The sequence below is a fragment of the Heterodontus francisci genome, chromosome 2, assembly GCF_036365525.1.
Source record: "Heterodontus francisci isolate sHetFra1 chromosome 2, sHetFra1.hap1, whole genome shotgun sequence".
Taxonomy (NCBI): Eukaryota; Metazoa; Chordata; class Chondrichthyes; order Heterodontiformes; family Heterodontidae; genus Heterodontus; species Heterodontus francisci.
The window spans coordinates 116,299,306-116,371,394 of record NC_090372.1 but is presented as its reverse complement, the minus strand read 5'-3'; the positions used below and the strand labels follow the sequence as shown (position 1 = coordinate 116,371,394).

The 72,089-nt window shown below is 50.9% G+C and overlaps 1 protein-coding gene across 1 annotated transcript; it reads left to right on the top strand.

Moving 5' to 3' along the window:
* The first annotated feature begins 21,511 nt into the window (after positions 1–21,511).
* On the top strand, positions 21,512–68,594 carry LOC137380737 (trichohyalin-like). The gene is made up of 5 exons (XM_068053028.1): positions 21,512–21,942; positions 29,633–29,867; positions 31,523–31,996; positions 58,927–59,463; positions 68,142–68,594. Exons 1-5 carry the CDS (start codon positions 21,512–21,514, stop codon positions 68,592–68,594), a joined length of 2,130 nt encoding a protein of 709 aa, XP_067909129.1.
* The last annotated feature ends 3,495 nt before the right edge of the window (positions 68,595–72,089 follow it).

The following is a 72,089-nucleotide window of genomic DNA, read 5'->3' as shown; positions in this document are numbered from 1 at the left end:
TGTGCAGTTTTGGCACTTATTGGAAGTGTTTTGGAACTAGAGTTCAGTGTGCAGTTTTGGCACTTATTGGAAGTGTTTTGGAGCCAGAGTTCAGTGTGCAGTTTTGGCACTTATTGGAAGTGTTTTGGAACCAGAGTCCAGTGTGCAGTTTTGGCACTTATTGGAAGTGTTTTGGAACCAGAGTACAGTGTGCAGTTTTGGCACTTATTGGAAGTGTTTTGGAGCCAGAGTACAGTGTGCAGTTCTGGCACTTATTGGAAGTGTTTTGGAGCCAGAGTACAGTGTGCAGTTTTGGCACTTATTGGAAGTGTTTTGGAACCAGAGCCCAGTGTGCAGTTTTGGCACTTATTGGAAGTGTTTTGGAACCAGAGTACAGTGTGCAGTTTTGGCACTTATTGGAAGTGTTTTGGAACCAGAGTACAGTGTGCAGTTCTGGCACTTATTGGAAGTGTTTTGGAACCAGAGCCCAGTGTGCAGTTTTGGCACTTATTGGAAGTGTTTTGGAACCAGAGTACAGTGTGCAGTTTTGGCACTTATTTGAAGTGTTTTGGAACCAGAGTCCAGTGTGCAGTTTTGGCACTTATTGGAAGTGTTTTGGAACCAGAGCCCAGTGTGCAGTTTTGGCAGTTATTGGAAGTGTTTTGGAACCAGAGTACAGTATGCAGTTTTGGCACTTGTTGGAAGTGTTTTGGAACCAGAGTACAGTGTGCAGTTTTGGCACTTATTGGAAGTGTTTTGGAACCAGAGTACAGTGTGCAGTTTTGGCACTTGTTGGAAGTGTTTTGGAACCAGAGTACAGTGTGCAGTTTTGGCACTTATTGGAAGTGTTTTGGAACCAGAGTACAGTGTGCAGTTTTGGCACTTATTGGAAGTGTTTTGGAACCAGAGTACAGTGTGCAGTTTTGGCACTTATTGGAAGTGTTTTGGAACTAGAGTACAGTGTGCAGTTTTGGCACTTATTGGAAGTGTTTTGGAGCCAGAGTACAGTGTGCAGTTTTGGCACTTATTGGAAGTGTTTTGGAACCAGAGTACAGTGTGCAGTTTTGGCACTTATTGGAAGTGTTTTGGAATCTAGGAACAGATGTAACATACATTTATCAAGATACTGTCAAATATGACACATATCGTTGTGATGGGAAACTTGAAAATTTAAGGCACTGTATTCACCAGGGAAATGTAAGGGGGTATCAAATGGAACTGTTTATAATTTTGAAAGCGTTTCAGGCAGTAAATAGATTATTTCTACTGATTGATGAATTGGTAATAAAGAGGCACAAATCCAGAATAAGTACTAATGGTTAAAATAAACCTATTCATACAATGAGTTATTAGTGTATGGAATAGATCACTACGAGTAATTATTGGAGCCAAGTAAATCACGACATTTAAGAGGGCTAGATAAATACTTGAAGAAGAAAAATATTAAAGTTTTAGGAAAATAACAAGGAATTGGGTTAGACTAATTAGCTCCAATGTGGATCTAGAACTAGCAAAGACTCAAAGGATTAACAGATCTCCTTCTGTGCTGAAATTTTGATAATTCGATGTAAATATTAAATTCAGGACACAGCTGAAGCCCAGCTAATAAGAAGAACAGATGAGTGCCCTTGCTGGTTCTGGAAACCATTTGGGATGGACGGGGTGGTGGTGGGAGGGGGAGGGATCCATGACTGGAAAATTTAGTATGAACTGCAAAATTCCTGTGTATTGACTCGGTAGTGAATTTTCCACTCTTGAATGTCATAGTGGAGGCTCAGGACTGAATATATAGCCACTCTGTGGTGGGGGAAGGAGCTGTAATGATTCCTTTTCTCCGAAATTAAGAGAATAATGTTTAAAAAAATTTTTTTTCCCAAAAAGCAGGAGAATTTAAATAAAATGTGCACATAACTAGACCAGGGTTGTACTTTCCATTGAACTATTTCTTTAAACTATTTCATTGTTCCTATACCTTTTTTGACATAAAATGCCTACCCCCTCTAGAGTTTTCCTCCCAAGAGTTGGCAGGTATACCTTTACCCTCTGGGTTTCCTTATTTCATGCATATAGCTTACCCTGTGCCAAAAATAGCTGGATGGCATATAAATCTCATTCGTGTCATTTTTCATACTGTCCCTTTAAGCTGCCTTAAAATATAATAAAATCATTGTTGGCAGTTTTTAAATGTCATGCATTGTTTTCAAACCTAAAAATGCTCCATATTTACGAATGCTTGAAGTTCTCCAACTCACAGCAGTTTAATATGCATGAGATAAGATATAAATAATCTTATAAAGATTTACAAATAATATCGGGGTTGTGACTAAGTAATAGTCTTACAAAGTAGGGATCATTAAACCCTATCACATATGTGAGGTGAGAGGGAGGAGGTTTAAAGGGGATCAAAGGGGTAAATTTTTCACACAAAGAATAGTGGGTATCTGGAATGAGCTGCCAGAGGAGGTGGTGGAGGCAGGAACAGTAGCAACATTTAAGAGGCATGTGGACAGGTACTTGAATGAGAAAGGCATAGCGGGATATGGAATTAATGCAGGCAGGTGGGATTAGTATAGACAGGCATTATGGTCGTCATGGACACAGTGGGCCAAAGAGACTGTTTCTATACTGTACGAATCTATGTTTAATACACAGCAAATGTGGAAAATAGCAGCTTCTCTTATTCAAGTCAGGTTTACCCCCGATCTGGTGACTACATTGCCATTTTGCTTGTTCTGCTGTGAAATTGTAGCAATATGCTAAAGGTACGACTATACTTTTAACAGCAAGCAGGGAGTAGCACTGATATGGACAAGACAATTCATCTCAGATTATTCTTATTCTAAAGTGCTGCTGGGAGCCCATTTTCTGTTTCTTTTTTTGGGACATAAACCTTGCTGGAATGTTTTTAAAGCCATTCTAATTGTTTCATCGTGTCTGCTCAGCAGAAAAGAAAGTTCATGTGCTTTACTTGGTTTGAATTCAACTAAGCTGCATGTGAGAAGGTAAGTAAACACTTACACCGATTCAAGTTGCAGTGACAAATCAACAACAGCTTGCATTTATATAGCGCCTTTAACATAATAAAATGTCCCAAGGCACTTCACAGGAGCATTACCAGACCAAACTTGACACTAATCTACATACATTGTTCAAAGAGGTAGTTCTTAAGGAGCGTCTTAAAGAAGACAAGAGAGGCGGAGATGCAGAGAGGTTTAGGGAAGAAATCTCAGAGGGTCTTGGCAGCTGAAAGCATGGTCACCAATGGTGGAGCAAAGGTAGGGAAGATGCACAAAAGGCCAGAATTGGAGGAATGCAGATATCTCGGAATGTTATGGGGCTGAAGGAGGTCACAGAGATAGAGAGGGTCAAGGCCATGGAAAGATTTGAGAAAGAGGATGAAAATTTTAAATTCGAGAGATTGCAAGACCAGGAGCCAACATAGGTCAGCTTGGGTGTGAAGGGTGAATGGGACTCTGTGTGAGCTCATTGGGAAAGAGGGAGATAGTTTAAAAACAGTGCAGGGGCTCCGGGACCAGCAGAACACATTGGGACAGAGAAAGAGAGACGGTTTAAAAACAGCACAGGACCTCTGGGACAAGCAGAGCACATCGGGAGAGAGAGAGTTCAAAAACAGCACAGGAACTCCGGGACCAGCAAAGCACATTGGGAGAGAGAAAAAGGTTAAAAACAGCACAGGAACTCTGGGACCAGCAGCACACATCGGGACAGAGAGTTCAAAAAAAGCACAGGAACCTCGGGACCAGCAGAGCACATCAGGAGAGAGAGTTCAAAAACAGCGTAGGAACTCTGGGACCAGCAGAACACATCGGAAGAGAGAGTTCAAAAACAGCACAGGAACTCCAGGACCAGCAGAACACATCGGGAGAGAGAGTTCAAAAACAGCACAGGAACTCCAGGACCAGCAGAACACATCGGGAGAGGGAGTTCAAAAACAGCACAGGAACTCCGGGACCAGCAGAACACATCGGAAGAGAGAGTTAAAAAACAGCACAGGAACTCCAGGACCAGCAGAGCACATGGGGAGAGGGAGTTCAAAAACAGCACAGGAACCCCGGAACCAGCAGAACACATCGGGAGAGAGAGTTCAAAAACAGCACAGGAACTCCGGGACCAGCAGAACACATCGGAAGAGAGAGTTCAAAAACAGCACAGGAACTCCAGGACCAGCAGAGCACATGGGGAGAGGGAGTTCAAAAACAGCACAGGAACCCCGGAACCAGCAGAACACATCCGGAGAGGGAGTTCAAAAACAGCACAGGAACCCCGGAACCAGCAGAACACATCGGGAGAGAGAGTTCAAAAACAGCACAGGAACTCCAGGACCAGCAGAACACATCGGGAGAGAGAGTTCAAAAACAGCACAGGAACTCCGGGACCAGCAGAACACATCCGGAGAGAGAGTTCAAAAACAGCACAGGATCTCCGGGACCAGCAGAACACATTGGAAGAGAGAGTTCAAAAACAGCACAGGAACCCCAGGACCAGCAGAACACATCGGGAGCGAGTTCAAAAACAGCACAAGGACTTCGGGACCAGCAGAGCACATGGGGAGGGAGAGTTCAAAAACAGCACAGGAACTCCGGGACCAGCAGAACACATCCGGAGAGAGAGTTCAAAAACAGCACAGGATCTCTGGGACCAGCAGAACACATCGGAAGAGAGAGTTCAAAAACAGCACAGGAACTCCGGGACCAGCAGAACACATCGGGAGAGAGAGTTCAAAAACAGCACAGGAACCCTGGGACCAGCAGAGCACATCAGGAGAGAGAGTTCAAAAACAGCACAGGAACTCTGGGACCAGCAGAGCACATGGGGAGAGGGAGTGCAAAAACAATACAGGAACTCCGGGACCAGCAGAACACATCGGGAGAGAGAGTTAAAAAACAGCACAGGAACTCCGGGACCAGCAGAGCACATGGGGAGAGGGAGTTCAAAAACAGCACAGGAATTCCAGGTCCAGCAGAACACATCAAGAGCGAGTTAAAAAACAGCACAAGGACTTCGGGACCTGCAGAGCACATCGGGAGAGGGAGTTCAAAAAAAGCACAGCAGCCCCGGGACCAGCAGAGCACATCAGGAGAGAGAGTTCAAAAACAGCACAGGAAGCCCGGGACAAGCAGAACACATCGGGAGAGAGAGTTCAAAAACAGCACAACGAAATCAGGACCAGCAGAACACATTGGGAGAGTTCAAAAACAGCACAGGAAGCCCAGGACCAGCAGAACACATTGGGAGAGAGAGTTCAAAAAACAGCACAGGAACTCCGGGACCAGCAGAACACATCAGAAGAGAGCGTTCAAAAACAGCACAGGAACTCCAGGACCAGCAGAACACATTGGGAGAGTTCAAAAACAGCACAGGAAGCCCGGGACCAGCAGAACACATCGGAAGAGAGAGTTCAAAAACAGCACAGGAACCCCAGGACCAGCAGAACACATCGGGAGAGAGAGTTCAAAAACAGCACAGGAACCCCAGGATCAGCAGAACACATCAGGAGAGAGAGATCAAAAACAGCACAGAAACTACAGGACCAGCATATCACATCGGGAAAGAGAGTTCAAAAACAGCACAGGAACTCCAGGTCCAGCAGAGCACATCGGGAGAGAGAGTTCAAAAACAGCGTGGGAACTCTGGAACCAGCAGAACACATAGGGAGCGAGTTCAAAAACAGCACAGGAACCCCGGGACCAGCAGAACACTTCGGGTGCGATTTCAAAAACAGCACAGCAACCCCGGGACCAGCAGAGCACATCAGGAGAGAGAGTTCAAAAAACGCACAGGAACTCCAGGACCAGCAGAACACATCGGAGAGAGAGTTCAAAAACAGCACAGGAACTCCAGGACCAGCAGAACACATTGGAGAGGGAGTTCAAAAACAGCATAGGAACTCAGACCAGCAGAGTACATTGGGAGAGAGAGTCCAAAAACGGCACAGGAACTCCGGGACCAGCAGAACACATTGGGAGAGTTCAAAAACAGCACAGCAACCCCGGGACCAGCAGAGCACATCAGGAGAGAGAGTTCAAAAACAGGACAGGAACTCCAGGACCAGCAGAACACATCGGGAGAGAGAGTTCAAAAACAGCACAGGAACTCCAGGACCAGCAGAACACATCGGAGAGAGAGTTCAAAAACAGCACAGGAACTCCAGGACCAGCAGAACACATTGGGAGAGTTCAAAAACAGAACAGGAAGCCCGGGACCAGCAGAACACATTGGGAGAGAGAGTTCAAAAAACAGCACAGGAACTCCGGGACCAGCAGAACACATCAGAAGAGAGCGTTCTAAAACAGCACAGGAACTCCAGGACCAGCAGAACACATTGGGAGAGTTCAAAAACAGCACAGGAAGCCCGGGACCAGCAGAACACATCGGGAGAGAGAGTTCAAATACAGCACAAGGACTTCGGGACCAGCAGAGCAAATCGGGAGAGAGAGTTCAAAAACAGCACAGGAACTCAGGACCAGCAGAGCACATCAGGAGAGAGAGTTCAAAAACAGCACAGGAACCCTGGGACCAGCAGAACACATTGGGAGCGAGTTCAAAAACAGCATAGGAACTCCGGGACCAGCAGAACATATCGGAGAGGGAGTTCAAAAACAGCACAGGAACTCCAGGACCAGCAGAACACATCAGGAGAGAGAGTTCAAAAACAGCACAGGAACTCAGGACCAGCAGAGCACATCAGGAGAGAGAGTTCAAAAACAGCAAAGGAACTCCAGGTCCAGCAGAGCACATCGGGAGAGAGAGTTCAAAAACAGCGTGGGAACTCCGGAACCAGCAGAACACATCGGGAGAGATCAAAAACAGCACAGGAAGCCCGGGACCAGCAGAACACATAGGGAGCGAGTTCAAAAACAGCACAGGAACCCCGGGACCAGCAGAACACATCGGGTGCGATTTCAAAAAAAGCACAGCAACCCCGGGACCAGCAGAGCACATCAGGAGAGAGAGTTCAAAAACAGCACAGGAACTCCGGGACCAGCAGAACACATCGGAGAGGGAGTTCAGAAACAACACAGGAACTCAGGACCAGCAGATTACATCGGGACAGTGATTTCAAAAACAGCACAGGAACCCTGGGACCAGCAGAACACATTGGGAGCGAGTTCAAAAACAGCACAGGAACTCCGGGACCAGCAGAACACATCGGAGAGGGAGTTCAGAAACAACACAGGAACTCAGGACCAGCAGATTACATCGGGAGAGAGAGTTCAAAAACAGCACAGGAACCCTGGGACCAGCAGAACACATTGGGAGCGAGTTCAAAAACAGCACAGGAACTCCAGGACCAGCAGAACACATCAGGAGAGAGAGTTCAAAAACAGCAAAGGAACTCCAGGTCCAGCAGAGCACATCGGGAGAGAGAGTTCAAATATAGCACAGGAACTCAGGACCAGCAGAACACATTGGGAGAGTTCAAAAACAGCACAGGAATCCCGGGACCAGCAGAGCACATCGGGAGAGAGAGTTCAAAAACAGCACAAGGATTTCGGGACCAACAGAACACATTGGGAGAGTTCAAAAAGAGCACCGGAACCCCGGGAGCAGCAGAACACATCGGGTGCGATTTCAAAAACAGCACAGCAACCCCGGGACCAGCAGAGCACATCAGGAGAGAGAGTTCAAAAACAGCACAGGAACTCCGGGACCAGCAGAACACATTGGAGAGAGAGTTCAAAAACAGCACAGGAACTCTGGGACCAGCAGAACACATCGGAGAGAGAGTTCAAAAACAGCACAGGAACTCCAGGACCAGCAGAACACATTGGGAGAGTTCAAAAACAGCATAGGAAGCCCGGGTCCAGCAGAGCACATCGGGAGAGAGAGTTCAAAAACAGCGTGGGAACTCTGGAACCAACAGAACACATCGGGAGAGAGAGTTCAAAAACAGCACAGGAACCCCAGGACCAGCAGAACACATCAGGAGAGAGAGATCAAAAACAGCACAGGAACTCCGGGAGCAGCAGAACACATAGGGAGCGAGATCAAAAACAGCACAGGAACCCCGGGACAAGCAGAACACATCGGGAAAGAGAGTTCAAAAACAGCACAGGAACTCCGGGAGCAGCAGAACACATAGGGAGCGAGTTCAAAAACAGCACAGGAACCCCGGGACAAGCAGAACACATCGGGTGCGATTTCAAAAACAGCACAGCAACCCCGGGACCAGCAGAGCACACCAGGAGAGAGAGTTCAAAAAACGCACAGGAACTCCAGGACCAGCAGAACACATCGGAGAGAGAGTTCAAAAACAGCACAGGAACTCCAGGACCAGCAGAACACATTGGAGAGGGAGTTCAAAAACGGCACAGGAACTCAGACCAGCAGATTACATTGGGAGAGAGAGTTCAAAAACGGCACAGGAACTCCGGGACCAGCAGAACACATTGGGAGAGTTCAAAAACAGCACAGCAACCCCGGGACCAGCAGAGCACATCAGGAGAGAGAGTTCAAAACCAGCACAGGAACTCCGGGACCAGCAGAACACATCGGAGAGAGAGTTCAAAAACAGCACAGGAACTCTGGGACCAGCAGAACACATCGGAGAGAGAGTTCAAAAACAGCACAGGAACTCCAGGACCAGCAGAACACATTGGGAGAGTTCAAAAACAGCATAGGAAGCCCGGGACCAGCAGAACACATCGGGAGAGAGAGTCCAAAAACAGCACAAGGACTTCGGGACCAGCAGAACACATTGGGAGAGTTCAAAAACAGCACAGGAAGCCCGGGACCAGCAGACCACATCGGGAGAGAGAGTTCAATAAGAGCACAAGGACTTCGGGACCAGCAGAACACATCGGGAGAGAGAGTTCAAAAACAGCACAGGAACCCCGGGACCAGCAGAACACATCGGAGAGAGAGATCAAAAACAGCACAGGAACTCCAGGACCAGCAGAACACATTGGGAGAGTTCAAAAACAGCACAGGAAGCCCGGGACCAGCAGAACACATCGGGAGAGAGAGAGTTCAAAAACAGCACAAGGACTTCGGGACCAGCAGAGCACATCGGGAGAGAGAGCTCAAAAACAGCGTGGGAACCCCGGGACCAGCAGAACACATCGGAGAGGGAGTTCAGAAACAACACAGGAACTCAGGACCAGCAGAGCATATGGGGAGAGAGAGTTTAAAAACAGCAGAGGATCCCTGGGACCAGCAGAACACATTGGGAGCGAGTTCAAAAACAGCACAGGAACTCCGGGACCAACAGAACACATCGGAGAGGGTGTTCAAAAACAGCACAGGAACTCCAGGACCAGCAGAACACATCAGGAGAGAGAGTTCAAAAACAGCACAGGAACTCAGGACCAGCAGAGCACATCAGGACAGAGAGTTCATAAACAGCAAAGGAACTCCAGGTCCAGCAGAGCACATCGGGAGAGAGAGTTCAAAAACAGCACAGGAACTCCGGGAGCAGCAGAACACATCGGGTGCAATTTCAAAAACAGCACAGCAACCCTGGGACCAGCAGAGCACATCAGGAGAGAGAGTTCAAAAACAGCACAGGAACTCCAGGACCAGCAGAACACATCGGGAGAGAGAGTTCAAAAACAGCACAGGAACTCCAGGACCAGCAGAACACATCGGAGAGAGAGGTCAAAAACAGCACAGGAACTCTGGGACCAGCAGAGCACATCGGGAGAGAGAGTTCAAATATAGCACAGGAACTCAGGACCAGCAGATTACATTGGGAGAGAGAGTTCAAAAATGGCACAGGAACTCCAGGACCAGCAGAACACATTGGGAGAGTTCAAAAACAGCACAGGAATCCCGGGACCAGCAGAGCACATCGGGAGAGAGAGTTCAAAAACAGCACAGGAACCCTGGGACCAGCAGAACACATTGGGAGCGAGTTCAAAAACAGCAAAGGAACTCCAGGTCCAGCAGAGCACATCGGGAGAGAGAGTTCAAAAACAGCGTGGGAACTCCGGAACCAGCAGAACACATCAGGAGAGATCAAAAACAGCACAGGAAGCCCGGGACCAGCAGAACACATAGGGAGCGAGTTCAAAAACAGCACAGGAACCCCGGGACCAGCAGAACACATCGGGTGCGATTTCAAAAACAGCACAGCAACCCCGGGACCAGCAGAGCACATCAGGAGAGAGAGTTCAAAAACAGCACAGGAACTCCGGGACCAGCAGAACACATCGGAGAGGGAGTTCAGAAACAACACAGGAACTCAGGACCAGCAGATTACATCGGGAGAGAGAGTTCAAAAACAGCACAGGAACCCTGGGACCAGCAGAACACATTGGGAGCGAGTTCAAAAACAGCACAGGAACTCCAGGACCAGCAGAACACATCAGGAGAGAGAGTTCAAAAACAGCACAGGAACTCAGGACCAGCAGAGCACGTCAGGAGAGAGAGTTCAAAAACAGCAAAGGAACTCCAGGTCCAGCAGAGCACATCGGGAGAGAGAGTTCAAATATAGCACAGGAACTCAGGACCAGCAGAACACATTGGGAGAGTTCAAAAACAGCACAGGAATCCCGGGACCAGCAGAGCACATCGGGAGAGAGAGTTCAAAAACAGCACAAGGACTTCGGGAGCAGCAGAACACATCGGGTGCGATTTCAAAAACAGCACAGCAACCCCGGGACCAGCAGAGCACATCAGGAGAGAGAGTTCAAAAACAGCACAGGAACTCCGGGACCAGCAGAACACATCGGAGAGAGAGTTCAAAAACAGCACAGGAACTCTGGGACCAGCAGAACACATCGGAGAGAGAGTTCAAAAACAGCACAGGAACTCCAGGACCAGCAGAACACATTGGGAGAGTTCAAAAACAGCACAGGAAGCCCGGGACTAGCAGAACACATCGGGAGAGAGAGTCCAAAAACAGCACAAGGACTTCGGGACCAGCAGAACACATTGGGAGAGTTCAAAAACAGCACAGGAAGCCCGGGACGAGCAGAACACATCGGGAGAGAGAGTTCAAAAATAGCACAAGGACTTCGGGACCAGCAGAACACATCGGAGAGAGAGATCAAAAACAGCACAGGAACTCCAGGACCAGCAGAACACATTGGGAGAGTTCAAAAACAGCACAGGAAGCCCGGGACCAGCAGAACACATCGGGAGAGAGAGTTCAAAAACAGCACAAGGACTTCGGGACCAGCAGAGCACATCGGGCGAGAGAGCTCAAAAACAGCGTGGGAACCCCGGGACCAGCAGAACACATCGGGAGCGAGTTCAAAAACAGCACAGGAACTCCGGGACCAGCAGAGCACATCAGGAGAGAGAGTTCAAAAACAGCACAGGAACTCCGGGACCAGCAGAACACATTGGAGAGAGAGTTCAAAAACAGCACAGGAACTCTGGGACCAGCAGAACACATCGGAGAGAGAGTTCAAAAACAGCACAGGAACTCCAGGACCAGCAGAACACATTGGGAGAGTTCAAAAACAGCATAGGAAGCCCGGGTCCAGCAGAGCACATCGGGAGAGAGAGTTCAAAAACAGCGTGGGAACTCTGGAACCAACAGAACACATCGGGAGAGAGAGTTCAAAAACAGCACAGGAACCCCAGGACCAGCAGAACACATCAGGAGAGAGAGATCAAAAACAGCACAGGAACTACAGGACCAGCAGATCACATCGGGAAAGAGAGTTCAAAAACAGCACAGGAACTCCGGGAGCAGCAGAACACATAGGGAGCGAGTTCAAAAACAGCACAGGAACCCCGGGACAAGCAGAACACATCGGGTGCGATTTCAAAAACAGCACAGCAACCCCGGGACCAGCAGAGCACACCAGGAGAGAGAGTTCAAAAAACGCACAGGAACTCCAGGACCAGCAGAACACATCGGAGAGAGAGTTCAAAAACAGCACAGGAACTCCAGGACCAGCAGAACACATTGGAGAGGGAGTTCAAAAACGGCACAGGAACTCAGACCAGCAGATTACATTGGGAGAGAGAGTTCAAAAACGGCACAGGAACTCCGGGACCAGCAGAACACATTGGGAGAGTTCAAAAACAGCACAGCAACCCCGGGACCAGCAGAGCACATCAGGAGAGAGAGTTCAAAACCAGCACAGGAACTCCGGGACCAGCAGAACACATCGGAGAGAGAGTTCAAAAACAGCACAGGAACTCTGGGACCAGCAGAACACATCGGAGAGAGAGTTCAAAAACAGCACAGGAACTCCAGGACCAGCAGAACACATTGGGAGAGTTCAAAAACAGCATAGGAAGCCCGGGACCAGCAGAACACATCGGGAGAGAGAGTCCAAAAACAGCACAAGGACTTCGGGACCAGCAGAACACATTGGGAGAGTTCAAAAACAGCACAGGAAGCCCGGGACCAGCAGAACACATCGGGAGAGAGAGTTCAATAAGAGCACAAGGACTTCGGGACCAGCAGAACACATCGGGAGAGAGAGTTCAAAAACAGCACAGGAACCCCGGGACCAGCAGAACACATCGGAGAGAGAGATCAAAAACAGCACAGGAACTCCAGGACCAGCAGAACACATTGGGAGAGTTCAAAAACAGCACAGGAAGCCCGGGACCAGCAGAACACATCGGGAGAGAGAGAGTTCAAAAACAGCACAAGGACTTCGGGACCAGCAGAGCACATCGGGAGAGAGAGCTCAAAAACAGCGTGGGAACCCCGGGACCAGCAGAACACATCGGAGAGGGAGTTCAGAAACAACACAGGAACTCAGGACCAGCAGAGCACATCGGGAGAGAGAGTTTAAAAACAGCAGAGGATCCCTGGGACCAGCAGAACACATTGGGAGCGAGTTCAAAAACAGCACAGGAACTCCGGGACCAACAGAACACATCGGAGAGAGTGTTCAAAAACAGCACAGGAACTCCAGGACCAGCAGAACACATCAGGAGAGAGAGTTCAAAAACAGCACAGGAACTCAGGACCAGCAGAGCACATCAGGACAGAGAGTTCATAAACAGCAAAGGAACTCCAGGTCCAGCAGAGCACATCGGGAGAGAGAGTTCAAAAACAGCACAGGAACTCCGGGAGCAGCAGAACACATCGGGTGCAATTTAGAAACAGCACAGCAACCCCGGGACCAGCAGAGCACATCAGGAGAGAGAGTTCAAAAACAGCACAGGAACTCCAGGACCAGCAGAACACATCGGGAGAGAGAGTTCAAAAACAGCACAGGAACTCCAGGACCAGCAGAACACATCGGAGAGAGAGGTCAAAAACAGCACAGGAACTCTGGGACCAGCAGAGCACATCGGGAGAGAGAGTTCAAATATAGCACAGGAACTCAGGTCCAGCAGATTACATTGGGAGAGAGAGTTCAAAAATGGCACAGGAACTCCAGGACCAGCAGAACACATTGGGAGAGTTCAAAAACAGCATAGGAAGCCCGGGACCAGCAGAACACATCGGGAGAGAGAGTCCAAAAACAGCACAAGGACTTCGGGACCAGCAGAACACATTGGGAGAGTTCAAAAACAGCACAGGAAGCCCGGGACCAGCAGAACACATCGGGAGAGAGAGTTCAATAGGAGCACAAGGACTTCGGGACCAGCAGAACACATCGGGAGAGAGAGTTCAAAAACAGCACAGGAACCCCGGGACCAGCAGAACACATCGGAGAGAGAGATCAAAAACAGCACAGGAACTCCAGGACCAGCAGAACACATTGGGAGAGTTCAAAAACAGCACAGGAAGCCCGGGACCAGCAGAACACATCGGGAGAGAGAGAGTTCAAAAACAGCACAAGGACTTCGGGACCAGCAGAGCACATCGGGAGAGAGAGCTCAAAAACAGCGTGGGAACCCCGGGACCAGCAGAACACATCGGAGAGGGAGTTCAGAAACAACACATGAACTCAGGACCAGCAGAGCACATCGGGAGAGAGAGTTTAAAAACAGCAGAGGATCCCTGGGACCAGCAGAACACATTGGGAGCGAGTTCAAAAACAGCACAGGAACTCCGGGACCAACAGAACACATCGGAGAGGGTGTTCAAAAACAGCACAGGAACTCCAGGACCAGCAGAACACATCAGGAGAGAGAGTTCAAAAACAGCACAGGAACTCAGGACCAGCAGAGCACATCAGGACAGAGAGTTCATAAACAGCAAAGGAACTCCAGGTCCAGCAGAGCACATCGGGAGAGAGAGTTCAAAAACAGCACAGGAACTCCGGGAGCAGCAGAACACATCGGGTGCAATTTCAAAAACAGCACAGCAACCCCGGGACCAGCAGAGCACATCAGGAGAGAGAGTTCAAAAACAGCACAGGAACTCCAGGACCAGCAGAACACATCGGGAGAGAGAGTTCAAAAACAGCACAGGAACTCCAGGACCAGCAGAACACATCGGAGAGAGAGGTCAAAAACAGCACAGGAACTCTGGGACCAGCAGAGCACATCGGGAGAGAGAGTTCAAATATAGCACAGGAACTCAGGACCAGCAGATTACATTGGGAGAGAGAGTTCAAAAATGGCACAGGAACTCCAGGACCAGCAGAACACATTGGGAGAGTTCAAAAACAGCACAGGAATCCCGGGACCAGCAGAGCACATCGGGAAAGAGAGTTCAAAAACAGCACAGGAACCCTGGGACCAGCAGAACACATTGGGAGCGAGTTCAAAAACAGCAAAGGAACTCCAGGTCCAGCAGAGCACATCGGGAGAGAGAGTTCAAAAACAGCGTTGGAACTCCGGAACCAGCAGAACACATCGGGAGAGATCAAAAACAGCACAGGAAGCCCGGGACCAGCAGAACACATAGGGAGCGAGTTCAAAAACAGCACAGCAACCCCGGGACCAGCAGAACACATCGGGTGCGATTTCAAAAACAGCACAGCAACCCCGGGACCAGCAGAGCACATCAGGAGAGAGAGTTCAAAAACAGCACAGGAACTCCGGGACCAGCAGAACACATCGGAGAGGGAGTTCAGAAACAACACAGGAACTCAGGACCAGCAGATTACATCGGGAGAGAGAGTTCAAAAACAGTACAGGAACCCTGGGACCAGCAGAACACATTGGGAGCGAGTTCAAAAACAGCACAGGAACTCCAGGACCAGCAGAACACATCAGGAGAGAGAGTTCAAAAATAGCACAGGAACTCAGGACCAGCAGAGCACGTCAGGAGAGAGAGTTCAAAAACAGCAAAGGAACTCCAGGTCCAGCAGAGCACATCGGGAGAGAGAGTTCAAATATAGCACAGGAACTCAGGACCAGCAGAACACATTGGGAGAGTTCAAAAACAGCACAGGAATCCCGGGACCAGCAGAGCACATCGGGAGAGAGAGTTCAAAAACAGCACAAGGACTTCGGGACCAACAGAACACATTGGGAGAGTTCAAAAAGAGCACCGGAACCCCGGGAGCAGCAGAACACATCGGGTGCGATTTCAAAAACAGCACAGCAACCCCGGGACCAGCAGAGCACATCAGGAGAGAGAGTTCAAAAACAGCACAGGAACTCCGGGACCAGCAGAACACATCGGAGAGAGAGTTCAAAAACAGCACAGGAACTCTGGGACCAGCAGAACACATCGGAGAGAGAGTTCAAAAACAGCACAGGAAGCCCAGGACCAGCAGAACACATTGGGAGAGTTCAAAAACAGCACAGGAAGCTCGGGACCAGCAGAACACATTGGGAGAGAGAGTCCAAAAACAGCACAAGGACTTCGGGACCAGCAGAACACATTGGGAGAGTTCAAAAACAGCACAGGAAGCTCGGGACCAGCAGAACACATCGGGAGAGAGAGTTCAAAAATAGCACAAGGACTTCGGGACCAGCAGAACACATCGGAGAGAGAGATCAAAAACAGCACAGGAACTCCAGGACCAGCAGAACACATTGGGAGAGTTCAAAAACAGCACAGGAAGCCCGGGACCAGCAGAACACATCGGGAGAGAGAGTTCAAAAACAGCACAAGGACTTCGGGACCAGCAGAGCACATCGGGCGAGAGAGCTCAAAAACAGCGTGGGAACCCCGGGACCAGCAGAACACATCGGGAGCGAGTTCAAAAACAGCACAGGAACTCCGGGACCAGCAGAGCACATCAGGAGAGAGAGTTCAAAAACAGCACAGGAACTCCGGGACCAGCAGAACACATTGGAGAGAGAGTTCAAAAACAGCACAGGAACTCTGGGACCAGCAGAACACATCGGAGAGAGAGTTCAAAAACAGCACAGGAACTCCAGGACCAGCAGAACACATTGGGAGAGTTCAAAAACAGCATAGGAAGCCCGGGTCCAGCAGAGCACATCGGGAGAGAGAGTTCAAAAACAGCGTGGGAACTCTGGAACCAACAGAACACATCGGGAGAGAGAGTTCAAAAACAGCACAGGAACCCCAGGACCAGCAGAACACATCAGGAGAGAGAGATCAAAAACAGCACAGGAACTACAGGACCAGCAGATCACATCGGGAAAGAGAGTTCAAAAACAGCACAGGAACCCCGGGACAAGCAGAACACATCGGGTGCGATTTCAAAAACAGCACAGGAACTCCAGGACCAGCAGAGCACACCAGGAGAGAGAGTTCAAAAAACGCACAGGAACTCCAGGACCAGCAGAACACATCGGAGAGAGAGTTCAAAAACAGCACAGGAACTCCAGGACCAGCAGAACACATTGGAGAGGGAGTTCAAAAACGGCACAGGAACTCAGACCAGCAGATTACATTGGGAGAGAGAGTTCAAAAACGGCACAGGAACTCCGGGACCAGCAGAACACATTGGGAGAGTTCAAAAACAGCACAGCAACCCCGGGACCAGCAGAGCACATCAGGAGAGAGAGTTCAAAACCAGCACAGGAACTCCGGGACCAGCAGAACACATCGGAGAGAGAGTTCAAAAACAGCACAGGAACTCTGGGACCAGCAGAACACATCGGAGAGAGAGTTCAAAAACAGCACAGGAACTCCAGGACCAGCAGAACACATTGGGAGAGTTCAAAAACAGCATAGGAAGCCCGGGACCAGCAGAACACATCGGGAGAGAGAGTCCAAAAACAGCACAAGGACTTCGGGACCAGCAGAACACATTGGGAGAGTTCAAAAACAGCACAGGAAGCCCGGGACCAGCAGAACACATCGGGAGAGAGAGTTCAATAAGAGCACAAGGACTTCGGGACCAGCAGAACACATCGGGAGAGAGAGTTCAAAAACAGCACAGGAACCCCGGGACCAGCAGAACACATCGGAGAGAGAGATCAAAAACAGCACAGGAACTCCAGGACCAGCAGAACACATTGGGAGAGTTCAAAAACAGCACAGGAAGCCCGGGACCAGCAGAACACATCGGGAGAGAGAGAGTTCAAAAACAGCACAAGGACTTCGGGACCAGCAGAGCACATCGGGAGAGAGAGCTCAAAAACAGCGTGGGAACCCCGGGACCAGCAGAACACATCGGAGAGGGAGTTCAGAAACAACACAGGAACTCAGGACCAGCAGAGCACATCGGGAGAGAGAGTTTAAAAACAGCAGAGGATCCCTGGGACCAGCAGAACACATTGGGAGCGAGTTCAAAAACAGCACAGGAACTCCGGGACCAACAGAACACATCGGAGAGGGTGTTCAAAAACAGCACAGGAACTCCAGGACCAGCAGAACACATCAGGAGAGAGAGTTCAAAAACAGCACAGGAACTCAGGACCAGCAGAGCACATCAGGACAGAGAGTTCATAAACAGCAAAGGAACTCCAGGTCCAGCAGAGCACATCGGGAGAGAGAGTTCAAAAACAGCACAGGAACTCCGGGAGCAGCAGAACACATCGGGTGCAATTTCAAAAACAGCACAGCAACCCCGGGACCAGCAGAGCACATCAGGAGAGAGAGTTCAAAAACAGCACAGGAACTCCAGGACCAGCAGAACACATCGGGAGAGAGAGTTCAAAAACAGCACAGGAACTCCAGGACCAGCAGAACACATCGGAGAGAGAGGTCAAAAACAGCACAGGAACTCTGGGACCAGCAGAGCACATCGGGAGAGAGAGTTCAAATATAGCACAGGAACTCAGGACCAGCAGATTACATTGGGAGAGAGAGTTCAAAAATGGCACAGGAACTCCAGGACCAGCAGAACACATTGGGAGAGTTCAAAAACAGCACAGGAATCCCGGGACCAGCAGAGCACATCGGGAGAGAGAGTTCAAAAACAGCACAGGAACCCTGGGACCAGCAGAACACATTGGGAGCGAGTTCAAAAACAGCAAAGGAACTCCAGGTCCAGCAGAGCACAACGGGAGAGAGAGTTCAAAAACAGCGTGGGAACTCCGGAACCAGCAGAACACATCGGGAGAGATCAAAAACAGCACAGGAAGCCCGGGACCAGCAGAACACATAGGGAGCGAGTTCAAAAACAGCACAGGAACCCCGGGACCAGCAGAACACATCGGGTGCGATTTCAAAAACAGCACAGCAACCCCGGGACCAGCAGAGCACATCAGGAGAGAGAGTTCAAAAACAGCACAGGAACTCCGGGACCAGCAGAACACATCGGAGAGGGAGTTCAGAAACAACACAGGAACTCAGGACCAGCAGATTACATCGGGAGAGAGAGTTCAAAAACAGCACAGGAACCCTGGGACCAGCAGAACACATTGGGAGCGAGTTCAAAAACAGCACAGGAACTCCAGGACCAGCAGAACACATCAGGAGAGAGAGTTCAAAAACAGCACAGGAACTCAGGACCAGCAGAGCACGTCAGGAGAGAGAGTTCAAAAACAGCAAAGGAACTCCAGGTCCAGCAGAGCACATCGGGAGAGAGAGTTCAAATATAGCACAGGAACTCAGGACCAGCAGAACACATTGGGAGAGTTCAAAAACAGCACAGGAATCCCGGGACCAGCAGAGCACATCGGGAGAGAGAGTTCAAAAACAGCACAAGGACTTCGGGACCAACAGAACACATTGGGAGAGTTCAAAAAGAGCACCGGAACCCCGGGAGCAGCAGAACACATCGGGTGCGATTTCAAAAACAGCACAGCAACCCCGGGACCAGCAGAGCACATCAGGAGAGAGAGTTCAAAAACAGCACAGGAACTCCGGGACCAGCAGAACACATCGGAGAGAGAGTTCAAAAACAGCACAGGAACTCTGGGACCAGCAGAACACATCGGAGAGAGAGTTCAAAAACAGCACAGGAACTCCAGGACCAGCAGAACACATTGGGAGAGTTCAAAAACAGCACAGGAATCCCGGGACCAGCAGAGCACATCGGGAGAGAGAGTTCAAAAATAGCACAAGGACTTCGGGACCAGCAGAACACATCGGAGAGAGAGATCAAAAACAGCACAGGAACTCCAGGACCAGCAGAACACATTGGGAGAGTTCAAAAACAGCACAGGAAGCCCGGGACCAGCAGAACACATCGGGAGAGAGAGTTCAAAAACAGCACAAGGACTTCGGGACCAGCAGAGCACATCGGGCGAGAGAGCTCAAAAACAGCGTGGGAACCCCGGGACCAGCAGAACACATCGGGAGCGAGTTCAAAAACAGCACAGGAACTCCGGGACCAGCAGAGCACATCAGGAGAGAGAGTTCAAAAACAGCACAGGAACTCCGGGACCAGCAGAACACATTGGAGAGAGAGTTCAAAAACAGCACAGGAACTCTGGGACCAGCAGAACACATCGGAGAGAGAGTTCAAAAACAGCACAGGAACTCCAGGACCAGCAGAACACATTGGGAGAGTTCAAAAACAGCATAGGAAGCCCGGGTCCAGCAGAGCACATCGGGAGAGAGAGTTCAAAAACAGCGTGGGAACTCTGGAACCAACAGAACACATCGGGAGAGAGAGTTCAAAAACAGCACAGGAACCCCAGGACCAGCAGAACACATCAGGAGAGAGAGATCAAAAACAGCACAGGAACTACAGGACCAGCAGATCACATCGGGAAAGAGAGTTCAAAAACAGCACAGGAACTCCGGGAGCAGCAGAACACATAGGGAGCGAGTTCAAAAACAGCACAGGAACCCCGGGACAAGCAGAACACATCGGGTGCGATTTCAAAAACAGCACAGGAACTCCAGGACCAGCAGAGCACACCAGGAGAGAGAGTTCAAAAAACGCACAGGAACTCCAGGACCAGCAGAACACATCGGAGAGAGAGTTCAAAAACAGCACAGGAACTCCAGGACCAGCAGAACACATTGGAGAGGGAGTTCAAAAACGGCACAGGAACTCAGACCAGCAGATTACATTGGGAGAGAGAGTTCAAAAACGGCACAGGAACTCCGGGACCAGCAGAACACATTGGGAGAGTTCAAAAACAGCACAGCAACCCCGGGACCAGCAGAGCACATCAGGAGAGAGAGTTCAAAAACAGCACAGGAACTCCGGGACCAGCAGAACACATCGGAGAGAGAGTTCAAAAACAGCACAGGAACTCTGGGACCAGCAGAACATATCGGAGAGAGAGTTCAAAAACAGCACAGGAACTCCAGGACCAGCAGAACACATTGGGAGAGTTCAAAAACAGCATAGGAAGCCCGGGACCAGCAGAACACATCGGGAGAGAGAGTCCAAAAACAGCACAAGGACTTCGGGACCAGCAGAACACATTGGGAGAGTTCAAAAACAGCACAGGAAGCCCGGGACCAGCAGAACACATCGGGAGAGAGAGTTCAAAAACAGCACAAGGACTTCGGGACCAGCAGAACACATCGGAGAGAGAGATCAAAAACAGCACAGGAACTCCAGGACCAGCAGAACACATTGGGAGAATTCAAAAACAGCACAGGAAGCCCGGGACCAGCAGAACACATCGGGAGAGAGAGTTCAAAAACAGCACAGGACTTCAGGACCAGCAGAGCACATCGGGCGAGAGAGCTCAAAAACAGAGTGGGAACCCCGGGACCAGCAGAACACATCGGGAGCGAGTTCAAAAACAGCACAGGAACTCCGGGACCAGCAGAACACATCGGAGAGGGAGTTCAGAAACAACACAGGAACTCAGGACCAGCAGAGCACATCGGGAGAGAGAGTTTAAAAACAGCAGAGGATCCCTGGGACCAGCAGAACACATTGGGAGCGAGTTCAAAAACAGCACAGGAACTCCGGGACCAGCAGAACACATCGGAGAGGGTGTTCAAAAACAGCACAGGAACTCCAGGACCAGCAGAACACATCAGGAGAGAGAGTTCAAAAACAGCACAGGAACTCAGGACCAGCAGAGCACATCAGGACAGAGAGTTCATAAACAGCAAAGGAACTCCAGGTCCAGCAGAGCACATCGGGAGAGAGAGTTCAAAAACAGCACAGGAACTCCGGGAGCAGCAGAACACATCGGGTGCAATTTCAAAAACAGCACAGCAACCCCGGGACCAGCAGAGCACATCAGGAGAGAGAGTTCAAAAACAGCACAGGAACTCCAGGACCAGCAGAACACATCGGGAGAGAGAGTTCAAAAACAGCACAGGAACTCCAGGACCAGCAGAACACATCGGAGAGAGAGTTCAAAAACAGCACAGGAACTCTGGGACCAGCAGAGCACATCGGGAGAGAGAGTTCAAATATAGCACAGGAACTCAGGACCAGCAGATTACATTGGGAGAGAGAGTTCAAAAATGGCACAGGAACTCCAGGACCAGCAGAACACATTGGGAGAGAGAGTTCAAAAACAGGACAAGGACTTCGGGACCAACAGAACACATTGGGAGAGTTCAAAAACAGCACAGGAATCCCGGGACCAGCAGAGCACATCGGGAAAGAGAGTTCAAAAACAGGACAAGGACTTCGGGACCAACAGAACACATTGGGAGAGTTCAAAAACAGCACAGGAATCCCGGGACCAGCAGAGTACATCGGGAGAGAAAGTTCGAAAACAGCGTGGGAACTCCGGAACCAGCAGAACACATCGGGAGAGAGAATTCAAAAAACAGCACAGGACCCTGGGACCAGCAGAACACATCGGGAGCGAGTTCAAAAGCAGCACAGGAACTCCGGGACGAGCAGAACACATCGGAGAGGGAGTTCAAAAACAGCACAGGAACTCCAGGTCCAGCAGAGCACATCGGGAGAGAGAGTTCAAAAACAGCGTGGGAACTCTGGAACCAGCAGAACACATCGGGAGAGTTCAAAAACAGCACAGGAAGCCCGGGACCAGCAGATCACATCGGGAAAGAGAGTTCAAAAACAGCACAGGAACTCCGGGAGCAGCAGAACACATCGGAGAGAGAGTTCAAAAAACGCACAGGAACTCCAGGACCAGCAGAACACATCGGGTGCGATTTCAAAAACAGCACAGCAACCCCGGGACCAGCAGAGCACATCAGGAGAGAGAGTTCAAAAAACGCACAGGAACTCCAGGACCAGCAGAACACATCGGAGAGAGAGTTCAAAAAACGCACAGGAACTCCAGGACCAGCAGAACACATCGGGTGCGATTTCAAAAACAGCACAGCAACCCCGGGACCAGCAGAGCACATCAGGAGAGAGAGTTCAAAAAACGCACAGGAACTCCAGGACCAGCAGAACACATCGGAGAGAGAGTTCAAAAACAGCACAGGAACTCCAGGACCAGCAGAACACATCGGAGAGAGAGTTCAAAAACAGCACAGGAACTCTCGGACCAGCAGAGAACATCGGGAGAGAGTGTTCAAAAATAGCACAGGTACTCAGGACCAGCAGATTACATTCGGAGAGAGAGTTCAAAAACGGCACAGGAACTCCGGGACCAGCAGAACACATTGGGAGAGTTCAAAAACAGCACAGCAACCCCGGGACCAGCAGAGCACATCAGGAGAGAGAGTTCAAAAACAGCACAGGAACTCCAGGACCAGCAGAACACATCGGGAGAGAGAGTTCAAAAACAGCACAGGAACTCCAGGTCCAGCAGAACACATCGGAGAGAGAGTTCAAAAACAGCACAGGAACTCCAGGACCAGCAGAACACATTGGGAGAGTTCAAAAACAGCACAGGAAGCCCGGGACCAGCAGAACACATTGGGAGAGAGAGTTCAAAAAACAGCACAGCAACCCCGGCACCAGCAGAGCACATCAGAAGAGAGAGTTCAAAAACAGCACAGGAACTCCAGGACCAGCAGAACACATCGGGAGAGAGAGTTCAAAAACAGCACAGGAACTCCAGGTCCAGTAGAACACATCGGAGAGAGAGTTCAAAAACAGCACAGGAACTCCAGGACAAGCAGAACACATTGGAGAGGGAGTTCAAAAACAGCACAGGAACTCCAGGACCAGCAGAACACATCGGAGAGAGAGTTCAAAAACAGCACAGGAATCCTGGGACCAGCAGAGCACATCGGGAGAGAGAGTTCAAATATTGCACAGGAAGCCCGGGACCAGCAGAACACATCGGGAGAGAGAGTTCAAAAACAGCACAAGGACTTCGGGACCAGCAGAACACATTGGGAGAGTTCAAAAACAGCACAGGAAGCCCGGGACCAGCAGAACACATTGGGAGAGAGAGTTCAAAAAACAGCACAGGAACTCCAGGACCAGCAGAACACATCGGAAGAGAGCGTTCAAAAACAGCACAGGAACTCCAGGACCAGCAGAACACATTGGCAGAGTTGAAAAACAGCACAGGAAGCCCGGGACCAGCAGAACACATTGGGAGAGAGAGTTCACAAAACAGCACAGGAACTCCGGAACCAGCAGAACACATCGGGAGAGAGATTTCAAAAAAGAGCACAGGAACTCCGGGACCAGCAGAACACATCGGAGAGGGAGTTCAGAAACAACACAGGAACTCAGGACCAGCAGAACACATCGGAGAGAGAGTTCAAAAACAGCACAGGAACTCCAGGACCAGCAGAACACATTGGGAGAGTTCAAAAACAGCACAGGAAGCCCGGGACCAGCAGAACACATTGGGAGAGAGAGTTCAAAAAACAGCACAGCAACCCCGGGACCAGCAGAGCACATCAGGAGAGAGAGTTCAAAAACAGCACAGGAACTCCAGGACCAGCAGAACACATCGGGAGAGAGAGTTCAAAAACAGCACAGGAACTCCAGGTCCAGCAGAACACATCGGAGAGAGAGTTCAAAAACAGCACAGGAACTCCAGGACCAGCAGAACACATTGGAGAGGGAGTTCAAAAACAGCACAGGAACTCCAGGACCAGCAGAACACATCGGAGAGAGAGTTCAAAAACAGCACAGGAATCCTGGGACCAGCAGAGCACATCGGGAGAGAGAGTTCAAATATTGCACAGGAAGCCCGGGACCAGCAGAACACATCGGGAGAGAGAGTTCAAAAACAGCACAAGGACTTCGGGACCAGCAGAACACATTGGGAGAGTTCAAAAACAGCACAGGAAGCCCGGGACCAGCAGAACACATTGGGAGAGAGAGTTCAAAAAACAGCACAGGAACTCCGGGACCAGCAGAACACATCGGAAGAGAGCGTTCAAAAACAGCACAGGAACTCCAGGACCAGCAGAACACATTGGCAGAGTTCAAAAACAGCACAGGAAGCCCGGGACCAGCAGAACACATTGGGAGAGAGAGTTCACAAAACAGCACAGGAACTCCGGAACCAGCAGAACACATCGGGAGAGAGATTTCAAAAAACAGCACAGGAACCCTGGGATCAGCAGAACACATCGGGAGCGAGTTCAAAAACAGCACAGGAACTCCGGGACCAGCAGAACACATCGGAGAGGGAGTTCAGAAACAACACAGGAACTCAGGACCAGCAGATTACATCGGGAGAGAGAGTTCAAAAACAGCACAGGAACCCTGGGACCAGCAGAACACATTGGGAGCGAGTTCGAAACAGCACAGGAACTCCGGGACCAGCAGAACACATCGGAGAGGGAGTTCAAAAACAACACAGGAACTCCGGGACCAGCAGAACACATCGGAAGAGAGAGTTCAAAAACAGCACAGGAACTCCAGGACCAGCAGAACACATCAGGAGAGAGAGTTCAAAAACAGCACAGGAACTCCGGGACCAGCAGAGCACATCAGGAGAGAGAGTTCAAAAATGGCACAGGAACTCCAGGTCCAGCAGAGCACATCGGGAGAGAGAGTTCAAAAACAGCGGCAGAACTCCGGAACCAGCAGAACACATCGGGAGAGTACAAAAACAGCACAGGAAGCCCGGGACCAGCAGAACACATCGGTAAAAAGAGTTCAAAAACAGCACAGGAACTCCGGGACCAGCAGAACACATAGGGAGCGAGTTCAAAAACAGCACAGCAACCCCGGGACCAGCAGAGCACATCAGGAGAGAGAGTTCAAAAACAGCACAGGAACTCCAGGACCAGCAGAACACATCGGGAGAGAGAGTTCAAAAACAGCACAGGAACTCCAGGTCCAGCAGAACACATCGGAGAGAGAGTTCAAAAACAGCACAGGAACTCCAGGACCAGCAGAACACATTGGAGAGGGAGTTCAAAAACAGCACAGGAACTCCAGGACCAGCAGAACACATCGGAGAGAGAGTTCAAAAACAGCACAGGAACTCCAGGACCAGCAGAGCACATCGGGAGAGAGAGTTCAAATATTGCACAGGAAGCCCGGGACCAGCAGAACACATCGGGAGAGAGAGTTCAAAAACAGCACAAGGACTTCGGGACCAGCAGAACACATTGGGAGAGTTCAAAAACAGCACAGGAAGCCCGGGACCAGCAGAACACATAGGGAGAGAGAGTTCAAAAAACAGCACAGGAACTCCGGGACCAGCAGAACACATCGGAAGAGAGCGTTCAAAAGCAGCACAGGAACTCCAGGACCAGCAGAACACATTGGCAGAGTTCAAAAACAGCACAGGAAGCCCGGGACCAGCAGAACACATTGGGAGAGAGAGTTCACAAAACAGCACAGGAACTCCGGAACCAGCAGAACACATCGGGAGAGAGATTTCAAAAAACAGCACAGGAACTCCGGGACCAGCAGAACACATCGGAGAGGGAGTTCAGAAACAACACAGGAACTCAGGACCAGCAGAACACATCGGAGAGAGAGTTCAAAAACAGCACAGGAACTCCAGGACCAGCAGAACACATTGGGAGAGTTCAAAAACAGCACAGGAAGCCCGGGACCAGCAGAACACATTGGGAGAGAGAGTTCAAAAAACAGCACAGCAACCCCGGGACCAGCAGAGCACATCAGGAGAGAGAGTTCAAAAACAGCACAGGAACTCCAGGACCAGCAGAACACATCGGGAGAGAGAGTTCAAAAACAGCACAGGAACTCCAGGTCCAGCAGAACACATCGGAGAGAGAGTTCAAAAACAGCACAGTAACTCCAGGACCAGCAGAACACATTGGAGAGGGAGTTCAAAAACAGCACAGGAACTCCAGGACCAGCAGAACACATCGGAGAGAGAGTTCAAAAACAGCACAGGAATCCTGGGACCAGCAGAGCACATCGGGAGAGAGAGTTCAAATATTGCACAGGAAGCCCGGGACCAGCAGAACACATCGGGAGAGAGAGTTCAAAAACAGCACAAGGACTTCGGGACCAGCAGAACACATTGGGAGAGTTCAAAAACAGCACAGGAAGCCCGGGACCAGCAGAACACATTGGGAGAGAGAGTTCAAAAAACAGCACAGGAACTCCGGGACCAGCAGAACACATCGGAAGAGAGCGTTCAAAAACAGCACAGGAACTCCAGGACCAGCAGAACACATTGGCAGAGTTCAAAAACAGCACAGGAAGCCCGGGACCAGCAGAACACATTGGGAGAGAGAGTTCACAAAACAGCACAGGAACTCCGGAACCAGCAGAACACATCGGGAGAGAGATTTCAAAAAACAGCACAGGAACCCTGGGATCAGCAGAACACATCGGGAGCGAGTTCAAAAACAGCACAGGAACTCCGGGACCAGCAGAACACATCGGAGAGGGAGTTCAGAAACAACACAGGAACTCAGGACCAGCAGATTACATCGGGAGAGAGAGTTCAAAAACAGCACAGGAACCCTGGGACCAGCAGAACACATTGGGAGCGAGTTCGAAACAGCACAGGAACTCCGGGACCAGCAGAACACATCGGAGAGGGAGTTCAAAAACAACACAGGAACTCCGGGACCAGCAGAACACATCGGAAGAGAGAGTTCAAAAACAGCACAGGAACTCCAGGACCAGCAGAACACATCAGGAGAGAGAGTTCAAAAACAGCACAGGAACTCAGGACCAGCAGAGCACATCAGGAGAGAGAGTTCAAAAATGGCACAGGAACTCCAGGTCCAGCAGAGCACATCGGGAGAGAGAGTTCAAAAACAGCGCCAGAACTCCGGAACCAGCAGAACACATCGGTAAAAAGAGTTCAAAAACAGCACAGGAACTCCGGGACCAGCAGAAAACATAGGGAGCGAGTTCAAAAACAGCACAGCAACCCCGGGACCAGCAGAGCACATCAGGAGAGAGAGTTCAAAAACAGCACAGGAACTCCAGGACCAGCAGAACACATCGGGAGAGAGAGTTCAAAAACAGCACAGGAACTCCAGGACCAGCAGAACACATTGGAGAGGGAGTTCAAAAACAGCACAGGAACTCCAGGACCAGCAGAACACATCGGAGAGAGAGTTCAAAAACAGCACAGGAACTCCAGGACCAGCAGAACACATCGGGAGAGAGAGTTCAAAAACAGCACAAGGACTTCGGGACCAGCAGAGCACATTGGGAGAGACAGTTCAAAAACAGTGTGGGAACTCCTGAACGAGCAGAACGCATTGGGAGAGAGAATTCAAAAACAGCACAGGAAGCCCGGGACCAGCAGAACACATTGGGAGAGAGAGTTCAAAAACAGCACAGGAACTCGAGGACCAGCAGAAGACATCGAAAGAGAGCGTTCAAAAACAACACAGGAACTCCAGGACCAGCAGAACACATTGGGAGAGTTCAAAAACAGCACAGGAACTCCAGGTCCAGCAGAACACATCGGAGAGAGAGTTCAAAAACAGCACAGGAACTCCAGGACCAGCAGAACACATTGGAGAGGGAGTTCAAAAACAGCACAGGAACTCCAGGTCCAGCAGAACACATCGGAGAGAGAGTTCAAAAACAGCACAGGAACTCTGGGACCAGCAGAGCACATCGGGACAGAGAGTTCAAAAATAGCACAGGAACTCCAGGTCCAGCAGAACACATCGGAGAGAGAGTTCAAAAACGGCACAGGAACTCCGGGACCAGCAGAACACATTGGGAGAGTTCAAAAACAGCACAGCAACCCCGGGAAAAGCAGAGCACATCGGGAGAGAGAGTTCAAAAACAGCACAGGAACTCCAGATCCAGCAGAACACATCGGAGAGAGAGTTCAAAAACAGCACAGGAACTCCAGGACCAGCAGAACACATTGGGAAAGTTCAAAAACAGCACAGGAAGCCCGGGACCAGCAGAACACATCGGGTGCGATTTCAAAAACAGCACAGGAACTCCAGGACCAGCAGAACACATTGGAGAGAGAGTTCAAAAACAGCACAGGAACTCCAGGACCAGCAGAACACATTGGGAGAGGGAGTTCAAAAACAGCACAGGAACTCCAGGTCCAGCAGAACACATCGGAGAGAGAGTTCAAAAACAGCACAGGAACTCCAGGACCAGCAGAACACATTGGAGAGGGAGTTCAAAAACAGCACAGGAACTCCAGGACCAGCAGAACACATTGGGAGAGTTCAAAAACAGCACAGGAAGCCCGGGACCAGCAGAACACATCGGGAGAGAGAGTTCAAAAAACAGCACAGGAACCCCGGGACCAGCAGAACACATCGGGTGCGATTTCAAAAACAGCACAGGAACTCCAGGACCAGCAGAACACATTGGAGAGAGAGTTCAAGAACAGCACAGGAACTCCAGGACCAGCAGAACACATTGGAGAGAGAGTTCAAAAACAGCACAGGAACTCCAGGACCAGCAGAACACATTGGGAGAGGGAGTTCAAAAACAGCACAGGAACTCCAGGTCCAGCAGAACACATCGGAGAGAGAGTTCAAAAACAGCACAGGAACTCCAGGACCAGCAGAGCACATGGGGAGAGGGTGTTCAAAAAGAATACAGGAACTCCGGGACCAGCAGAACACATCGGAAGAGAGAGTTCAAAATCAGCACAGCAACTCCAGGACCAGCAGAACACATCGAGAGAGTTCAAAAACAGCACAGTAAGCCCGGGACCAGCAGAACACATCGGGACAGAGAGTTCAAAAACAGCACAGGAACTCCAGGACCAGCAGAACACATTGGAGAGGGAGTTCAAAAACAGCAGAGGAACTGCAAGTACCAGCAGAACACATCGGAGAGAGAGTTCAAAAACAGCACAGGAACTCCGGGACCAGCAGAACACATCGGAACGAGTTCAAAAACAGCACAGGAACCCCGGGACCAGCAGAGCACATCAGGAGAGAGAGTTCAAAAACAGCACAGGAACCCCGGGACCAGCAGAGCACATCAGGAGAGAGAGTTCAAAAACAGCACAGGAACTCCAGGACCAGCAGAACACATCGGGAGAGAGATTTTAAAAACAGCACAGGAACTCCAGGTCCAGCAGAGCACATCGGGAGAGAGAGTTCAAAAACAGCACAGGAACTCCAGGACCAGCAGAACACATCGGGAGAGAGATTTTAAAAACAGCACAGGAACTCCAGGTCCAGCAGAGCACATCGGGAGAGAGAGTTTAAAAACAGCACAGGAACTCCAGGTCCAGCAGAGCACATCGGGAGAGAGAGTTCAAAAACAGCACATGAAGCCCGGGACCAGCAGAGAACATCGGAGAGTTCAAGAACAGCACAGGAAGCGAGGGACCAGCAGAACACATCGGGAGAGCGATTTCAAAAACAGTACAAGGACTCCGGGACCAGCAGAACACATCGGAAGAGAGCACTCAAAAACAGCACAGGAACTCCAGGACAGCAGAACACATTGGGAGAGTTCAAAAACAGCACAGGAACTCTGGGACCAGCAGAGCACATCGGAGAGGGAGTTGAAAAACAGCACAGGAACTCTGGGACCAGCAGAGCACATCGGGAGAGAGAGTTCAAAAACAGGACAGGAACTCCGGGACCAGCAGAACACATTGGGAGAGGGAGTTCAAAAACAGCACAGGAACTCCAGGTCCAGCAGAACACATCGGAGAGAGAGTTCAAAAACAGCACAGGAACTCCAGGTCCAGCAGAACACATCGGAGAGAGAGTTCAAAAACAGCACAGGAACTCCAGGACCAGCAGAACACATTGGAGAGGCAGTTCAAAAACAGCACAGGAACTCCAGGACCAGCAGAACACATTGGGAGAGTTCAAAAACAGCACAGGAAGCCCGGGACCAGCAGAACACATCGGGAGAGAGAGTTCAAAAAACAGCACAGGAACCCCGAGACCAGCAGAGCACATCGGGAGAGAGAGTTCAAAAACAGGACAGGAACTCCGGGACCAACAGAACACCTCGGGAGAGAGATTTCAAAAACAGCACAGGAACTCCAGGTCCAGCAGAGCACATCGGGAAAGAGAGAGTTCAAAAACAGCACAGGAAGCCCGGGACCAGCAGAACACATCGGGAGAGAGAGTTCAAAAAGCCCGGGACCAGCAGAACACATCGGGAGAGAGAGTTCAAAAACAGCACAGGAACTCCAGGACCAGCAGAACACATCGGGAGAGAGAGTTAAAAAACAGCACAGGAACCCCGGGACCAGCAGAACACATTGGAGAGGGAGTTCAAAAACAGCACAGGAACTCCAGGACCAACAGAACACATTGGAGAGGGAGTTCAAAAACAGCACAGGAACTCCAGGACCAGCAGAACACATTGGCAGAGTTCAAAAACAGCACAGGAAGCCCGGGACCAGCAGAACACATTGGGAGAGAGAGTTCACAAAACAGCACAGGAACTCCGGAACCAGCAGAACACATCGGGAGAGAGATTTCAAAAAACAGCACAGGAACCCTGGGATCAGCAGAACACATCGGGAGCGAGTTCAAAAACAGCACAGGAACTCCGGGACCAGCAGAACACATCGGAGAGGGAGTTCAGAAACAACACAGGAACTCAGGACCAGCAGATTACATCGGGAGAGAGAGTTCAAAAACAGCACAGGAACCCTGGGACCAGCAGAACACATTGGGAGCGAGTTCGAAACAGCACAGGAACTCCGGGACCAGCAGAACACATCGGAGAGGGAGTTCAAAAACAACACAGGAACTCCGGGACCAGCAGAACACATCGGAAGAGAGAGTTCAAAAACAGCACAGGAACTCCAGGACCAGCAGAACACATCAGGAGAGAGAGTTCAAAAACAGCACAGGAACTCAGGACCAGCAGAGCACATCAGGAGAGAGAGTTCAAAAATGGCACAGGAACTCCAGGTCCAGCAGAGCACATCGGGAGAGAGAGTTCAAAAACAGCGCCAGAACTCCGGAACCAGCAGAACACATCGGTAAAAAGAGTTCAAAAACAGCACAGGAACTCCGGGACCAGCATAACACATAGGGAGCGAGTTCAAAAACAGCACAGCAACCCCGGGACCAGCAGAGCACATCAGGAGAGAGAGTTCAAAAACAGCACAGGAACTCCAGGACCAGCAGAACACATCGGGAGAGAGAGTTCAAAAACAGCACAGGAACTCCAGGACCAGCAGAACACATTGGAGAGGGAGTTCAAAAACAGCACAGGAACTCCAGGACCAGCAGAACACATCGGGAGAGAGAGTTCAAAAACAGCACAAGGACTTCGGGACCAGCAGAGCACATTGGGAGAGACAGTTCAAAAACAATGTGGGAACTCCTGAACGAGCAGAACACATTGGGAGAGAGAATTCAAAAACAGCACAGGAAGCCCGGGACCAGCAGAACACATTGGGAGAGAGAGTTCAAAAACAGCACAGGAACTCGAGGACCAGCAGAAGACATCGGAAGAGAGCGTTCAAAAACAACACAGGGACTCCAGGACCAGCAGAACACATTGGGAGAGTTCAAAAACAGCACAGGAAGACCGGGACCAGCAGAACACATTGGGAGAGAGAGTTCAAAAACAGCACAGGAACTCGAGGACCAGCAGAAGACATCGAAAGAGAGCGTTCAAAAACAACACAGGAACTCCAGGACCAGCAGAACACATTGGGAGAGAGAGTTCAAAAAACAGCACAGGAACTCCAGGTCCAGCAGAACACATCGGAGAGAGAGTTCAAAAACAGCACAGGAACTCCAGGACCAGCAGAACACATTGGAGAGGGAGTTCAAAAACAGCACAGGAACTCCAGGACCAGCAGAACACATCGGAGAGAGAGTTCAAAAACAGCACAGGAACTCCAGGTCCAGCAGAACACATCGGAGAGAGAGTTCAAAAACAGCACAGGAACTCTGGGACCAGCAGAGCACATCGGGACAGAGAGTTCAAAAATAGCACAGGAACTCCAGGTCCAGCAGAACACATCGGAGAGAGAGTTCAAAAACGGCACAGGAACTCCGGGACCAGCAGAACACATTGGGAGAGTTCAAAAACAGCACAGCAACCCCGGGACCAGCAGAGCACATCGGGAGAGAGAGTTCAAAAACAGCACAGGAACTCCAGATCCAGCAGAACACATCGGAGAGAGAGTTCAAAAACAGCACAGGAACTCCAGGACCAGCAGAACACATTGGGAAAGTTCAAAAACAGCACAGGAAGCCCGGGACCAGCAGAACACATCGGGTGCGATTTCAAAAACAGCACAGGAACTCCAGGACCAGCAGAACACATTGGAGAGAGAGTTCAAAAACAGCACAGGAACTCCAGGACCAGCAGAACACATTGGGAGAGTTCAAAAACAGCACAGGAAGCCCGGGACCAGCAGAACACATCGGGAGAGGGAGTTCAAAAACAGCACAGGAACTCCAGGACCAGCAGAACACATTGGAGAGGGAGTTCAAAAACAGCACAGGAACTCCAGGACCAGCAGAACACATTGGGAGAGTTCAAAAACAGCACAGGAAGCCCGGGACCAGCAGAACACATCGGGAGAGAGAGTTCAAAAAACAGCACAGGAATTCCAGGACCAGCAGAGCACATTGGAGAGAGAGTTCAAAAACAGCACAGGAACTCCAGGACCAGCAGAACACATTGGAGAGAGAGTTCAAAAACAGCACAGGAACTCCAGGACCAGCAGAACACATTGGGAGAGGGAGTTCAAAAACAGCACAGGAACTCCAGGTCCAGCAGAACACATCGGAGAGAGAGTTCAAAAACAGCACAGGAACTCCAGGACCAGCAGAGCACATGGGGAGAGGGTGTTCAAAAAGAATACAGGAACTCCGGGACCAGCAGAACACATCGGAAGAGAGAGTTCAAAATCAGCACAGCAACTCCAGGACCAGCAGAACACATCGAGAGAGTTCAAAAACAGCACAGTAAGCCCGGGACCAGCAGAACACATCGGGACAGAGAGTTCAAAAACAGCACAGGAACTCCAGGACCAGCAGAACACATTGGAGAGGGAGTTCAAAAACAGCAGAGGAACTCCAGGACCAGCAGAACACATCGGAGAGAGAGTTCAAAAACAGCACAGGAACCCCGGGACCAGCAGAGCACATCAGGAGAGAGAGTTCAAAAACAGCACAGGAACTCCAGGACCAGCAGAACACATCGGGAGAGAGAGTTCAAAAACAGCACAGGAACTCCGGGACCAGCAGAACACATCGGAACGAGTTCAAAAACAGCACAGGAACCCCGGGACCAGCAGAGCACATCAGGAGAGAGAGTTCAAAAACAGCACAGGAACTCCAGGACCAGCAGAACACATCGGGAGAGAGATTTTAAAAACAGCACAGGAACTCCAGGTCCAGCAGAGCACATCGGGAGAGAGAGTTCAAAAACAGCACAGGAACTCCAGGACCAGCAGAACACATCGGGAGAGAGATTTTAAAAACAGCACAGGAACTCCAGGTCCAGCAGAGCACATCGGGAGAGAGAGTTCAAAAACAGCACATGAAGCCCGGGACCAGCAGAGAACATCGGAGAGTTCAAGAACAGCACAGGAAGCGAGGGACCAGCAGAACACATCGGGAGAGCGATTTCAAAAACAGTACAAGGACTCCGGGACCAGCAGAACACATCGGAAGAGAGCACTCAAAAACAGCACAGGAACTCCAGGACAGCAGAACACATTGGGAGAGTTCAAAAACAGCACAGGAACTCTGGGACCAGCAGAACACATCGGAGAGGGAGTTGAAAAACAGCACAGGAACTCTGGGACCAGCAGAGCACATCGGGAGAGAGAGTTCAAAAACAGGACAGGAACTCCGGGACCAGCAGAACACATTGGGAGAGAGATTTCAAAAACAGCACAGGAACTCCAGGTCCAGCAGAGCACATCGGGAAAGAGAGAGTTCAAAAACAGCACAGGAACTCTGGGACCAGCAGAACACATCGGAGAGGGAGTTCAAAAACAGCACAGGAACTCTGGGACCAGCAGAGCACATCGGGAGAGAGAGTTCAAAAACAGGACAGGAACTCCGGGACCAACAGAACACCTCGGGAGAGAGATTTCAAAAACAGCACAGGAACTCCAGGTCCAGCAGAGCACATCGGGAAAGAGAGAGTTCAAAAACAGCACAGGAAGCCCGGGACCAGCAGAACACATCGGGAGAGAGAGTTCAAAAAGCCCGGGACCAGCAGAACACATCGGGAGAGAGAGTTCAAAAACAGCACAGGAACTCCAGGACCAGCAGAACACATCGGGAGAGAGAGTTAAAAAACAGCACAGGAACCCCGGGACCAGCAGAACACATCGGGAGAGTGAGTTCAAAAACAGCACAGGAACTCCAGGACCAGCAGAACACATCGGAGAGAGAGTTCAAAAACAGCACAGGAACTCCAGGACCAGAAGAACACATTGGAGAGGGAATTCAAAAACAGCACAGGAACTCCAGGACCAGCAGAACACATTGGGAGAGTTCAAAAACAGCACAGGAATCCTGGGACCAGCAGAGCACATCGGGAGAGAGAGTTCAAAAACAGCACAGGAACTCCAGGTCCAGCAGAACACATCGGAGAGAGAGTTCAAAAACAGGACAGGAACCCCAGGATCAGCAGAACACATCAGGAGAGAGAGAGTTCAAAAACAGCACAGGAACTCCAGGTCCAGCAGAACACATCGGAGAGAGAGTTCAAAAACAGCACAGGAACTCCAGGACCAGCAGAACACATTGGAGAGGGAGTTCAAAAACAGCACAGGAACTCCAGGACCAGCAGAACACATTGGAGAGGGAGTTCAAAAACAGCACAGGAACTCCAGGACCAGCAGAACACATTGGGAGAGTTCAAAAACAGCACAGGAATCCTGGGACCAGCAGAGCACATCGGGAGAGAGAGTTCAAATATAGCACAGGAAGCCCGGGACCAGCAGAACACATCGGAGAGAGAGTTCAAAAACAGCACAGGAACTCCAGGACCAGCAGAACACATTGGAGAGGGAGTTCAAAAACAGCAGAGGAACTCCGGGACCAGCAGAACACATCGGAACGAGTTCAAAAACAGCACAGGAAACCCGGGACCAGCAGAGCACATCAGGAGAGAGAGTTCAAAAACAGCACAGGAACGCCAGGACCAGCAGAACACATCGGGAGAGAGATTCTAAAAACAGCACAGGAACTCCAGGTCCAGCAGAGCACATCGGGAGAGAGATTTTAAAAACAGCACAGGAACTCCAGGACCAGCAGAACACATCGGGAGAGAGATTTTAAAAACAGCACAGGAACTCCAGGTCCAGCAGAGCACATCGGGAGAGAGAGTTCAAAAACAGCACAGGAACTCCAGGACCAGCAGAGCACATCGGGAGAGAGAGTTTAAAAACAGCACAGGAACTCCAGGTCCAGCAGAGCACATCGGGAGAGAGAGTTCAAAAACAGCACATGAAGCCCGGGACCAGCAGAGAACATCGGAGAGTTCAAGAACAGCACAGGAAGCGAGGGACCAGCAGAACACATCGGGAGAGAGATTTCAAAAACAGTACAAGGACTCCGGGACCAGCAGAACACATCGGAAGAGAGCACTCAAAAACAGCACAGGAACTCCAGGACAGCAGAACACATTGGGAGAGTTCAAAAACAGCACAGGAACTCTGGGACCAGCAGAACACATCGGAGAGGGAGTTCAAAAACAGCACAGGAACTCTGGGACCAGCAGAGCACATCGGGATAGAGAGTTCAAAAACAGGACAGGAACTCCGGGACCAACAGAACACCTCGGGAGAGAGATTTCAAAAACAGCACAGGAACTCCAGGTCCAGCAGAGCACATCGGGAAAGAGAGAGTTCAAAAACAGCACAGGAAGCCCGGGACCAGCAGAACACATCGGGAGAGAGAGTTCAAAAAGCCCGGGACCAGCAGAACACATCGGGAGAGAGAGTTCAAAAACAGCACAGGAACTCCAGGACCAGCAGAACACATCGGGAAAGAGAGTTAAAAAACAGCACAGGAACCCCGGGACCAGCAGAACACATTGGAGAGGGAGTTCAAAAACAGCACAGGAACTCCAGGACCAGCAGAACACATCGGAGAGAGAGTTCAAAAACAGCACAGGAACTCCAGGACCAGCAGAACACATTGGAGAGGGAGTTCAAAAACAGCACAGGAACTCCAGGACCAGCAGAACACATTGGGAGAGTTCAAAAACAGCACAGGAATCCTGGGACCAGCAGAGCACATCGGGAGAGAGAGTTCAAAAACAGCACCGGAACTCCAGGTCCAGCAGAACACATCGGAGAGAGAGTTCAAAAACAGCACAGGAACTCCAGGACCAGCAGAGCACATAGGGAGAGGGTGTTCAAAAAGAATACAGGAACTCCGGGACCAGCAGAACACATCGGAAGAGAGAGTTCAAAATCAGCACAGCAACTCCAGGACCAGCAGAACACATCGAGAGAGTTCAAAAACAGCACAGTAAGCCCAGGACCAGCAGAACACATCGGGACAGAGAGTTCAAAAACAGCACAGGAACTCCAGGACCAGCAGAACACATTGGAGAGGGAGTTCAAAAACAGCAGAGGAACTCCCGGACCAGCAGAACACATCGGAACGAGTTCAAAAACAGCACAGGAACCCCGGGACCAGCAGAGCACATCAGGAGAGAGAGTTCAAAAACAGCACAGGAACCCCGGGACCAGCAGAGCACATCAGGAGAGAGAGTTCAAAAACAGCACAGGAACTCCGGGACCAACAGAACACCTCGGGAGAGAGATTTCAAAAACAGCACAGGAACTCCAGGTCCAGCAGAACACATCGGAGAGGGAGTTCAAAAACAGCACAGGAACTCCAGGACCAGCAGAACACATTGGGAGAGTTCAAAATCAGCACAGGAATCCTGGGACCAGCAGAGCACATCGGGAGAGAGAGTTCAAATATAGCACAGGAAGCCCGGGACCAGCAGAACACATCGGAGAGAGAGTTCAAAAACAGCACAGGAACTCCAGGACCAGCAGAACACATTGGAGAGGGAGTTCAAAAACAGCAGAGGAACTCCGGGACCAGCAGAACACATCGGAACGAGTTCAAAAACAGCACAGGAACCCCGGGACCAGCAGAGCACATCAGGAGAGAGAGTTCAAAAACAGCACCGGAACCCCGGGACCAGCAGAGCACATCAGGAGAGAGAGTTCAAAAACAGCACAGGAACGCCAGGACCAGCAGAACACATCGGGAGAGAGATTCTAAAAACAGCACAGGAACTCCAGGTCCAGCAGAGCACATCGGGAGAGAGAGTTCAAAAACAGCACAGGAACTCCAGGTCCAGCAGAGCACATCGGGAGAGAGAGTTCAAAAACAGCACAGGAACTCCAGGTCCAGCAGAGCACATCGGGAGAGAGAGTTCAAAAACAGCACATGAAGCCCGGGACCAGCAGAGAACATCGGAGAGTTCAAGAACAGCACAGGAAGCGAGGGACCAGCAGAACACATCGGGAGAGAGATTTCAAAATCAGTACAAGGACTCCGGGACCAGCAGAACACATCGGAAGAGAGCACTCAAAAACAGCACAGGAACTCCAGGACAGCAGAACACATTGGGAGAGTTCAAAAACAGCACAGGAACTCTGGGACCAGCAGAGCACATCGGAGAGGGAGTTCAAAAACAGCACAGGAACTCTGGGACCAGCAGAGCACATCGGGAGAGAGAGTTCAAAAACAGCACAGGAACGCCAGGACCAGCAGAACACATCGGGAGAGAGATTCTAAAAACAGCACAGGAACTCCAGGTCCAGCAGAGCACATCGGGAGAGAGAGTTCAAAAACAGCACAGGAACTCCAGGACCAGCAGAACACATCGGGAGAGAGATTTTAAAAACAGCACAGGAACTCCAGGTCCAGCAGAGCACATCGGGAGAGAGAGTTCAAAAACAGCACAGGAACTCCAGGACCAGCAGAGCACATCGGGAGAGAGAGTTTAAAAACAGCACAGGAACTCCAGGTCCAGCAGAGCACATCGGGAGAGAGAGTTCAAAAACAGCACATGAAGCCCGGGACCAGCAGAGAACATCGGAGAGTTCAAGAACAGCACAGGAAGCGAGGGACCAGCAGAACACATCGGGAGAGAGATTTCAAAAACAGTACAAGGACTCCGGGACCAGCAGAACACATCGGAAGAGAGCACTCAAAAACAGCACAGGAACTCCAGGACAGCAGAACACATTGGGAGAGTTCAAAAACAGCACAGGAACTCTGGGACCAGCAGAACACATCGGAGAGGGAGTTCAAAAACAGCACAGGAACTCTGGGACCAGCAGAGCACATCGGGAGAGAGAGTTCAAAAACAGGACAGGAACTCCGGGACCAACAGAACACCTCGGGAGAGAGATTTCAAAAACAGCACAGGAACTCCAGGTCCAGCAGAGCACATCGGGAAAGAGAGAGTTCAAAAACAGCACAGGAAGCCCGGGACCAGCAGAACACATCGGGAGAGAGAGTTCAAAAAGCCCGGGACCAGCAGAACACATCGGGAGAGAGAGTTCAAAAACAGCACAGGAACTCCAGGACCAGCAGAACACATCGGGAAAGAGAGTTAAAAAACAGCACAGGAACCCCGGGACCAGCAGAACACATTGGAGAGGGAGTTCAAAAACAGCACAGGAACTCCAGGACCAGCAGAACACATCGGAGAGAGAGTTCAAAAACAGCACAGGAACTCCAGGACCAGCAGAACACATTGGAGAGGGAGTTCAAAAACAGCACAGGAACTCCAGGACCAGCAGAACACATTGGGAGAGTTCAAAAACAGCACAGGAATCCTGGGACCAGCAGAGCACATCGGGAGAGAGAGTTCAAAAACAGCACCGGAACTCCAGGTCCAGCAGAACACATCGGAGAGAGAGTTCAAAAACAGCACAGGAACTCCAGGACCAGCAGAGCACATAGGGAGAGGGTGTTCAAAAAGAATACAGGAACTCCGGGACCAGCAGAACACATCGGAAGAGAGAGTTCAAAATCAGCACAGCAACTCCAGGACCAGCAGAACACATCGAGAGAGTTCAAAAACAGCACAGTAAGCCCAGGACCAGCAGAACACATCGGGACAGAGAGTTCAAAAACAGCACAGGAACTCCAGGACCAGCAGAACACATTGGAGAGGGAGTTCAAAAACAGCAGAGGAACTCCCGGACCAGCAGAACACATCGGAACGAGTTCAAAAACAGCACAGGAACCCCGGGACCAGCAGAGCACATCAGGAGAGAGAGTTCAAAAACAGCACAGGAACCCCGGGACCAGCAGAGCACATCAGGAGAGAGAGTTCAAAAACAGCACAGGAACTCCGGGACCAACAGAACACCTCGGGAGAGAGATTTCAAAAACAGCACAGGAACTCCAGGTCCAGCAGAACACATCGGAGAGAGAGTTCAAAAACAGCACAGGAACTCCAGGACCAGCAGAACACATTGGAGAGGGAGTTCAAAAACAGCACAGGAACTCCAGGACCAGCAGAACACATTGGGAGAGTTCAAAAACAGCACAGGAATCCTGGGACCAGCAGAGCACATCGGGAGAGAGAGTTCAAATATAGCACAGGAAGCCCGGGACCAGCAGAACACATCGGAGAGAGAGTTCAAAAACAGCACAGGAACTCCAGGACCAGCAGAACACATTGGAGAGGGAGTTCAAAAACAGCAGAGGAACTCCGGGACCAGCAGAACACATCGGAACGAGTTCAAAAACAGCACAGGAACCCCGGGACCAGCAGAGCACATCAGGAGAGAGAGTTCAAAAACAGCACCGGAACCCCGGGACCAGCAGAGCACATCAGGAGAGAGAGTTCAAAAACAGCACAGGAACGCCAGGACCAGCAGAACACATCGGGAGAGAGATTCTAAAAACAGCACAGGAACTCCAGGACCAGCAGAACACATCGGGAGAGAGATTCTAAAAACAGCACAGGAACTCCAGGACCAGCAGAACACATCGGGAGAGAGATTTTAAAAACAGCACAGGAACTCCAGGTCCAGCAGAGCACATCGGGAGAGAGAGTTCAAAAACAGCACAGGAACTCCAGGTCCAGCAGAGCACATCGGGAGAGAGAGTTCAAAAACAGCACAGGAACTCCAGGTCCAGCAGAGCACATCGGGAGAGAGAGTTCAAAAACAGCACATGAAGCCCGGGACCAGCAGAGAACATCGGAGAGTTCAAGAACAGCACAGGAAGCGAGGGACCAGCAGAACACATCGGGAGAGAGATTTCAAAATCAGTACAAGGACTCCGGGACCAGCAGAACACATCGGAAGAGAGCACTCAAAAACAGCACAGGAACTCTGGGACAGCAGAACACATTGGGAGAGTTCAAAAACAGCACAGGAACTCCAGGACAGCAGAACACATTGGGAGAGTTCAAAAACAGCACAGGAACTCTGGGACCAGCAGAGCACATCGGAGAGGGAGTTCAAAAACAGCACAGGAACTCTGGGACCAGCAGAGCACATCGGGAGAGAGAGTTCAAAAACAGGACAGGAACTCCGGGACCAACAGAACACCTCGGGAGAGAGATTTCAAAAACAGCACAGGAACTCCAGGTCCAGCAGAGCACATCGGGAAAGAGAGAGTTCAAAAACAGCACAGGAAGCCCGGGACCAGCAGAACACATCGGGAGAGAGAGTTCAAAAAGCCCGGGACCAGCAGAACACATCGGGAGAGAGAGTTCAAAAACAGCACAGGAACTCCAGGACCAGCAGAACACATCGGGAAAGAGAGTTAAAAAACAGCACAGGAACCCCGGGACCAGCAGAACACATTGGAGAGGGAGTTCAAAAACAGCACAGGAACTCCAGGACCAGCAGAACACATCGGAGAGAGAGTTCAAAAACAGCACAGGAACTCCAGGACCAGCAGAACACATTGGAGAGGGAGTTCAAAAACAGCACAGGAACTCCAGGACCAGCAGAACACATTGGGAGAGTTCAAAAACAGCACAGGAATCCTGGGACCAGCAGAGCACATCGGGAGAGAGAGTTCAAAAACAGCACCGGAACTCCAGGTCCAGCAGAACACATCGGAGAGAGAGTTCAAAAACAGCACAGGAACTCCAGGACCAGCAGAGCACATAGGGAGAGGGTGTTCAAAAAGAATACAGGAACTCCGGGACCAGCAGAACACATCGAGAGAGTTCAAAAACAGCACAGTAAGCCCAGGACCAGCAGAACACATCGGGACAGAGAGTTCAAAAACAGCACAGGAACTCCAGGACCAGCAGAACACATTGGAGAGGGAGTTCAAAAACAGCAGAGGAACTCCCGGACCAGCAGAACACATCGGAACGAGTTCAAAAACAGCACAGGAACCCCGGGACCAGCAGAGCACATCAGGAGAGAGAGTTCAAAAACAGCACAGGAACCCCGGGACCAGCAGAGCACATCAGGAGAGAGAGTTCAAAAACAGCACAGGAACTCCGGGACCAACAGAACACCTCGGGAGAGAGATTTCAAAAACAGCACAGGAACTCCAGGACCAGCAGAACACATTGGAGAGGGAGTTCAAAAACAGCACAGGAACTCCAGGACCAGCAGAACACATCGGGAGAGAGAGTTCAAAAACAGCACAGGAACTCCAGGTCCAGCAGAACACATCGGAGAGAGAGTTCAAAAACAGCACAGGAACTCCAGGACCAGCAGAACACATTGGAGAGGGAGTTCAAAAACAGCAAAGGAACTCCAGGACCAGCAGAACACATTGGGAGAGTTCAAAAACAGCACAGGAATCCTGGGACCAGCAGAGCACATCGGGAGAGAGAGTTCAAATATAGCACAGGAAGCCCGGGACCAGCAGAACACATCGGAGAGAGAGTTCAAAAACAGCACAGGAACTCCAGGACCAGCAGAACACATTGGAGAGGGAGTTCAAAAACAGCAGAGGAACTCCGGGACCAGCAGAACACATCGGAACGAGTTCAAAAACAGCACAGGAACCCCGGGACCAGCAGAGCACATCAGGAGAGAGAGTTCAAAAACAGCACCGGAACCCCGGGACCAGCAGAGTACATCAGGAGAGAGAGTTCAAAAACAGCACAGGAACGCCAGGACCAGCAGAACACATCGGGAGAGAGATTCTAAAAACAGCACAGGAACTCCAGCTCCAGCAGAGCACATCGGGAGAGAGAGTTCAAAAACAGCACAGGAACTCCAGGACCAGCAGAACACATCGGGAGAGAGATTTTAAAAACAGCACAGGAACTCCAGGTCCAGCAGAGCACATCGGGAGAGAGAGTTTAAAAACAGCACAGGAACTCCAGGTCCAGCAGAGCACATCGGGAGAGAGAGTTCAAAAACAGCACAGGAACTCCAGGTCCAGCAGAGCACATCGGGAGAGAGAGTTCAAAAACAGCACAGGAACTCCAGGACCAGCAGAACACATCGGGAGAGAGATTTTAAAAACAGCACAGGAACTCCAGGTCCAGCAGAGCACATCGGGAGAGAGAGTTCAAAAACAGCACATGAAGCCCGGGACCAGCAGAGAACATCGGAGAGTTCAAGAACAGCACAGGAAGCGAGGGACCAGCAGAACACATCGGGAGAGAGATTTCAAAATCAGTACAAGGACTCCGGGACCAGCAGAACACATCGGAAGAGAGCACTCAAAAACAGCACAGGAACTCCAGGACAGCAGAACACATTGGGAGAGTTCAAAAACAGCACAGGAATCCTGGGACCAGCAGAGCACATCGGGAGAGAGAGTTCAAAAACAGCACAGGAACTCCAGGACCAGCAGAACACATCGGAGAGAGAGTTCAAAAACAGCACAGGAACTCCAGGACCAGCAGAACACATTGGGAGAGTTCAAAAACAGCACAGGAATCCTGGGACCAGCAGAACACATCGGAGAGAGAGTTCAAAAACAGCACAGGAACTCCAGGACCAGCAGAACACATTGGAGAGGGAGTTCAAAAACAGCACAGGAACTCCAGGACCAGCAGAACACATTGGGAGAGTTCAAAAACAGCACAGGAATCCTGGGACCAGCAGAGCACATCGGGAGAGAGAGTTCAAATATAGCACAGGAACTCTGGGACCAGCAGAGCACATCGGGAGAGAGAGTTCAAAAACAGGACAGGAACTCCGGGACCAACAGAACACCTCGGGAGAGAGATTTCAAAAACAGCACAGGAACTCCAGGTCCAGCAGAGCACATCGGGAAAGAGAGAGTTCAAAAACAGCACAGGAAGCCCGGGACCAGCAGAACACATCGGGAGAGAGAGTTCAAAAAGCCCGGGACCAGCAGAACACATCGGGAGAGAGAGTTCAAAAACAGCACAGGAACTCCAGGACCAGCAGAACACATCGGGAAAGAGAGTTAAAAAACAGCACAGGAACCCCGGGACCAGCAGAACACATTGGAGAGGGAGTTCAAAAACAGCACAGGAACTCCAGGACCAGCAGAACACATCGGAGAGAGAGTTCAAAAACAGCACAGGAACTCCAGGACCAGCAGAACACATTGGAGAGGGAGTTCAAAAACAGCACAGGAACTCCAGGACCAGCAGAACACATTGGGAGAGTTCAAAAACAGCACAGGAACTCCAGGTCCAGCAGAACACATCGGAGAGAGAGTTCAAAAACAGCACAGGAACTCCAGGACCAGCAGAGCACATAGGGAGAGGGTGTGCAAAAAGAATACAGGAACTCCGGGACCAGCAGAACACATCGGAAGAGAGAGTTCAAAATCAGCACAGTAAGCCCAGGACCAGCAGAACACATCGGGACAGAGAGTTCAAAAACAGCACAGGAACTCCAGGACCAGCAGAACACATTGGAGAGGGAGTTCAAAAACAGCAGAGGAACTCCCGGACCAGCAGAACACATCGGAACGAGTTCAAAAACAGCACAGGAACCCCGGGACCAGCAGAGCACATCAGGAGAGAGAGTTCAAAAACAGCACAGGAACCCCGGGACCAGCAGAGCACATCAGGAGAGAGAGTTCAAAAACAGCACAGGAACTCCGGGACCAACAGAACACCTCGGGAGAGAGATTTCAAAAACAGCACAGGAACTCCAGGACCAGCAGAACACATTGGAGAGGGAGTTCAAAAACAGCACAGGAACTCCAGGACCAGCAGAACACATCGGGAGAGAGAGTTCAAAAACAGCACAGGAACTCCAGGTCCAGCAGAACACATCGGAGAGAGAGTTCAAAAACAGCACAGGAACTCCAGGACCAGCAGAACACATTGGAGAGGGAGTTCAAAAACAGCACAGGAACTCCAGGACCAGCAGAACACATTGGGAGAGTTCAAAAACAGCACAGGAATCCTGGGACCAGCAGAGCACATCGGGAGAGAGAGTTCAAATATAGCACAGGAAGCCCGGGACCAGCAGAACACATCGGAGAGAGAATTCAAAAACAGCACAGGAACTCCAGGACCAGCAGAACACATTGGAGAGGGAGTTCAAAAACAGCAGAGGAACTCCGGGACCAGCAGAACACATCGGAACGAGTTCAAAAACAGCACAGGAACCCCGGGACCAGCAGAGCACATCAGGAGAGAGAGTTCAAAAACAGCACCGGAACCCCGGGACCAGCAGAGCACATCAGGAGAGAGAGTTCAAAAACAGCACAGGAACGCCAGGACCAGCAGAACACATCGGGAGAGAGATTCTAAAAACAGCACAGGAACTCCAGCTCCAGCAGAGCACATCGGGAGAGAGAGTTCAAAAACAGCACAGGAACTCCAGGACGAGCAGAACACATCGGGAGAGAGATTTTAAAAACAGCACAGGAACTCCAGGTCCAGCAGAGCACATCGGGAGAGAGAGTTTAAAAACAGCACAGGAACTCCAGGTCCAGCAGAGCACATCGGGAGAGAGAGTTCAAAAACAGCACATGAAGCCCGGGACCAGCAGAGAACATCGGAGAGTTCAAGAACAGCACAGGAAGCGAGGGACCAGCAGAACACATCGGGAGAGAGATTTCAAAATCAGTACAAGGACTCCGGGACCAGCAGAACACATCGGAAGAGAGCACTCAAAAACAGCACCGGAACTCCAGGACAGCAGAACACATTGGGAGAGTTCAAAAACAGCACAGGAATCCTGGGACCAGCAGAGCACATCGGGAGAGAGAGTTCAAAAACAGCACCGGAACTCCAGGTCCAGCAGAACACATTGGAGAGGGAGTTCAAAAACAGCACAGGAACTCCAGGACCAGCAGAACACATCGGAGAGGGAGTTCAAAAACAGCACAGGAACTCCAGGACCAGCAGAACACATCGGAGAGAGAGTTCAAAAACAGCACAGGAACTCCAGGACCAGCAGAACACATTGGAGAGGGAGTTCAAAAACAGCACAGGAACTCCAGGACCAGCAGAACACATTGGGAGAGTTCAAAAACAGCACAGGAATCCTGGGACCAGCAGAGCACATCGGGAGAGAGAGTTCAAAAACAGCACAGGAACTCCAGGTCCAGCAGAACACATTGGAGAGGGAGTTCAAAAACAGCACAGGAACTCCAGGACCAGCAGAACACATTGGAGAGGGAGTTCAAAAACAGCACAGGAACTCCAGGACCAGCAGAACACATCGGAGAGAGAGTTCAAAAACAGCACAGGAACTCCAGGACCAGCAGAACACATTGGAGAGGGAGTTCAAAAACAGCACAGGAACTCCAGGAGCAGCAGAACACATTGGGAGAGTTCAAAAACAGCACAGGAATCCTGGGACCAGCAGAGCACATCGGGAGAGAGAGTTCAAAAACAGCACAGGAACTCCAGGTCCAGCAGAACACATTGGAGAGGGAGTTCAAAAACAGCACAGGAACTCCAGGACCAGCAGAACACATTGGAGAGGGAGTTCAAAAACAGCACAGGAACTCCAGGACCAGCAGAACACATCGGGAGAGAGAGTTCAAAAACAGCACAGGAACTCCAGGTCCAGCAGAACACATTGGAGAGGGAGTTCAAAAACAGCACAGGAACTCCAGGACCAGCAGAACACATTGGAGAGGGAGTTCAAAAACAGCACAGGAACTCCAGGACCAGCAGAACACATCGGGAGAGAGAGTTCAAAAACAGCACAGGAACTCCAGGTCCAGCAGAACACATCGGAGAGAGAGTTCAAAAACAGCACAGGAACTCCAGGACCAGCAGAACACATTGGAGAGGGAGTTCAAAAACAGCACAGGAACTCCAGGACCAGCAGAACACATTGGGAGAGTTCAAAAACAGCACAGGAATCCTGGGACCAGCAGAGCACATCGGGAGAGAGAGTTCAAATATAGCACAGGAAGCCCGGGACCAGCAGAACACATCGGAGAGAGAGTTCAAAAACAGCACAGGAACTCTGGGACCAGCAGAGCACATCGGGAGAGAGAGTTCAAAAACAGGACAGGAACTCCGGGACCAACAGAACACCTCGGGAGAGAGATTTCAAAAACAGCACAGGAACTCCAGGTCCAGCAGAGCACATCGGGAAAGAGAGAGTTCAAAAACAGCACAGGAAGCCCGGGACCAGCAGAACACATCGGGAGAGAGAGTTCAAAAAGCCCGGGACCAGCAGAACACATCGGGAGAGAGAGTTCAAAAACAGCACAGGAACTCCAGGACCAGCAGAACACATCGGGAAAGAGAGTTAAAAAACAGCACAGGAACCCCGGGACCAGCAGAACACATTGGGAGAGTTCAAAAACAGCACAGGAATCCTGGGACCAGCAGAGCACATCGGGAGAGAGAGTTCAAAAACAGCACAGGAACTCCAGGACCAGCAGAACACATCGGAGAGAGAGTTCAAAAACAGCACAGGAACTCCAGGACCAGCAGAACACATCGGAGAGAGAGTTCAAAAACAGCACAGGAACTCCAGGTCCAGCAGAACACATCGGAGAGAGAGTTCAAAAACAGCACAGGAACTCCAGGACCAGCAGAGCACATAGGGAGAGGGTGTGCAAAAAGAATACAGGAACTCCGGGACCAGCAGAACACATCGGAAGAGAGAGTTCAAAATCAGCACAGTAAGCCCAGGACCAGCAGAACACATCGGGACAGAGAGTTCAAAAACAGCACAGGAACTCCAGGACCAGCAGAACACATTGGAGAGGGAGTTCAAAAACAGCAGAGGAACTCCCGGACCAGCAGAACACATCGGAACGAGTTCAAAAACAGCACAGGAACCCCGGGACCAGCAGAGCACATCAGGAGAGAGAGTTCAAAAACAGCACAGGAACCCCGGGACCAGCAGAGCACATCAGGAGAGAGAGTTCAAAAACAGCACAGGAACTCCGGGACCAACAGAACACCTCGGGAGAGAGATTTCAAAAACAGCACAGGAACTCCAGGTCCAGCAGAACACATCGGAGAGAGAGTTCAAAAACAGCACAGGAACTCCAGGTCCAGCAGAACACATCGGAGAGAGAGTTCAAAAACAGCACAGGAACTCCAGGACCAGCAGAACACATTGGAGAGGGAGTTCAAAAACAGCACAGGAACTCCAGGACCAGCAGAACACATTGGGAGAGTTCAAAAACAGCACAGGAATCCTGGGACCAGCAGAGCACATCGGGAGAGAGAGTTCAAATATAGCACAGGAAGCCCGGGACCAGCAGAACACATCGGAGAGAGAATTCAAAAACAGCACAGGAACTCCAGGACCAGCAGAACACATTGGAGAGGGAGTTCAAAAACAGCAGAGGAACTCCGGGACCAGCAGAACACATCGGAACGAGTTCAAAAACAGCACAGGAACCCCGGGACCAGCAGAGCACATCAGGAGAGAGAGTTCAAAAACAGCACCGGAACCCCGGGACCAGCAGAGCACATCAGGAGAGAGAGTTCAAAAACAGCACAGGAACGCCAGGACCAGCAGAACACATCGGGAGAGAGATTCTAAAAACAGCACAGGAACTCCAGCTCCAGCAGAGCACATCGGGAGAGAGAGTTCAAAAACAGCACAGGAACTCCAGGACGAGCAGAACACATCGGGAGAGAGATTTTAAAAACAGCACAGGAACTCCAGGTCCAGCAGAGCACATCGGGAGAGAGAGTTTAAAAACAGCACAGGAACTCCAGGTCCAGCAGAGCACATCGGGAGAGAGAGTTCAAAAACAGCACATGAAGCCCGGGACCAGCAGAGAACATCGGAGAGTTCAAGAACAGCACAGGAAGCGAGGGACCAGCAGAACACATCGGGAGAGAGATTTCAAAATCAGTACAAGGACTCCGGGACCAGCAGAACACATCGGAAGAGAGCACTCAAAAACAGCACAGGAACTCCAGGACCAGCAGAACACATCGGAAGAGAGCACTCAAAAACAGCACAGGAACTCCAGGACCAGCAGAACACATTGGGAGAGTTCAAAAACAGCACAGGAATCCTGGGACCAGCAGAGCACATCGGGAGAGAGAGTTCAAAAACAGCACCGGAACTCCAGGTCCAGCAGAACACATCGGAGAGAGAGTTCAAAAACAGCACAGGAACTCCAGGACCAGCAGAGCACATAGGGAGAGGGTGTTCAAAAAGAATACAGGAACTCCGGGACCAGCAGAACACATCGGAAGAGAGAGTTCAAAATCAGCACAGTAAGCCCAGGACCAGCAGAACACATCGGGACAGAGAGTTCAAAAACAGCACAGGAACTCCAGGACCAGCAGAACACATTGGAGAGGGAGTTCAAAAACAGCAGAGGAACTGCAAGTATCAGCAGAACACATCGGAGAGAGAGTTCAAAAACAGCACAGGAACCCCGGGACCAGCAGAGCACATCAGGAGAGAGAGTTCAAAAACAGCACAGGAACTCCAGGACCAGCAGAACACATCGGGAGAGAGAGTTCAAAAACAGCACAGGAACTCCAGGACCAGCAGAACACATCGGGAGAGAGAGTTCAAAAACAGCACAGGAACTCCAGGACCAGCAGAACACATTGGGAGAGTTCAAAAACAGCACAGGAATCCTGGGACCAGCAGAGCACATCGGGAGAGAGAGTTCAAAAACAGCACCGGAACTCCAGGTCCAGCAGAACACATTGGAGAGGGAGTTCAAAAACAGCACAGGAACTCCAGGACCAGCAGAACACATCGGAGAGGGAGTTCAAAAACAGCACAGGAACTCCAGGACCAGCAGAACACATCGGAGAGAGAGTTCAAAAACAGCACAGGAACTCCAGGACCAGCAGAACACATTGGAGAGGGAGTTCAAAAACAGCACAGGAACTCCAGGACCAGCAGAACACATCGGAGAGAGAGTTCAAAAACAGCACAGGAACTCCAGGAGCAGCAGAACACATTGGGAGAGTTCAAAAACAGCACAGGAATCCTGGGACCAGCAGAGCACATCGGGAGAGAGAGTTCAAAAACAGCACAGGAACTCCAGGACCAGCAGAACACATCGGAGAGAGAGTTCAAAAACAGCACAGGAACTCCAGGACCAGCAGAACACATTGGGAGAGTTCAAAAACAGCACAGGAATCCTGGGACCAGCAGAGCACATCGGGAGAGAGAGTTCAAATATAGCACAGGAAGCCCGGGACCAGCAGAACACATCGGAGAGAGAGTTCAAAAACAGCACAGGAACTCCAGGACCAGCAGAACACATTGGAGAGGGAGTTCAAAAACAGCAGAGGAACTCCGGGACCAGCAGAACACATCGGAACGAGTTCAAAAACAGCACAGGAACCCCGGGACCAGCAGAGCACATCAGGAGAGAGAGTTCAAAAACAGCACAGGAACCCCGGGACCAGCAGAGCACATCAGGAGAGAGAGTTCAAAAACAGCACAGGAACGCCAGGACCAGCAGAACACATCGGGAGAGAGATTCTAAAAACAGCACAGGAACTCCAGGTCCAGCAGAGCACATCGGGAGAGAGAGTTCAAAAACAGCACAGGAACTCCAGGACCAGCAGAACACATCGGGAGAGAGATTTTAAAAACAGCACAGGAACTCCAGGTCCAGCAGAGCACATCGGGAGAGAGAATTCAAAAACAGTACAAGGACTCCGGGACCAGCAGAACACATCGGAAGAGAGAGTTCAAAAACAGCACAGGAACTCTGGGACCAGCAGAGCACATCGGGAGAGAGAGTTCAAAAACAGGACAGGAACTCCGGGACCAACAGAACACCTCGGGAGAGAGATTTCAAAAACAGCACAGGAACTCCAGGTCCAGCAGAGCACATCGGGAAAGAGAGAGTTCAAAAACAGCACAGGAAGCCCGGGACCAGCAGAACACATCGGGAGAGAGAGTTCAAAAAGCCCGGGACCAGCAGAACACATCGGGAGAGAGAGTTCAAAAACAGCACAGGAACTCCAGGACCAGCAGAACACATCGGGAGAGAGAGTTAAAAAACAGCACAGGAACCCCGGGACCAGCAGAACACATTGGAGAGGGAGTTCAAAAACAGCACAGGAACTCCAGGACCAGCAGAACACATCGGGAGAGAGAGTTAAAAAACAGCACAGGAACCCCGGGACCAGCAGAACACATTGGAGAGAGAGTTCAAAAACAGCACAGGATCTCCAGGTCCAGCAGAACACATCGGAGAGAGAGTTCAAAAACAGCACAGGAACTCCAGGACCAGCAGAACACATCGGGAGAGTTCAAAAACAGCACAGGAACTCCAGGACCAGCAGAACACATTGGAGAGGGAGTTCAAAAACAGCACAGGAACTCCAGGTCCAGCAGAACACATCGGGAGAGAGAGTTCAAAAACAGCACAGGAACTCCAGGACCAGCAGAACACATCGGGAGAGAGAGTTCAAAAACAGCACAGGAACTCCAGGTCCAGCAGAACACATCGGGAGAGAGAGTTCAAAAACAGCACAGGAACTCCAGGACCAGCAGAACACATTGGAGAGGGAGTTCAAAAACAGCACAGGAACTCCAGGTCCAGCAGAACACATCGGGAGAGAGAGTTCAAAAACAGCACAGGAACTCCAGGTCCAGCAGAACACATCGGGAGAGAGAGTTCAAAAACAGCACAGGAACTCCAGGACCAGCAGAACACATTGGAGAGGGAGTTCAAAAACAGCACAGGAACTCCAGGACCAGCAGAGCACATGGGGAGAGGGTGTTCAAAAAGAATACAGGAACTCCGGGACCAGCAGAACACATTGGAGAGGGAGTTCAAAAACAGCACAGGAACTCCAGGTCCAGCAGAACACATCGGGAGAGAGAGTTCAAAAACAGCACAGGAACTCCAGGATCAGCAGAACACATTGGAGAGGGAGTTCAAAAACAGCACAGGAACTCCAGGACCAGCAGAGCACATGGGGAGAGGGTGTTCAAAAAGAATACAGGAACTCCAGGACCAGCAGAACACATCGAGAGAGTTCAAAAACAGCACAGTAAGCCCGGGACCAGCAGAACACATCGGGACAGAGAGTTCAAAAACAGCACAGGAACTCCAGGACCAGCAGAACACATCGAGAGAGTTCAAAAACAGCACAGTAAGCCCGGGACCAGCAGAACACATCGGGACAGAGAGTTCAAAAACAGCACAGGAACTCCAGGACCAGCAGAACACATCGAGAGAGTTCAAAAACAGCACAGTAAGCCCGGGACCAGCAGAACACATCGGGACAGAGAGTTCAAAAACAGCACAGGAACTCCGGGACCAGCAGAACACATCGGAACGAGTTCAAAAACAGCACAGGAACCCCGGGACCAGCAGAGCACATCAGGAGAGAGAGTTCAAAAACAGCACAGGAACCCCGGGACCAGCAGAGCACATCAGGAGAGAGAGTTCAAAAACAGCACAGGAACTCCAGGACCAGCAGAACACATCGGGAGAGAGATTTTAAAAACAGCACAGGAACTCCAGGTCCAGCAGAGCACATCGGGAGAGAGAGTTCAAAAACAGCACAGGAACTCCAGGACCAGCAGAACACATCGGGAGAGAGAGTTCAAAAACAGCACATGAAGCCCGGGACCAGCAGAGAACATCGGAGAGTTCAAGAACAGCACAGGAAGCGAGGGACCAGCAGAACACATCGGGAGAGCGATTTCAAAAACAGTACAAGGTCTCCGGGACCAGCAGAACACATCGGAAGAGAGCACTCAAAAACAGCACAGGAACTCCAGGACAGCAGAACACATTGGGAGAGTTCAAAAACAGCACAGGAACTCTGGGACCAGCAGAACACATCGGAGAGGGAGTTCAAAAACAGCACAGGAACTCTGGGACCAGCAGAGCACATCGGGAGAGAGAGTTCAAAAACAGGACAGGAACTCCGGGACCAACAGAACACCTCGGGAGAGAGATTTCAAAAACAGCACAGGAACTCCAGGTCCAGCAGAGCACATCGGGAAAGAGAGAGTTCAAAAACAGCACAGGAAGCCCGGGACCAGCAGAACACATCGGGAGAGAGAGTTCAAAAAGCCCGGGACCAGCAGAACACATCGGGAGAGAGAGTTCAAAAACAGCACAGGAACTCCAGGACCAGCAGAACACATCGGGAGAGAGAGTTAAAAAACAGCACAGGAACCCCGGGACCAGCAGAACACATTGGAGAGGGAGTTCAAAAACAGCACAGGAACTCCAGGACCAGCAGAACACATCGGAGAGAGAGTTCAAAAACAGCACAGGAACTCCAGGACCAGCAGAACACATTGGAGAGGGAATTCAAAAACAGCACAGGAACTCCAGGACCAGCAGAACACATTGGGAGAGTTCAAAAACAGCACAGGAATCCTGGGACCAGCAGAGCACATCGGGAGAGAGAGTTCAAAAACAGCACCGGAACTCCAGGTCCAGCAGAACACATCGGAGAGAGAGTTCAAAAACAGCACAGGAACTCCAGGTCCAGCAGAACACATCGGAGAGAGAGTTCAAAAACAGCACAGGAACTCCAGGACCAGCAGAACACATTGGAGAGAGAGTTCAAAAACAGCACAGGAACTCCAGGACCAGCAGAACACATTGGAGAGGGAGTTCAAAAACAGCACAGGAACTCCAGGACCAGCAGAACACATTGGAGAGAGAGTTCAAAAACAGCACAGGAACTCCAGGACCAGCAGAACACATTGGAGAGGGAGTTCAAAAACAGCACAGGAACTCCAGGACCAGCAGAACACATCGGGAGAGAGAGTTCAAAAACAGCACAGGAACTCCAGGTCCAGCAGAACACATCGGAGAGAGAGTTCAAAAACAGCACAGGAACTCCAGGACCAGCAGAACACATTGGAGAGGGAGTTCAAAAACAGCACAGGAACTCCAGGACCAGCAGAACACATTGGGAGAGTTCAAAAACAGCACAGGAATCCTGGGACCAGCAGAGCACATCGGGAGAGAGAGTTCAAATATAGCACAGGAAGCCCGGGACCAGCAGAACACATCGGAGAGAGAGTTCAAAAACAGCACAGGAACTCCAGGACCAGCAGAACACATTGGAGAGGGAGTTCAAAAACAGCAGAGGAACTCCGGGACCAGCAGAACACATCGGAACGAGTTCAAAAACAGCACAGGAACCCCGGGACCAGCAGAGCACATCAGGAGAGAGAGTTCAAAAACAGCACAGGAACGCCAGGACCAGCAGAACACATCGGGAGAGAGATTCTAAAAACAGCACAGGAACTCCAGGTCCAGCAGAGCACATCGGGAGAGAGAGTTCAAAAACAGCACAGGAACTCCAGGACCAGCAGAGCACATCGGGAGAGAGAGTTCAAAAACAGCACAGGAACTCCAGGTCCAGCAGAGCACATCGGGAGAGAGAGTTCAAAAACAGCACAGGAACTCCAGGTCCAGCAGAGCACATCGGGAGAGAGAGTTCAAAAACAGCACATGAAGCCCGGGACCAGCAGAACACATCGGGACAGAGAGTTCAAAAACAGCACAGGAACTCCAGGACCAGCAGAACACATCGAGAGAGTTCAAAAACAGCACAGTAAGCCCGGGACCAGCAGAACACATCGGGACAGAGAGTTCAAAAACAGCACAGGAACTCCAGGACCAGCAGAACACATCGAGAGAGTTCAAAAACAGCACAGTAAGCCCGGGACCAGCAGAACACATCGGGACAGAGAGTTCAAAAACAGCACAGGAACTCCGGGACCAGCAGAACACATCGGAACGAGTTCAAAAACAGCACAGGAACCCCGGGACCAGCAGAGCACATCAGGAGAGAGAGTTCAAAAACAGCACAGGAACCCCGGGACCAGCAGAGCACATCAGGAGAGAGAGTTCAAAAACAGCACAGGAACTCCAGGACCAGCAGAACACATCGGGAGAGAGATTTTAAAAACAGCACAGGAACTCCAGGTCCAGCAGAGCACATCGGGAGAGAGAGTTCAAAAACAGCACAGGAACTCCAGGACCAGCAGAACACATCGGGAGAGAGAGTTCAAAAACAGCACATGAAGCCCGGGACCAGCAGAGAACATCGGAGAGTTCAAGAACAGCACAGGAAGCGAGGGACCAGCAGAACACATCGGGAGAGCGATTTCAAAAACAGTACAAGGTCTCCGGGACCAGCAGAACACATCGGAAGAGAGCACTCAAAAACAGCACAGGAACTCCAGGACAGCAGAACACATTGGGAGAGTTCAAAAACAGCACAGGAACTCTGGGACCAGCAGAACACATCGGAGAGGGAGTTCAAAAACAGCACAGGAACTCTGGGACCAGCAGAGCACATCGGGAGAGAGAGTTCAAAAACAGGACAGGAACTCCGGGACCAACAGAACACCTCGGGAGAGAGATTTCAAAAACAGCACAGGAACTCCAGGTCCAGCAGAGCACATCGGGAAAGAGAGAGTTCAAAAACAGCACAGGAAGCCCGGGACCAGCAGAACACATCGGGAGAGAGAGTTCAAAAAGCCCGGGACCAGCAGAACACATCGGGAGAGAGAGTTCAAAAACAGCACAGGAACTCCAGGACCAGCAGAACACATCGGGAGAGAGAGTTAAAAAACAGCACAGGAACCCCGGGACCAGCAGAACACATTGGAGAGGGAGTTCAAAAACAGCACAGGAACTCCAGGACCAGCAGAACACATCGGAGAGAGAGTTCAAAAACAGCACAGGAACTCCAGGACCAGCAGAACACATTGGAGAGGGAATTCAAAAACAGCACAGGAACTCCAGGACCAGCAGAACACATTGGGAGAGTTCAAAAACAGCACAGGAATCCTGGGACCAGCAGAGCACATCGGGAGAGAGAGTTCAAAAACAGCACCGGAACTCCAGGTCCAGCAGAACACATCGGAGAGAGAGTTCAAAAACAGCACAGGAACTCCAGGTCCAGCAGAACACATCGGAGAGAGAGTTCAAAAACAGCACAGGAACTCCAGGACCAGCAGAACACATTGGAGAGAGAGTTCAAAAACAGCACAGGAACTCCAGGACCAGCAGAACACATTGGAGAGGGAGTTCAAAAACAGCACAGGAACTCCAGGACCAGCAGAACACATTGGAGAGGGAGTTCAAAAACAGCACAGGAACTCCAGGACCAGCAGAACACATCGGGAGAGAGAGTTCAAAAACAGCACAGGAACTCCAGGTCCAGCAGAACACATCGGAGAGAGAGTTCAAAAACAGCACAGGAACTCCAGGACCAGCAGAACACATTGGAGAGGGAGTTCAAAAACAGCACAGGAACTCCAGGACCAGCAGAACACATTGGGAGAGTTCAAAAACAGCACAGGAATCCTGGGACCAGCAGAACACATTGGAGAGGGAGTTCAAAAACAGCACAGGAACTCCAGGACCAACAGAACACCTCGGGAGAGAGATTTCAAAAACAGCACAGGAACTCCAGGACCAGCAGAACACATTGGAGAGGGAGTTCAAAAACAGCACAGGAACTCCAGGACCAGCAGAACACATCGGGAGAGAGAGTTCAAAAACAGCACAGGAACTCCAGGTCCAGCAGAACACATCGGAGAGAGAGTTCAAAAACAGCACAGGAACTCCAGGACCAGCAGAACACATTGGAGAGGGAGTTCAAAAACAGCACAGGAACTCCAGGACCAGCAGAACACATTGGGAGAGTTCAAAAACAGCACAGGAATCCTGGGACCAGCAGAACACATTGGAGAGGGAGTTCAAAAACAGCACAGGAACTCCAGGACCAACAGAACACCTCGGGAGAGAGATTTCAAAAACAGCACAGGAACTCCAGGACCAGCAGAACACATTGGAGAGGGAGTTCAAAAACAGCACAGGAACTCCAGGACCAGCAGAACACATCGGGAGAGAGAGTTCAAATATAGCACAGGAAGCCCGGGACCAGCAGAACACATCGGAGAGAGAGTTCAAAAACAGCACAGGAACTCCAGGACCAGCAGAACACATTGGAGAGGGAGTTCAAAAACAGCAGAGGAACTCCGGGACCAGCAGAACACATCGGAACGAGTTCAAAAACAGCACAGGAACCCCGGGACCAGCAGAGCACATCAGGAGAGAGAGTTCAAAAACAGCACAGGAACGCCAGGACCAGCAGAACACATCGGGAGAGAGATTCTAAAAACAGCACAGGAACTCCAGGTCCAGCAGAGCACATCGGGAGAGAGAGTTCAAAAACAGCACAGGAACTCCAGGACCAGCAGAGCACATCGGGAGAGAGAGTTCAAAAACAGCACAGGAACTCCAGGTCCAGCAGAGCACATCGGGAGAGAGAGTTCAAAAACAGCACAGGAACTCCAGGTCCAGCAGAGCACATCGGGAGAGAGAGTTCAAAAACAGCACATGAAGCCCGGGACCAGCAGAGAACATCGGAGAGTTCAAGAACAGCACAGGAAGCGAGGGACCAGCAGAACACATCGGGAGAGAGATTTCAAAAACAGTACAAGGACTCCGGGACCAGCAGAACACATCGGAAGAGAGCACTCAAAAAAAGCACAGGAACTCCAGGACAGCAGAACACATTGGGAGAGTTCAAAAACAGCACAGGAACTCTGGGACCAGCAGAACACATCGGAGAGGGAGTTGAAAAACAGCACAGGAACTCTGGGACCAGCAGAGCACATCGGGAGAGAGAGTTCAAAAACAGTACAAGGACTCCGGGACCAGCAGAACACATCGGAAGAGAGCACTCAAAAACAGCACAGGAACTCCAGGACAGCAGAACACATTGGGAGAGTTCAAAAACAGCACAGGAACTCTGGGACCAGCAGAGCACATCGGGAGAGAGAGTTCAAAAACAGGACAGGAACTCTGGGACCAACAGAACACCTCGGGAGAGAGATTTCAAAAACAGCACAGGAACTCCAGGTCCAGCAGAGCACATCGGGAAAGAGAGAGTTCAAAAACAGCACAGGAAGCCCGGGACCAGCAGAACTCATCGGGAGAGAGAGTTCAAAAAGCCCGGGACCAGCAGAACACATCGGGAGAGAGAGTTCAAAAACAGCACAGGAACCCTGGGACCAGCAGAACACATCGGAGAGAGAGTTCAAAAACAGCACAGGAACTCCAGGACCAGCAGAACACATCGGAGAGAGAGTTCAAAAACAGCACAGGAACTCCAGGACCAGCAGAACACATCGGAGAGAGAGTTCAAAAACAGCACAGGAACTCCAGGACCAGCAGAACACATTGGGAGAGTTCAAAAACAGCACAGGAATCCTGGGACCAGCAGAGCACATCGGGAGAGAGAGTTCAAAAAACAGCACAGGAACTCCAGGACCAGCAGAACACATTGGAGAGAGAGTTCAAAAACAGCACAGGAACTCCAGGACCAGCAGAACACATTGGGAGAGGGAGTTCAAAAACAGCACAGGAACTCCAGGTCCAGCAGAACACATCGGAGAGAGAGTTCAAAAACAGCACAGGAACTCCAGGACCAGCAGAACACATTGGAGAGGGAGTTCAAAAACAGCACAGGAACTCCAGGACCAGCAGAACACATTGGGAGAGTTCAAAAACAGCACAGGAATCCTGGGACCAGCAGAGCACATCGGGAGAGAGAGTTCAAAAACAGCACAGGAACTCCAGGACCAGCAGAACACATTGGAGAGGGAGTTCAAAAACAGCACAGGAACTCCAGGACCAGCAGAACACATTGGGAGAGTTCAAAAACAGCACAGGAATCCTGGGACCAGCAGAGCACATCGGGAGAGAGAGTTCAAAAAACAGCACAGGAACCCCGGGACCAGCAGAACACATCGGGTGCGATTTCAAAAACAGCACAGGAACTCCAGGACCAGCAGAACACATTGGAGAGAGAGTTCAAAAACAGCACAGGAACTCCAGGACCAGCAGAACACATTGGAGAGAGAGTTCAAAAACAGCACAGGAACTCCAGGACCAGCAGAACACATTGGGAGAGGGAGTTCAAAAACAGCACAGGAACTCCAGGTCCAGCAGAACACATCGGAGAGAGAGTTCAAAAACAGCACAGGAACTCCAGGACCAGCAGAACACATTGGAGAGGGAGTTCAAAAACAGCACAGGAACTCCAGGACCAGCAGAACACATCGGAGAGAGAGGTCAAAAACAGCACAGGAACTCCAGGACCAGCAGAACACATTGGAGAGGGAGTTCAAAAACAGCACAGGAACTCCAGGACCAGCAGAACACATTGGGAGAGTTCAAAAACAGCACAGGAATCCTGGGACCAGCAGAGCACATCGGGAGAGAGAGTTCAAAAACAGCACAGGAACTCCAGGTCCAGCAGAACACATCGGAGAGAGTGATCAAAAACAGCACAGGAACTCCAGGACCAGCAGAACACATTGGAGAGGGAGTTCAAAAACAGCACAGGAATCCTGGGACCAGCAGAGCACATCGGGACAGAGAGTTCAAAAACGGCACAGGAACTCCGGGACCAGCAGAACACATCGGAACGAGTTCAAAAACAGCACAGGAACCCCGGGACCAGCAGAGCACATCAGGAGAGAGAGTTCAAAAACAGCACAGGAACTCCAGGACCAGCAGAGCACATGGGGAGAGGGTGTTCAAAAAGAATACAGGAACTCCGGGACCAGCAGAACACATTGGAGAGGGAGTTCAAAAACAGCACAGGAACTCCAGGACCAGCAGAGCACATGGGGAGAGGGTGTTCAAAAAGAATACAGGAACTCCGGGACCAGCAGAACACATCGGGAGAGAGAGTTCAAAATCAGCACAGCAACTCCAGGACCAGCAGAACACATCGAGAGAGTTCAAAAACAGCACAGGAACTCCAGGACCAGCAGAACACATTGGAGAGGGAGTTCAAAAACAGCAGAGGAACTGCAAAACCAGCAGAACACATCGGAGAGAGAGTTCAAAAACAGCACAGGAACTCCGGGACCAGCAGAACACATCGGAACGAGTTCAAAAACAGCACAGGAACCCCGGGACCAGCAGAGCACATCAGGAGAGAGAGTTCAAAAACAGCACAGGAACTCCAGGACCAGCAGAACACATCGGGAGAGAGAGTTCAAAAACAGCACAGGAACCCCGGGACCAGCAGAGCACATCAGGAGAGAGAGTTCAAAAACAGCACAGGAACTCCAGGACCAGCAGAACACATCGGGAGAGAGATTTTAAAAACAGCACAGGAACTCCAGGTCCAGCAGAGCACATCGGGAGAGAGAGTTCAAAAACAGCACATGAAGCCCGGGACCAGCAGAGAACATCGGAGAGAGAGTTCAAGAACAGCACAGGAAGCGAGGAACCAGCAGAACACATCTGGAGAGAGATTTCAAAAACAGTACAAGGAGTCCGGGACCAGCAGAACACATCGGAAGAGAGCACTCAAAAACAGCACAGGAACTCCAGGACAGCAGAACACATTGGGAGAGTTCAAAAACAGCACAGGAACTCTGGGACCAGCAGAACACATCGGAGAGGGAGTTGAAAAACAGCACAGGAACTCTGGGACCAGCAGAGCACATCGGGAAAGAGAGAGTTCAAAAACAGCACAGGAACTCTGGGACCAGCAGAACATATCGGAGAGGGAGTTCAAAAACAGCACAGGAACTCTGGGACCAACAGAACACCTCGGGAGAGAGAGTTCAAAAACAGCACAGGAACTCTGGGACCAACAGAACACCTCGGGAGAGAGAGTTCAAAAACAGCACAGGAAGCCCGGGACCAGCAGAACACATCGGGAGAGAGAGTTCAAAAAGCCCGGGACCAGCAGAACACATCGGGAGAGAGAGTTCAAAAACAGCACAGGAACTCCAGGACCAGCAGAGCACATCGGGAAAGAGAGAGTTCAAAAACAGCACAGGAACTCTGGGACCAGCAGAACATATCGGAGAGGGAGTTCAAAAACAGCACAGGAACCCCGGGACCAGCAGAACACATTGGAGAGAGAGTTCAAAAACAGCACAGGAACTCCAGGTCCAGCAGAACACATCGGAGAGAGAGATCAAAAACAGCACAGGAACTCCAGGACCAGCAGAACACATTGGAGAGGGAGTTCAAAAACAGCACAGGAACTCCAGGACCAGCAGAACACACTGGGAGAGTTCAAAAACAGGACAGGAACTCCGGGAGCAGCAGAGCACATCGGGAGAGAGAGTTCAAAAACAGGACAGGAACTCTGGGACCAGCAGAGCACATCGCGAGAGAGATTTCAAAAACAGTACAAGGACACCGGGACCAGCAGAACACATCGGAAGAGAGCACTCAAAAACAGCACAGGAACTCCAGGACAGCAGAACACATCGGAGAGAGAGTTCAAAAACAGCACAGGAACTCCAGGACCAGCAGAACACATCGGGAGAGAGAGTTCAAAAACAGCAGAGGAAGCCCGGGACCAGCAGAACACATCGGAGAGGGAGTTCAAAAAACAGCACAGCAACTCTGGGACCAGCAGAGCACATTGGGAGAGAGAGTTTAAAAACAGCACAGGAACTCCGGATCCAGCAGAACACATCGGGAGAGAGAGTTCAAAAACAGCACAGGAAGCCCGGGACCAGCAGAACACATCGGGAGAGAGAGTTCAAAAAGCCCGGGACCAGCAGAACACATCGGGAGAGAGAGTTCAAAAACAGCACAGGAACTGCAGGACCAGCAGAACACATTGGGAGAGAGAGTTCAAAAACAGCACAGGAACTCCAGGACAGTAGAACACATTGGGAGAGTTCAAAAACAGCACAGGAAGCCCGGGACCAGCAGAACACATCGGGAGAGAGATTTCAAAAACAGCACAGGAACTCCAGGTCCAGCAGAGCACATTGGGAGAGTTCAAAAACAGCAGAGGAAGCCCGGGACCAGCAGAACACATCGGAGAGGGAGTTCAAAAAACAGCACAGCAACTCTGGGACCAGCAGAGCACATCGGGAGAGAGAGATCAAAAACAGGACAGGAACTCCGGGACCAACAGAACACCTCGGGAGAGAGATTTCAAAAACAGCACAGGAGCTCCAGGTCCAGCAGAGCACATCGGGAGAGAGAGTTCAAAAACAGGACAGGAACTCTGGGACCAGCAGAACACATTGGGAGAGTTCAAAAACAGCACAGGAAGCCCGGGACCAGCAGAACACATCGGGAGAGAGAGTTCAAAAAGCCCGGGACCAGCAGAACACATCGGGAGAGAGAGTTCAAAAACAGCACAGGAACTGCAGGACCAGCAGAACACATCGGGAGAGAGAGTTCAAAAACAGCACAGGAACTCCAGGTCCAGCAGAACACATCGGGAGAGCGAGTACAAAAGCAGCACAAGGACTTCGGGACCAGCAGAGCACATCGGGAGAGAGAGTTCAAAAACAGCGAGGGAACTCCGGATCCAGCAGAACACCTCGGGAGAGAGAGTTCAAAAACAGCACAGGAACCCCGGGACCAGCAGAGCACATCAGGAGAGAGAGTTTAAAAACAGCACAGGAACTCCAGGACCAGCAGAACACATCGGAAGAGAGCACTCAAAAACAGCACAGGAACTCCAGGACAGCAGAACACATCGGAGAGAGAGTTCAAAAACAGCACAGGAACTCCAGGACCAGCAGAACACATCGGAGAGGGAGTTCAAAAAACAGCACAGCAACTCTGGGACCAGCAGAGCACATCGGGAGAGAGAGTTCAAAAAGCCCGGGACCAGCAGAACACATCGGGAGAGAGAGTTCAAAAACAGCACAGGAACTCCAGGTCCAGCAGAACACATCAGGAGAGAGAGTTCAAAAACAGCACAGGAACTCCAGGTCCAGCAGAGCACATCGGGAGAGAGAGTTCAAAAACAGCACAGGAACTCCAGGACCAGCAGAGCACATCAGGAGAGAGATTTTAAAAACAGCACAGGAACTCCAGGTCCAGCAGAGCACATCGGGAGACAGAGTTCAAAAACAGCACAGGAACTCCAGGTCCAGCAGAGCACATCGGGAGAGAGAGTTCAAAAACAGCACATGAAGCCCGGGACCAGCAGAGAACATCGGAGAGTTCAAGAACAGCACAGGAAGCGAGGAACCAGCAGAACACATCGGGAGAGAGATTTCAAAAACAGTACAAGGAGTCCGGGACCAGCAGAACACATCGGAAGAGAGCACTCAAAAACAGCACAGGAACTCCAGGACAGCAGAACACATTGGGAGAGTTCAAAAACAGCACAGGAACTCTGGGACCAGCAGAACACATCGGAGAGGGAGTTGAAAAACAGCACAGGAACTCTGGGACCAGCAGAGCACATCGGGAGAGAGATTTCAAAAACAGCACAGGAACTCCAGGTCCAGCAGAGCACATCGGGAAAGAGAGAGTTCAAAAACAGCACAGGAACTCTGGGAGCAGCAGAACATATCGGAGAGGGAGTTCAAAAACAGCACAGGAACTCTGGGACCAACAGAACACCTCGGGAGAGAGAGTTCAAAAACAGGACAGGAACTCCGGGACCAGCAGAGCACATCGGGAAAGAGAGAGTTCAAAAACAGCACAGGAAGCCCGGGACCAGCAGAACACATCGGGAGAGAGAGTTCAAAAACAGCACAGGAACTCCGGGACCAACAGAACACCTCGGGAGAGAGATTTCAAAAACAGCACAGGAGCTCCAGGTCCAGCAGAGCACATTGGGAGAGTTCAAAAACAGCAGAGGAAGCCCGGGACCAGCAGAACACATCGGGAGAGAGATTTCAAAAACAGCACAGGAACTCCAGGTCCAGCAGAGCACATTGGGAGAGTTCAAAAACAGCAGAGGAAGCCCGGGACCAGCAGAACACATTGGGAGAGAGAGTTCAAAAACAGCACAGGAACTCCAGGACAGTAGAACACATTGGGAGAGTTCAAAAACAGCACAGGAAGCCCGGGACCAGCAGAACACATCGGGAGAGAGATTTCAAAAACAGCACAGGAACTCCAGGTCCAGCAGAGCACATTGGGAGAGTTCAAAAACAGCAGAGGAAGCCCGGGACCAGCAGAACACATCGGAGAGGGAGTTCAAAAAACAGCACAGCAACTCTGGGACCAGCAGAGCACATCGGGAGAGAGAGTTCAAAAACAGGACAGGAACTCCGGGACCAACAGAACACCTCGGGAGAGAGATTTCAAAAACAGCACAGGAGCTCCAGGTCCAGCAGAGCACATCGGGAGAGAGAGTTCAAAAACAGGACAGGAACTCTGGGACCAGCAGAACACATTGGGAGAGTTCAAAAACAGCACAGGAAGCCCGGGACCAGCAGAACACATCGGGAGAGAGAGTTCAAAAAGCCCGGGACCAGCAGAACACATCGGGAGAGAGAGTTCAAAAACAGCACAGGAACTGCAGGACCAGCAGAACACATCGGGAGAGAGAGTTCAAAAACAGCACAGGAACTCCAGGTCCAGCAGAACACATCGGGAGAGCGAGTTCAAAAGCAGCACAAGGACTTCGGGACCAGCAGAGCACATCGGGAGAGAGAGTTCAAAAACAGCGAGGGAACTCCGGATCCAGCAGAACACCTCGGGAGAGAGAGTTCAAAAACAGCACAGGAACCCCGGGACCAGCAGAGCACATCAGGAGAGAGAGTTTAAAAACAGCACAGGAACTCCAGGACCAGCAGAACACATCGGAAGAGAGCACTCAAAAACAGCACAGGAACTCCAGGACCAGCAGAACACATCGGAGAGAGAGTTCAAAAACAGCACAGGAACTCCAGGACCAGCAGAACACATCGGAGAGGGAGTTCAAAAAACAGCACAGCAACTCTGGGACCAGCAGAGCACATCGGGAGAGAGAGTTCAAAAAGCCCGGGACCAGCAGAACACATCGGGAGAGAGAGTTCAAAAACAGCACAGGAACTCCAGGTCCAGCAGAACACATCAGGAGAGAGAGTTCAAAAACAGCACAGGAACTCCAGGTCCAGCAGAGCACATCGGGAGAGAGAGTTCAAAAACAGCACAGGAACTCCAGGACCAGCAGAGCACATCAGGAGAGAGATTTTAAAAACAGCACAGGAACTCCAGGTCCAGCAGAGCACATCGGGAGACAGAGTTCAAAAACAGCACAGGAACTCCAGGTCCAGCAGAGCACATCGGGAGAGAGAGTTCAAAAACAGCACATGAAGCCCGGGACCAGCAGAGAACATCGGAGAGTTCAAGAACAGCACAGGAAGCGAGGAACCAGCAGAACACATCGGGAGAGAGATTTCAAAAACAGTACAAGGAGTCCGGGACCAGCAGAACACATCGGAAGAGAGCACTCAAAAACAGCACAGGAACTCCAGGACAGCAGAACACATTGGGAGAGTTCAAAAACAGCACAGGAACTCTGGGACCAGCAGAACACATCGGAGAGGGAGTTGAAAAACAGCACAGGAACTCTGGGACCAGCAGAGCACATCGGGAGAGAGATTTCAAAAACAGCACAGGAACTCCAGGTCCAGCAGAGCACATCGGGAAAGAGAGAGTTCAAAAACAGCACAGGAACTCTGGGAGCAGCAGAACATATCGGAGAGGGAGTTCAAAAACAGCACAGGAACTCTGGGACCAACAGAACACCTCGGGAGAGAGAGTTCAAAAACAGGACAGGAACTCCGGGACCAGCAGAGCACATCGGGAAAGAGAGAGTTCAAAAACAGCACAGGAAGCCCGGGACCAGCAGAACACATCGGGAGAGAGAGTTCAAAAACAGCACAGGAACTCCAGGTCCAGCAGAACACATCGGGAGAGAGAGTTCAAAAACAGGACAGGAACTCCGGGACCAGCAGAGCACATCGGGAAAGAGAGAGTTCAAAAACAGCACAGGAAGCCCGGGACCAGCAGAACACATCGGGAGAGAGAGTTCAAAAACAGCACAGGAACTCCAGGTCCAGCAGAACACATCGGGAGAGAGAGTTCAAAAACAGGACAGGAACTCTGGGACCAGCAGAACACATTGGGAGAGTTCAAAAACAGCACAGGAAGCCCGGGACCAGCAGAACACATCAGGAGAGAGAGTTCAAAAAGCCCGGGACCAGCAGAACACATCGGGAGAGAGAGTTCAAAAACAGCACAGGAACTGCAGGACCAGCAGAACACATCGGGAGAGAGAGTTCAAAAACAGCACAGGAACTCCAGGTCCAGCAGAACACATCGGGAGAGCGAGTTCAAAAGCAGCACAAGGACTTCGGGACCAGCAGAACACATCGGGAGAGAGAGTTCAAAAACAGCGAGGGAACTCCGGATCCAGCAGAACACCTCGGGAGAGAGAGTTCAAAAACAGCACAGGAACCCCGGGACCAGCAGAGCACATCAGGAGAGAGAGTTTAAAAACAGCACAGGAACTCCAGGACCAGCAGAACACATCGGAGAGAGAGTTCAAAAACAGCACAGGAACTCCAGGACCAGCAGAACACATCGGAGAGAGAGTTCAAAAACAGCACAGGAACTCCAGGACCAGCAGAACACATCGGAAGAGAGCACTCAAAAACAGCACAGGAACTCCAGGACAGCAGAACACATCGGAGAGAGAGTTCAAAAACAGCACAGGAACTCCAGGACCAGCAGAACACATCGGAGAGGGAGTTCAAAAAACAGCACAGCAACTCTGGGACCAGCAGAGCACATCGGGAGAGAGAGTTCAAAAAGCCCGGGACCAGCAGAACACATCGGGAGAGAGAGTTCAAAAACAGCACAGGAACTCCAGGTCCAGCAGAACACATCAGGAGAGAGAGTTCAAAAACAGCACAGGAACTCCAGGTCCAGCAGAGCACATCGGGAGAGAGAGTTCAAAAACAGCACAGGAACTCCAGGACCAGCAGAGCACATCAGGAGAGAGATTTTAAAAACAGCACAGGAACTCCAGGTCCAGCAGAGCACATCGGGAGAGAGAGTTCAAAAACAGCACAGGAACTCCAGGTCCAGCAGAGCACATCGGGAGAGAGAGTTCAAAAACAGCACATGAAGCCCGGGACCAGCAGAGAACATCGGAGAGTTCAAGAACAGCACAGGAAGCGAGGAACCAGCAGAACACATCGGGAGAGAGATTTCAAAAACAGTACAAGGAGTCCGGGACCAGCAGAACACATCGGAAGAGAGCACTCAAAAACAGCACAGGAACTCCAGGACAGCAGAACACATTGGGAGAGTTCAAAAACAGCACAGGAACTCTGGGACCAGCAGAACACATCGGAGAGGGAGTTGAAAAACAGCACAGGAACTCTGGGACCAGCAGAGCACATCGGGAGAGAGATTTCAAAAACAGCACAGGAACTCCAGGTCCAGCAGAGCACATCGGGAAAGAGAGAGTTCAAAAACAGCACAGGAACTCTGGGAGCAGCAGAACATATCGGAGAGGGAGTTCAAAAACAGCACAGGAACTCTGGGACCAGCAGAGCACATCGGGAGAGAGAGTTCAAAAACAGGACAGGAACTCCGGGACCAACAGAACACCTCGGGAGAGAGATTTCAAAAACAGCACAGGAAGCCCGGGACCAGCAGAACACATCGGGAGAGAGAGTTCAAAAACAGCACAGGAACTCTGGGACCAACAGAACACCTCGGGAGAGAGAGTTCAAAAACAGGACAGGAACTCCGGGACCAACAGAACACCTCGGGAGAGAGATTTCAAAAACAGCACAGGAACCCCGGGACCAGCAGAGCACATCGGGAAAGAGAGAGTTCAAAAACAGCACAGGAAGCCCGGGACCAGCAGAACACATCGGGAGAGAGAGTTCAAAAACAGCACAGGAACTCCAGGTCCAGCAGAACACATCGGGAGAGAGAGTTCAAAAACAGGACAGGAACTCCAGGTCCAGCAGAACACATCGGGAGAGAGAGTTCAAAAACAGCACAGGAACTCCAGGTCCAGCAGAACACATCGGGAGAGAGAGTTCAAAAACAGGACAGGAACTCCGGGACCAACAGAACACCTCGGGAGAGAGATTTCAAAAACAGCACAGGAGCTCCAGGTCCAGCACAGCACATCGGGAGAGAGAGTTCAAAAACAGGACAGGAACTCTGGGACCAGCAGAACACATTGGGAGAGTTCAAAAACAGCACAGGAAGCCCGGGACCAGCAGAACACATCAGGAGAGAGAGTTCAAAAAGCCCGGGACCAGCAGAACACATCGGGAGAGAGAGTTCAAAAACAGCACAGGAACTGCAGGACCAGCAGAACACATCGGGAGAGAGAGTTCAAAAACAGCACAGGAACTCCAGGTCCAGCAGAACACATCGGGAGAGCGAGTTCAAAAGCAGCACAAGGACTTCGGGACCAGCAGAACACATCGGGAGAGAGAGTTCAAAAACAGCGAGGGAACTCCGGATCCAGCAGAACACCTCGGGAGAGAGAGTTCAAAAACAGCACAGGAACCCCGGGACCAGCAGAGCACATCAGGAGAGAGAGTTTAAAAACAGCACAGGAACTCCAGGACCAGCAGAACACATCGGAGAGAGAGTTCAAAAACAGCACAGGAACTCCAGGACCAGCAGAACACATCGGAGAGGGAGTTCAAAAAACAGCACAGCAACTCTGGGACCAGCAGAGCACATCGGGAGAGAGAGTTCAAAAAGCCCGGGACCAGCAGAACACATCGGGAGAGAAAGTTCAAAAACAGCACAGGAACTCCAGGACCAGCAGAACACATCTGGAGAGAGAGTTCAAAAACAGCACAGGAAGCCCAGGACCAGCAGAACACATCGTGTGAGAGATTTCAAAAGCAGCACAAGGACGTCGGGACCAGCAGAGCACATCAGGAGAGAGAGTTCAAAAACAGCGTGGGAACTCTGGATCCAGCAGAACACATCGGGAGACAGAGTTCAAAAACAGCACAGGAACCCTGGGCCCAGCAGAACACATCAGAGAGAGATTTCAAAAACAGCACAGGAACTCCAGGACCAGCAGAACACATCGGAGAGTGATTTCAAAAACTGCACAGGAACTCCAGGACCAGCAGAACACATCAGAGAGAGATTTCAAAAACAGCACAGGAACTCCGGGACCAGCAGAACACATCGGGAGAGAGAGTTCAAAAACAGCGTGGGAACTCCGGAACCAGCAGAACACATCAGGAGAGAGAACTGAAAAGCAGCACAGGAACCCTGGGACCAGCAGAACACATCGGGAGCGAGTTCGAAAACAGCACAGGAACTCCAGGACCAGCAGAGCACATCGGGAGAGAGAGTTCAAAAACAGCACAGGAACTCCAGGACCAGCAGAACACATCGGGAGAGGGAGTTCAAAAACAGCACAGCAACTCCAGGACCAGCAGAACACATCGGGAGAGAGAGTTTAAAAACAGCACATGAAGCCCGGGACCAGCAGAGAACATCGGAAATTTCAAGAACAGCACAGGAAGCCCGGGACCAGCAGAACACATCGGAGAGGGAGTTCAAAAACAGGACAGGAACTCCGGGAGCAGCAGAGCACATCGGGAGAGAGAGTTCAAAAACAGGACAGGAACTCTGGGACCAGCAGAGCACATCGGGAGAGAGATTTCAAAAACAGTACAAGGACACCGGGACCAGCAGAACACAACGGAAGAGAGCACTCAAAAGCAGCACAGGAACTCCAGGACCAGCAGAACACATTGGGAGAGTTAAAAAACAGCACAGGAATCCTGGGACCAGCAGAGCACATCGGGAGAGAGAGTTCAAAAACAGCACAGGAACTCCAGGTCCAGCAGAACACATCGGAGAGAGAGTTCAAAAACAGCACAGGAACTCCAGGACCAGCAGAACACATTGGAGAGGGAGTTCAAAAACAGCACAGGAACTCCAGGACCAGCAGAACACATCGGGAGAGAGAGTTCAAAAACAGCACAGGAACTCCAGGTCCAGCAGAACACATCGGAGAGAGAGTTCAAAAACAGCACAGGAACTCCAGGACCAGCAGAACACATTGGAGAGGGAGTTCAAAAACAGCACAGGAACTCCAGGACCAGCAGAACACATTGGGAGAGTTCAAAAACAGCACAGGAATCCTGGGACCAGCAGAGCACATCGGGAGAGAGAGTTCAAATATAGCACAGGAAGCCCGGGACCAGCAGAACACATCGGAGAGAGAGTTCAAAAACAGCACAGGAATCCTGGGACCAGCAGAGCACATCGGGACAGAGAGTTCAAAAACAGCACTGGAACTCTGGGACCAGCAGAGCACATGGGGTGAGGGTGTTCAAAAAGAATACAGGAACTCCAGGACCAGCAGAACACATCGAGAGAGTTCAAAAACAGCACAGTAAGCCCGGGACCAGCAGAACACATCGGGACAGAGAGTTCAAAAACAGCACAGGAACTCCAGGACCAGCAGAACACATTGGAGAGGGAGTTCAAAAACAGCAGAGGAACTGCAAAACCAGCAGAACACATCGGAGAGAGAGTTCAAAAACAGCACAGGAACTCCGGGACCAGCAGAACACATCGGAACGAGTTCAAAAACAGCACAGGAACCCGGGACCAGCAGAGCACATCAGGAGAGAGAGTTCAAAAACAGCACAGGAACCCCGGGACCAGCAGAACACATCGGGAGAGAGAGTTCAAAAACAGCACAGGAACTCCAGGTCCAGCAGAGCACATCGGGAGAGAGAGTTCAAAAACAGCACATGAAGCCCGGGACCAGCAGAGATCATCGGAGAGTTCAAGAACAGCACAGGAAGCGAGGGACCAGCAGAACACATTGGGAGAGAGATTTCAAAAACAGTACAAGGAGTCCGGGACCAGCAGAACACATCGGAGAGGGAGTTCAAAAACAGCAGAGGAACTCTGGGACCAGCAGAACACATCGGAGAGGGAGTTCAAAAACAGCACAGGAACTCTGGGACCAGCAGAGCACATCGGGAGAGAGATTTCAAAAACAGCACAGGAACTCCAGGTCCAGCAGAGCACATCGGGAAAGAGAGAGTTCAAAAACAGGACAGGAACTCTGGGACCAGCAGAACACATTGGGAGAGTTCAAAAACAGCACAGGAAGCCCGGGACCAGCAGAACACATCGGGAGAGAGAGTTCAAAAAGCCCGGGACCAGCAGAACACATCGGGAGAGAGAGTTCAAAAACAGCACAGGACCTCCAGGACCAGCAGAACACATCGGGAGAGAGAGTTCAAAAACAGCACAGGAAGCCCGGGACCAGCAGAACACATCGGGAGAGAGATTTCAAAAGCAGCACAAGGACTTCGGGACCAGCAGAGCGCATCAGGGGAGAGAGTTCAAAAACAGCGTGGGAACTCCGGATCCAGCAGAACACCTCGGGAGAGAGAGTTCAAAAACAGCACAGGAACCCCGGGACCAGCAGAGCACATCAGGAGAGAGAGTTTAAAAACAGCACAGGAACTCCAGGACCAGCAGAACACATCGGGAGAGAGATTTCAAAAACAGCACAGGAACTCCAGGTCCAGCAGAGCACATCAGGAAAGAGAGAGTTCAAAAACAGGACAGGAACTCTGGGACCAGCAGAACACATTGGGAGAGTTCAAAAACAGCACAGGAAGCCCGGGACCAGCAGAACACATCGGGAGAGAGAGTTCAAAAAGCCCGGGACCAGCAGAACACATCGGGAGAGAGAGTTTAAAAACAGCACAGGAACTCCAGGACCAGCAGAACACATCGGGAGAGAGATTTCAAAAACAGCACAGGAACTCCAGGTCCAGCAGAACACATCGGAGAGAGAGTTCAAAAACAGCACATGAAGCCCGGGACCAGCAGAGCACATCAGGAGAGATAGTTTAAAAACAGCACAGAAACTCCAGGTCCAGCAGAGCACATCAGGAGAGAGAGTTTAAATACAGCACAGGAACTCCAGGTCCAGCAGAGCACATCGGGAGAGAGAGTTCAAAAACAGCACATGAAGCCCGGGACCAGCAGAGAACATCGGAGAGTTCAAGAACAGCACAGGAAGCGAGGGACCAGCAGAACACATCGGAACGAGTTCAAAAACAGCACAGGAACCCGGGACCAGCAGAGCACATCAGGAGAGAGAGTTCAAAAACAGCACAGGAATCCCGGGACCAGCAGAACACATCGGGAGAGAGAGTTCAAAAAAAGCACAGGAACTCCAGGTCCAGCAGAGCACATCGGGAGAGAGAGTTCAAAAACAGCACATGAAGCCCAGGACCAGCAGAGAACATCGGAGAGTTCAAGAACAGCACAGGAAGCGAGGGACCAGCAGAACACATTGGGAGAGAGATTTCAAAAACAGTACAAGGACTCCGGGACCAGCAGAACACATCGGAGAGGGAGTTCAAATCAGCAGAGGAACTCTGGGACCAGCAGAACACATCGGAGAGGGAGATCAAAAACAGCACAGGAACTCTGGGACCAGCAGAGCACATCGGGAGAGAGATTTCAAAAACAGCACAGGAACTCCAGGTCCAGCAGAGCACATCGGGAAAGAGAGAGTTCAAAAACAGGACAGGAACTCTGGGACCAGCAGAACACATTGGGAGAGTTCAAAAACAGCACAGGAAGCCCGGGACCAGCAGAACACATCGGGAGAGAGAGTTCAAAAACAGGACAGGAACTCTGGGACCAGCAGAACACATTGGGAGAGTTCAAAAACAGCACAGGAAGCCCGGGACCAGCAGAA

Excerpts from the sequence above, each read along its gene's own strand:
- LOC137380737 (XM_068053028.1), top strand. The coding sequence starts at position 21,512 with ATGGCACAGGAACTCCAGGACCAGCAGAACACATTGGGAGAGAGAGTT. Across the intron at positions 29,868-31,522 it reads GGAACTCTGGGACCAGCAGA|GACCAGCAGAACACATCGGG; the intron begins GCACATCGGGAG and ends CAGGAACTCCAG. Across the intron at positions 59,464-68,141 it reads CAGAACACATCGGAGAGAGA|GACCAGCAGAACACATCTGG; the intron begins GTTCAAAAACAG and ends CAGGAACTCCAG.